This window comes from Vicia villosa, linkage group LG4, assembly GCF_029867415.1.
Source record: "Vicia villosa cultivar HV-30 ecotype Madison, WI linkage group LG4, Vvil1.0, whole genome shotgun sequence".
In the NCBI taxonomy this organism is placed as follows: domain Eukaryota; kingdom Viridiplantae; phylum Streptophyta; class Magnoliopsida; order Fabales; family Fabaceae; genus Vicia; species Vicia villosa.
In genome coordinates, this window is record NC_081183.1 from 147,429,183 (window position 1) to 147,501,271 (window position 72,089).

General features: G+C 34.9%; 3 protein-coding genes, 1 long non-coding RNA gene and 1 pseudogene across 4 annotated transcripts; 2 read left to right on the forward strand and 3 right to left on the reverse strand.

Moving 5' to 3' along the window:
- Window positions 1–5,160: 5,160 nt before the first annotated feature.
- LOC131598039 (probable F-box protein At4g22030) lies at window positions 5,161–6,051 on the forward strand (annotated as a pseudogene).
- A 1,841-nt stretch (window positions 6,052–7,892) lies between these two features.
- On the reverse strand, window positions 7,893–9,330 carry LOC131599901 (probable F-box protein At4g22030). The gene has a single exon (XM_058872141.1). It carries the CDS (start codon window positions 9,247–9,249, stop codon window positions 7,960–7,962), a length of 1,290 nt encoding a protein of 429 aa, XP_058728124.1. The 5' UTR covers window positions 9,250–9,330; the 3' UTR covers window positions 7,893–7,959.
- Window positions 9,331–29,564: 20,234 nt separating this feature from the next.
- LOC131599902 (probable F-box protein At4g22030) lies at window positions 29,565–31,406 on the forward strand. The gene has a single exon (XM_058872142.1). It carries the CDS (start codon window positions 29,876–29,878, stop codon window positions 31,148–31,150), a length of 1,275 nt encoding a protein of 424 aa, XP_058728125.1. The 5' UTR covers window positions 29,565–29,875; the 3' UTR covers window positions 31,151–31,406.
- Window positions 31,407–45,217: 13,811 nt separating this feature from the next.
- Window positions 45,218–46,471, reverse strand: LOC131598040 (glycine-rich cell wall structural protein 1-like). Its single transcript, XM_058870687.1, has 2 exons — window positions 45,493–46,471; window positions 45,218–45,414 (listed from the first exon to the last, which is right to left on the reverse strand). Exons 1-2 carry the CDS (start codon window positions 46,469–46,471, stop codon window positions 45,218–45,220), a joined length of 1,176 nt encoding a protein of 391 aa, XP_058726670.1.
- Window positions 46,472–58,298: 11,827 nt separating this feature from the next.
- On the reverse strand, window positions 58,299–59,589 carry LOC131599903 (uncharacterized). The gene is made up of 3 exons (XR_009282946.1): window positions 59,328–59,589; window positions 58,886–58,998; window positions 58,299–58,388 (listed from the first exon to the last, which is right to left on the reverse strand). It is a non-coding gene; the product is annotated as an uncharacterized LOC131599903 (long non-coding RNA).
- Window positions 59,590–72,089: the final 12,500 nt, after the last annotated feature.

Genomic DNA, 72,089 nt, shown 5'->3' on the forward strand with positions numbered 1-72,089 from the left:
TCAATGTATTCGGTAAAACTTTTGAAAAGCCCGCTAGTATCAGATGACTTTAACTTAGCTAAAAGTTGTGTGTGAATAGACATTGGTAGTAACGTTAACCTGCAAGAATGATTCAAGACAAAAATTCAAACTTTTTATTACCGTTTCAAAAGAAAATGGTGGAAATACCACCTTCATCCAAGAAACTTTTTTGAAAATAAAATAAAGATACACAAATGTGGAAGTTTGAGAATCAAGAAAACTACCTTGAATTAAGAAAAAGGAAGAAGCTTTGCAAACATGACAAGTAACTTCTTTTTTTCTACTCAATAGTGATAAAGTTTTGGTTATTCTTTTGTTCTCAGCAATGGTGATTTTGAGTAATAAAAATAGTTTAGGTTTCTTAAAGAGATGAGTGTTGGTGAGAAATGGTTCTTTATGTTAACGAATGGGTGTGGTGGAAGGGCGGAAATGGTGGAGATGCTTTGTTTTGTTACAGTCTGTTAGGGGGAGAGAGAGTGTGTTTCAAGGGTTACTTTTTTTTACTTTTGGTTATCAACCTTAAGTTTAATTTTATTTTTTTCAAGCCCAAAGGAAAGCTTTATTTATCAATAGCCACAGAGCAATTAATTAAATATTTAATGGAACAACTCATCTCAAATTTTCTTCATGATCGAACATTATCTTTCCTATGAGTATCAGCTCAAGCAAACAATAAGTAGTGTCTAATTGAAAATAAATAAAAAATTTTAATTATATTTTTGGTCCCCCTATTTTTAACTTTATGAAGTAATACCCTCCATTTTAAAAGTCATATTTCTAGTCCCTAAAGCTTACTTTACTTGGGATATTCAAGGCCCCCTCAACTTGGCTGCTTCATTAATGACATGGCATACATAATACGTTGCTCAGTCACATTTTTTCCGTTTTTAATATCTGAATATGGCATTAACCAACTTCATTACTGTATTAACCAAGCTTTTACACTGCATTAACCAAATTTGGGTAATGCTATTCCTACACCCATGAACAGTACTTTACAGTAGTCATCAAATTTGGTTAATGCAATATAAAAACTTGGTTAACGCAGTAATGGAGTTGGTTAATATAATATCCAGGTATTAAAAATAATTTTTAGCAGTCATCAAATTTGGTTAATGCAGTGTAAAAACTTGGTTAATGCAGTAATGAAGTTGACTAATACACGTCCGTACATGAACAACGTTGTCTATAATTTTAAAAATAAAAATAAAAATTATTATTTTATTTTTATAAAAAACTGTTCACCGTATAAACACGGTGAACAGTGTTTGGTGTAAGTATTGGTGTAAATGTTTGGTGTAAGAATAGCATTTCTCATACATTATGTATCTATAATAAAAACACTCGTTTTTTTGGGTCATAAATTCCCAATATTGTAATGCAGAGTAGACAAACACATGAGACATATGCCGACATGTTGACTTACATATCACAATTCACATACCTTAATACGCGCGTCACACGTAAATACTGCACTGTACTTAAATACAAAATTTAGTATTCGATACATACAGATACTATATATAACTGAAGCCTAAGTACTATAGTGCCATGCACTTATTGGAATGCTGATTAAGTATTCACATACGTTAGCATGACGAATATTCCATTTCCATTCCATGACTCCAGTTATGTCAACAGACATGAAAATGAGTCAATGCAATGATAAACGCAAATATGTTAAGGTTTTAAGGTTAACTTTTCTCGTATCTAGCACCTTCTTTCCTATTTCGTTATTACTATAAATATATACAATACTTGCTTAATCTTCATTCAAAATAATAATCAACCCAAATTCTTGCACCATGCTTTCATTACAATCATCATCGCTACTTATTTGTTCATCTTTCTCTCCTTGTCTATCACTCAATCGAATCAAATGCGGTATCAATTTCCCAAAACTACCAAGAATTTCCTTATTCTCATATCAAAAAGCATCTAATAAAAGTATTGTAATTAAGGAAAATAATATTGAAGAAAATTTATATAATTCTACAAATTCTAGCATTCCTACTATTAAACTCTATGCAATCTTAGAAACAGTTTGCGACAGAATTGAAATGCATAACAATATAGGACAACAACGTGACAATTGGAACATGCTTTTATTAAACTCAATCAACATGATAACACTCACAGCTTCAACCATGTCTACTATTGCATCTTGTTCTGAATATGAAGATAAACCTCTTTTCTGCAACCTGTATTTCAAATTAATAAGATAGCTAGTAAATAAGCAAAAAAAAATATTAAACATTTAAAAATAAAGAGTTAGATTACCTCATGAACTGTTTCTTTTAATGATTGAGATTTCATATACTCAAGTGTCTCACAACATAGGGTTATTCCCAGCTTTACTTCGGAAGAGAACTTTTTCAAAAAGCTAAAAGCATAATTTGAAAAGATTGTTGACAAGTTTGCATGAAAATCCGCTAAATCATCTAACATGTATAACTAAAAGTTATTACCCATTCATATAAAAAACAAAGTTATTACCAATTGATATAACTAAAGAAAATTATACCCCTGGCCCTTCCATGTCTTTGATTTCTCCATTAATTTAAGAAACTTCTTGTAATATTCTTCTTCCATGGGGGTTATTTTATCGATGACCTTGAAAAGCATTGTATATATCTCGAGCACGGAGTGCAAAACATTAGCCACGTCCTCGCTGCTTTTCAACTTTTTTAATACAAGATCTCCCTTATTTTCGAAATCATGTAAATCTTCCTGAGCCTCTAAACACTTCAAGAAAGTAACTAAGTGTTGTAACTCTGATTTGTCACGTTTATGAGAGCTCATAATAAGCTTCAATACCTTTAATAACTCATTTATACCCAATTTACTATACTCTGATGTCCGCGGGTTAGTCAATAGTTTAAAAAGAAAGGTCAAGCATTCGTCAAGAAAACAGTCAAATTTGGTCTTTTCATCTGTGTCAGTGACTTGTGTTAAAAATGGTTCAATGTATTCGGTAAAACTTTTGAAAAGCCCGCTAGTATCAGATGACTTTAACTTAGCTAAAAGTTGTGTGTGAATAGACATTGGTAGTAACGTTAACCTGCAAGAATGATTCAAGAAAAAAATTCAAACTTTTTATTACCGTTTCAAAAGAAAATGGTGGAAATACCACCTTCATCCAAGAAACTTTTTTGAAAATAAAATAAAGATACACAAATGTGGAAGTTTGAGAATCAAGAAAACTACCTTGAATTAAGAAAAAGGAAGAAGCTTTGCAAACATGACAAGTAACTTCTTTTTTTCTACTCAATAGTGATAAAGTTTTGGTTATTCTCTTGTTCTCAGCAATGACGATTTTGAGTAATAAAAATAGTTTAGGTTTCTTAAAGAGATGAGTGTTGGTGAGAAATGGTTCTTTTTGTTAAAGAAAGGGTGTGGTGGAAGGGGGGAAATGGTGGAGCTGCTTTGTTTTGTTACAGTCTGTTAGGGAGAGAGAGAGAGAGAGAGTGTGTTTCAAGGGTTACTTTTTTTTACTTTTGGTTATCAACCTTAAGTTTAATTTTATTTTTTTCAAGCCCAAAGGAAAGCTTTATTTATCCCTAGCCACAGAACAATTCATTAAATATTTAATGGAACAACTCATCTCAAATTTTCTTCATGATCGAACATTATCTTTCCTATGAGTATCAGCTCAAGCAAACAATAAGTAGTGTCTAATTGAAAATAAATAAAAAATCTTAATTACATTTTTGGTCCCCCTATTTTTAACTTTATGAAGTATTACCCTCCATTTTAAAAGTCATATTTCTAGTCCCTAAACTTTACTTTACTTGGGATTTTCAAGGCCCCCTCAACTTGGCTGCTTCATTAATGACATGGCATACATAATACGTTGCTCAGTCACATTTTTTCCGTTTTTAATATCTGAATGTGGCATTAACCAACTTCATTACTGTATTAACCAAGCTTTTACACAGCATTAACCAAATTTGAGTAATGCTATTCCTACACCCATGAACAGTACTTTACAGTAGTCATCAAACTTGGTTAATGCAATATAAAAACTTGGTTAATGCAGTAATGGAGTTGGTTAATATAATATCCAGTTATTAAAAATAATTTTTAGCAGTCATCAAATTTGGTTAATGCAGTGTAAACACTTGGTTAATGCAGTAATGAAGTTAACTAATACACGTCCGTACATGAACAACGTTGTCCTTAATTTTAAAAATAAAAATAAAAATTATTATTTTATTTTTATAAAAAACTGTTCATCGTATAAATACGGTGAACAGTGTTTGGTGTAAGTATTGGTGTAAATGTTTGGTGTAAGAATAGCATTTCTCATACATTATGTATCTATAATAAAAACACTCGTTTTTTTTGGTCAGAAATTCCCAATATTGTAATGCAGAGTAGACAAACACATGAGACATATGCCGACATGTTGACTTACGTATCACAATCCACATACCTTAATACGCGCGTCGCACGTAAATACTGCACTGTACTTAAATACAAAATTTAGTATTCGATACATACTGATACTAGATATAACTGAAGCCTAAGTACTATAGTGACATGCACTTATTGGAATGTTGATTAAGTATTCTCACACGTTAGCATGACGGTTATTCCATTTCCATTCCATGACTCCAATTATTTCAACAGACATGAAAATGAGTCAGTGCCATGACATACGCAAATATGTTAAGGTTTTTAAGGTTAACTTGTCTCGTATCTAGCACCTTCTTTTCTATTTCGTTATTACTATAAATATATGCAGTACTTGCTTAATCTTCATTCAAAACACTAATCAACACAAAATCTTGCACCATGCTTTCATTACAATCATCATCGCTACTTAATTGTTCATCTTTCTCTCCTTGTCTATCATTCAATCGAATCAAATGCGGTATCAATTTCTCAAAACTACCAAGAATTTCCTTATTCTCATATCAAAAAGCATTTTATAAAAGTATTGTAATTAAGGAAAATAATATTGATGAAAATTTATATAATTTTACAAATTCTAACACTCATACTATTAAACTCTATGCAATCTTAGAAACAGTTTGCGACAGAATTGAAATGCATAACAATATAGGACATCAACGTGACAATTGGAACTTGCTTTTATTAAACTCAATCAACATGATAACACTCACAGCTTCAACCATGTCTTCTATTGCATGTTGTTCTGAATATGAACATAAACCTCTTTTGCCATTGAAACTATCTTCTTCTCTATTGTTCTCCGCCGCCACTGTAATGTCACTTGTCATGAACAAAATCCAACCTTTACAGCTTGCAGAAGAACAAAGGAACGCTACAAGACTCTTTAAACAGCTTCATTCACAAATCCAAACAAAAATCTCACTTAATGATAATCATAGTGAAGGTGGTGTGAGGGATGCAATTGAGAAAGTTTTGGCTATTGATAAAGCTTATCCATTTCCTTTGTTGGGTGGAAAAATGCTTGAGAAATTTCCATCCAAATTTGAAGCTTCTTGTTGGTGGCCATGTCATAGGAAAATGACTAGAGAAAATTACAATAAGATAGAGAGCAATATTAATGGGTGGAATTTGGAGTTGGAGAATGAAATGAAGGAGATATTTGAAATGGTGAAGAGAAAAGAATCAAAGATATTGAGGATTATGAGAGACTTGGAAATATTGCATTATTGTTTAACAAGAGTTTAGCTATTTTAGGACCTTTATTGACAGGAACTGTAGCTATAGGGTGTTTCTTTGTAGATTTTATTCCGGTTTTTTGTGGCGGTTTGGCTACTGTTATTAATAGTTTTGAGCATGGAGGACAAGTTGGTATGGTGTTTGAAATGTATAGAAACTGTGGTGGATATTTTGAGGTTTTAGAAAAGATGGTTGAAGAAAGTATTGAAGAGAGAGATTTGAATGAAAGAGAAAATGGAGAAGTGTTTGAAATGAAAATGGCTTTGTCATTGGGAAGAAGTGTAATGGAGATGAGAGAACTTGCTTCAAAATCTACTTCCTGTCATGTATGTAGAAGGACATGAGATGGATGAATTCGCCAACAAACTCTTCTGAAATCAACGTTTTGTTTTTTTTTTTGTTTTTTATTTTTTATTTTTTATTTCTTATTTGTTTAATTCTTTCAAATTGATGTATAATATATTATATATAATCATCTAAATTGACTATGTGTAGAAAAAAACAGAGTTGTTGTTAATTGACCGTGTACAATTAATAAATAATAAACATATACTTCAACAATTTATTTATTTAAATTTAAATAACACAAAATTATTGATAAGGTTCTTGTTTTGAATCAAACAATATCTTATTAAGAATTTTTGTTCTTTAGTTGAATAATTTGTGGTGTATTTGGAAAGGTTTGTAAGGGGCGTGGCCGAGATATGCTTTCACAGTTTTTTAAGGTCATAATTTTTTAAGGTCACCCATTTTGTGGCTCGAGCACCCTTTGTGCGATAAGATGCCCCTTACAACGACGTAGAAGAAATTGTGGGCGTGACAGTCACACATCATAGGCGTGATGAAAAGCATCGCAGGTAAGATATTAAAAGGCACATTGTGGCACGATGGGAGTACCGTGGCCGCAATGGAACCCTTTTCTGACACATTTTTTCTTCTATTTAAAGAGAAAATGCATAGGAAAGAGGGGTGAACATTTTGTGATTAAATTTTTATGGTGAAGCAATTTCTAGAGCTCTGGAGTAATGATTTACATCACCGAAAGACAAATTCTAACCGGAGATTTATGTACTCTTTCTTTATTATCTCAGTCATCTCACTATTATATTTGATAAAACTATCATCTCCTTTTCTAAAAGCATGTATTAAGTATAGTAAGATCAAAAGTCGACGAAAACTCTAGGATGGATTTACCTTTTGCACTAACCTTCCTGAGACCATACTCATATGCACACTCCCAAAACCTCTTGTTACGCTCCTTACATATCAATTTAGGTCCCCTTCTAGAAAAAATATTTTTTTCTTTAGAGTATATCCTGAAATAAATCTTCTAAGTCCTCCCAAAATTCTACTTTAAGGTGTTGTGTTAATCCAACCTGATCATGTGCGATAGCACTAATAATATTAAATGTTTCTTGTTTCACTACGAATATCAGAATATCAATACTATGATCTAATCTCCTACTTTTTTCACATCCACAATATTCTTCTTTAACTCTTTGGCTACAATAATTCTCACCCCATTTATCGATCTAACTTTTTTGATGTACCAAAGATTAAATCGTGGGGTATCTAATTCTTTTTCCTTTTCCCCGTCCACTTAGTTTCTTGTAGGCACGTGAAATGGATCTTTCTCTAACAGTAGTGTCCAGTATATCCATAGATTTTCCTATAAACATGCATATATTTCATGTTCCAAAACGATTAATACTCATGAACTAACTTCTTTACGCACACATGTTCACAAAAATGTGGAAACTCTTACTTGTTTTACACTGCACCTAGGTGGCGATGCATCGGCCCTTGCTCTCTTGACATTGTACTCGAGCCATATAACTTATTTTTTTACGGAATAAGACCTAGCATTCTCATGATTTCGTAATTCATCTATGACATAAAAATTTGACAAAATTTTATGTTAGTTATTAACCGTCTAACACAACTCTCTTCTTTTATTCGGGTTTAAAACCAACTACGTATAACAATATTAGGTAGGATTGTTTATTTTGAAGACCATTGATTTTACACTTAATTTTATTTAGAAAACACTCTACTCGGTTATAGAATTCCTAAACAAATAACGACAATGAGGCATTGTAATAATTTGACCTGGATTAGTCAACTGATCAATAAATTCTCGATTTTAATTGGTCAAAATTAATTAATTTACAAGCACATGTACACAAATAAAAATAACAAAAGGACACCGATGAATCTGTTAGAAATAATCATAATTGATTCAAAGAATGGTTAAGTTAGATCAAGAAGAAAAAACAAAAATACTTAGAACAGCTTGCTAGCAAATTCATCAACATTAGTTCCCTCTACACGAGAATAGGCTGCTTTTCTACCAAGATCTCTCAATTGTGACAAACTTCTTCCCAATTTCAAAGCCAACTTAATTTCAAACAACTCTCCATTCTCTCTTTCTTCTTCATCTTCCTCTAATATATTCTCTTGAATTGAATTCTCCATCATTTGAAAGAATCCACCACAGTTTCTATACATCTCAGAAACCATCCCAACTTGTCCACCATGCTCAAAAGAATTTACAGTTGTAGCCAATGCTCCAGCCATAACAGGTATCATATCTGTCCATGAACCTTGGCCAACAAAAGTGGACCCCACAGCTGCAATTCCAGTTAGCAAAGGCCCTGCAATTGCCAATGTTTTGTTAACTTTCAACACCAAGTTTCCTAATCTCTCATAATCTTCCATGTCTTTTCTCTTCATAACTTGTAACACATCTTTTATTTCACTTTCTAACCCTTCATTCCATCCATTTTTCTTCCACCCTTTTTCTTTTGTTTCATTATTTTGCTTGTTGCTTCTTCTAGGTGAGTTTTTTGCAGGCCACCAATTTGCAGGTTCATATTTTTGAGGGAACTTTTCAATCATAACTCCTAACAAAGGAAGAGGATAAGCTCTGTCAAGTGCTATAACTTTTTTGATTGTATCCTTTATATACTTCTCTGTGGGATTGCCTAATGCGATTGTGGTTTCGATTTGGGACTTGAGCTGTTTGAACAATCTTGTTGCGTTTCTTTGCTCCTCAGCCAGTTGTGAAGGTTGGATTTTGTTCATGATGACTAGCATACCCGTTGAAGCTGAGAACAAAAGTGCGGAAGATAATTTAAGGGCTAGAAGAGACGCGCCTGAGCCGCTAATGGCTGCGATACCTGCCATGGCGGAGGCGGTGAGAGTGATCATGTTGATGGAGTTTAATAGAAGGGTGTTCCAGTTATTGTGTTGTTCGGCGATGTTTTGATGCATTTCTATTCTGTCGGATACGGATTCAAGAATAGCATAGAGTTGAGTAATGGTTTTGGTTTTAGATGATGGAGAAAGAGAGGATTTATTGGATGAGTGAAAATCATTTTGTTGGATGATTATTGGGATTGTGTGTGTTAGTTGACCGTTTAATTCCTCATATAGCTTTCTGCTTGGTCTTGTTTTTGGAGCTATAGAAATGTTTTTAGGAAGTTTTGGGACATGGAAAGAGGATTTGATTCTTTCTGAGGAAGATGCTGAAATTGAAGAAGAAAGAATAGATGATACTTTTAATGAAGCCATGTTATGTGATTAAGGTTAGATAGATGTTTGTTGTTGTTGTTGTTTGTGTTGAAGAAGTTTTGTGTTGTTGTTGTTGTTGATTAGTTTGATGGTTGAATAAGGAAAGTGTGTGAGTTGTAATATATAGTGTGTGATGTGTGAACAAGAAGAGAATGGGTCAGATTGGAAAATAGTTGACTGGGTGTTACTAGTTGACTTTTTGTGGTTATTAGAGTTTACATAAAATTCAACTCTTACATTTGTTCAAACATTTTCATCTCGTACTCGGTCGTATGTATGGATACGCTGTTCTACATTAAGAGGAAATCTTTATGAGATATGAGATAAAAATGTGTCTTTAATTCTGGAGTTACGAATTATTATTTTTAGAGACTTGATTTTGTTAAAATGATTTATGTTAAGCTATATTTATTTATTGAGTTAAATAATAAATTTAAATATAAAATAAAATTTAGAATAAAAACTTAAACTTTTAATTTTAAATGAAAATAATATCTAAAAGAATCAATTTTATATATATATATATATATATATATATATATATATATATATATATATATATATATATATATATATATATATATATATATATATATATATATATATATATATATATATATATATATATATATATATATATATATATATATATATATATATATATAAGAGCACAAATATGTTAAAATCAATTTTGACTTCTACAAAATTAGAATCAAACATATTTAAAAGCTTTTCCTTCCTCATGGTTGGTGTCTTTTATACTGATCTTATTTTTCTTTATGATTTGATGTTTGAGTTTGAAATTGTTGAGTTGATTGTCTTGGTACATCGTTTTTGATTTGTTTTCTCTAATTATGAATGATTAGAGGTCATCGTTATAGATTAGGATTTTAGGAGACACACTTATTTTTACTCACTTTAATTTTCATATTCTAAATATTTTGTCAGGTTATATTCTAAAATCCCTTTTAAGAGGAAGAGATTAAATATGCTTTGGGTTGTGGAAATTCTAAGAGACCGGTTTCGGATGGGTACACATTTTTGTTCATTAAAAAATGTTGGTTATTTTCTTAAAGAGGACTTTAATTATTTTCACTACGAAAATGCGTTGTCTAAGGCGGTGACTTCTTCTTTTTTTAACTTTGGTTCTGAAATCTCCAAATCTGGTATTGTTGGATGATTATAGAGCTATTTGTTTCGTAGGTTGTATGTACAAAGCAATTGCGAAGCTTTTGGCGGGAAGACTAAAAATGGTGTTGAATTCCACTATTTCTCCGTGTCAAAGTGCTTTTGTGTCGGATGGTCAATTACTTGATGGAGTTTTGGTGGCTAATGAAGTGGTAGATTATGCCAAAAAGGAGAGGGAAATTGTCTTCTTTCTAAAGTGGACTTCGAAAACGCGTACGATAAAATGAATTGGAATTTTTTTAGGACTTATGATGGAGAAAATGAGGTTTGGAGAAGATGGATGGACTTTCTGATTTTCCAAAGCAAAACATTCGTGTTGGTTAATGGTAGTCCTACTAAGGAGTTTGAGGTGGAGAAAGGTTTGAGACAAGATGATCATCTTTCACCTTTCCTTTTTGTTTTGGTTGCGGAGGGTTTAACGGGGTTAGTGAGGAAGTCTTTAGAGATTGGGGAGTATTGCGGTTTTGCCTTTAAGGGGAGGTGTATTGTTGATATTCTTCAATTTGCGGATGATACGTTGTTGAATGGGGAAGGTTCTTGAAAGCATGTCCGGGCTATCAAATCGGTTTTGAAAGCTTTTTAATTATTGTCGGGGCTTGGTATTAATTATCACAAGAGAAAATTTATTGGTATTAATACTAATAGAAACTTTGTGGAAGTTGCGTCGTATATTCTTTCTTGTAGGGTGTGGAAGCTAGAAACTTTATTTTTCTTGGAATTCCGATTGGTGTGAATCCGAGGAATTATATGTCATGGATCCCTCTTTTGAACAAAATGAAGAAACGTTTATCTGGCTGAAAAAATCGTTATCTTAATCTTGGTGGTAGGATTACTCTATTGAAGTTGATTCTTTGCTCTCTAACTGTCTTCACTATGTCTTTCTATAAAATGTCGACAAAGGTGGTTAAAGAGTTTACGAGTATCCACGGTAATTTTTTATTGGGTGGTTTAGAGGGCAACAAAAAGATTTATTGGGTGAGTTGGAAGAAGGTGTCTCTTCCTAGTGATTTGGGGGAGGGGTTTAGGAATTAAAAATATTTTCGACTTTAATTTAACTCTCCTTAATAAATGGGAGTGGAGAATTTTGCAAGGCAACGAGAATCTTTGGTATGATGTGTTGAGAGCTCAGTATGGTGATATTTCCATGAAGGTGTTTTGTGGAGATATTAATGATAAAGATCTTATTTCTCAATCTTTTTGGTGGAAGGATATTATCAACATAGGTTCCGCTTCCTTCAAAGATCATATGGTGGCTTTTTGTAAGTTTGATATTGGTAAAGGTTTTTATACTCCACTTTAGAAAGCTAAGTGGTAGGAGGAAACTAACTTAAGGGAGGAGTTTTCGGATCTTTACTCAATATCTTATTTTAAAAAGTGTTTGCAGTCGGTATGGGGTTGGAGTAACGGTGTTTGGTGTTGTGGCAATTTTGGAATTAAAGATAATTTTTTAACTACCGATAATCGAACGACTCTTTCTTCACTTCGTTTGAAGTTAGCGAGTGTCGACTTTGGGATGTCCGATTATGATAAGGTGTTTTGGTCCGTCGAAGCTGTGGCAACCTGCCCTAAAAATTAAAGGTTTTAGAGTCGCCACCTATTCTGAAGGGCGAATAGGAAACCCTACGCAGTTTAGAGATCAGGGTAAGTTATTATAATCAGGTCGAGGGAAGGTGTTAGGCACCCTCAACCCTTTCCTAAGGTTTGTATCTAAAGATGAAGGTTTATGGCTAAAATTTAGGTTTATAGCTAAGGAAGTGAATAGGGGAAAATTGAGATTTTAGGGAAAGGGACTCGCCTTGGTTATCCAAGTGCCTACGTATCTCCTTATGGAGAATCAGAGTCAACGTAGTTCGGGAACAGGGTTGTACGCCTTTGAATTGATTATGAAAGTGTTTGAAGGCTTTTTGAATGGCCTGTCGTAGTTTTGGAAGTTGTGATTTGAAAGGCATTTTGAATTGCCTGATTGGAAAGGATGAAAATCCGTAGTATCGTGGTTTAGTGTGTTTTAGATTTGGGCGTACAACCCTGGTTTGATATGGCACCGTTAGATGCGATGACCAATAGATTTGGTCAGTATAGCTAACGAATTATGGGGCATTGCTGGTTACTCAGATCGATAGATTGATCGTCGCGGGCAGCAAATTAAATATATTTTAATTTTTTTATATATTTTTTTTATCTCTCGTCTAATGCGACTAATAGCTTTAGTCGGGTCGAGGAGAGAATTAAACTTGAATCGATTATATCGTTAATAAATAAATTAGAATCAATTATATTATTAATAAATAAATTAAAATCAATTATATTATTAATGAATATATTAAATGATCAAAACTTATTTCTCGTCTACTGCGACTAATGGATTTAGTCGGTTCGAGGAGAAAGTTGGATTAAATCATCAAGGGAGAACAAATAATTAAATAATTAAAATTTCACATAATTAATTAATTAAATGTTATTTATATTATTATTTTTTTATTATTTTGTATAGGGGGTGTGTTTTGTTAAGAGGTAGCAATTTGAAAGAGTGTTAACAGCAGAGGTTTAGGCCCAATTGGTCTCAGGGTCCATGTGATTCGGTGTGGTGTAGCACATGGATTGATGATGAGGAAACGGATTCAGAAGCGTTAGATTCGAGCTTAGACTGATCAAACAGTCTGCATGTGTTGGTGTTGAGGGCGTACGATAAGGAAGCACATGGAATCACGTTCCATGATGCTGCCAAATGGCCATGATAGGCCAAGTGGAGCGAATCCGACGGCCAGGGAGAGGGGTAAGTCACCAGTTTCAGACAAATCCTTTCCATTTTTTATTTACTTTCTCTCTCTACCCTCGCCCCTCTCTTCGTTTTCCTCTCTCTTCAAAAAAAACCCAGAAACAACCTTGCCAAGTTACCGCCGGCCACCACCGACCGCCCTTATAACCTATCAACCCACCGTGAGACTCAGAAAACCCCACCGGACCACCCCTAGAACCACCGTAGGATCCCAGCTTCCGGTTGATGTTCAACCGGAAATTTCAAACCTTCAACTAAAACGCACCCAGAAACCCAGAAAAACATAATCCTTCCCCAATTCAAAAGCCCTAAATCCACGAACCCAATCCTAACATTTCCAGAAAATCAAGCAAACACGAATTACATGCATCAAAAATCCTAAGCTAAGTTTCGATCTCACCTTATTTCTTGTATTCAGGAACGTGTTAGCTCCCTCCTTGACCTCTCTTTCTCTGTTCTGCAGGTTCGAGACTTGAAGATCCAAGCTCTTGGGGTTTGCGGCGGCTAGCTTCAAAGGATCTTTCTCCGAAATTTTTCCCTCCTCTTCATCTAATTTCTCTCTTTTAGTTTTATAGTCTAGGTTAAATCTTAGTTAGGAAATATTAGATTAGATTATTAGGTTTATGATTTGATTCAGATTTTGTAAACTGGATTTCATTTATTCGATTATAATCTTCAGATTTGTAATGTTTGATTCTTGTTTAATAATAAAAATTATTTGATTTCTATTATGTTAAGATTTGATTTTATTTGTGAAGATGTGATCTTGTGGATTTGATTGAGTTCTGATTCTGTTAATTTTGGATTTGATTTCATTTAAGATTGTTTGATTCATGCTTGGGCATTGAGATTGTATTAGGGTTTCTTGTTGAGAGAGGGGCTGCGGCGGCTGCGCAGAGATGGAACTAGGGTTTAGCTGGAGGTTGGGGGAGATGAACAAGACCCGGGTCAGTTGGACCCGGTCCGTACCCGATCCCTGCTTGGCCCGATAACCCTTAATCCATGGTCCAGATTCACTTAACTAATCCGGCCCATCTTGCCCAATTATATTAACTTAATAATAACATTATTAACTAATAATAGTATTGACACTAATATTTAGTAAATCTAATAATACTTATTATCAAGATTAATACTAACTATCTAGACTAATGCTAATTCCTACGATAAATATCAATAAGAACAATAAACCAAATAATATTAATAAATCTCATAATTAATTAACTATAAAAGTTATGTAATGACCTTATTAGTCAAAAATGAATTATATATGATATTTAGTCAGTAACAAAGAAAAATGCAAAAATGATGGGAAACAAAAGGACTCAAAACAACTTGGATTTCAAAAGTTTGCTATTTACCCCTCCATTTTGTTTTACTCAATTTTTAATGGCATTTTATAAGAGATCGAATTTAATAATAGGTATACTAAATCCTATGGCTCCTAATTTTTAACGCCCTTAATAAATTGTCAGACCATATCGGGTAAATTTTGGGGTATGACAGTTGCCCGTATTTAATTACCTTTGATTGAATGGCGTGAGAATACGCAGGTCTCACGTTTTTCGAATCGGAGAGTTATTAAATAATGGAAGACCCCTAAATTTACCTTGCAGTTAATGTGCGAAAGATAATCGCCTCGCTAAAGCCTGAGACTTACATAGCGAGGACTTGCAGTTAATCGTGATCAATTTGCTATAGTGCTAGCAAGCTTTTCCTGCGCCAATAGGAGTCACTTGCCCTGATTCGGGCAAGTCTACCTGTATAGAAAATCGCTTTGTAAATGCGTATGCATTGTAGATGTATGAATGTTTACACATGTAGATGTTGCATGTATGTAAATGAGTATGTATGTATGTATGATAACTCCAACGCATTATCTCCTTATCACCCATTGAATTTGTTTAACCTTTTTGAGATGTGTGTGAATCCTCGTTCGGATTGTATTTGAGAGATGAAGTAATGTCTTACATAAGACTACCTGAAGAGGTTTCCTGAACAGGGTATATCAATGACTGATGTAAAGAAGATTAGGCTTTAAACAAAGCTCCGGGGAGAAATGTCTTAGAGAAGACTGAATGAGGAAACTCTTTGAAAGCGCAAGATGTCTTTAGAAAAGATTGGGTAGATTTTTTGAAGAATATTACCTAAAGAGGTTGAGATATGTTTTAAACAAGATTACCTAGAAAGGCTCCTAAAAAAGATATGAAATGTCTTAAACAAGATTACCTAGAAAGGCTCCTAAAAGGATATGTAACGTCTTAAACAAGACTAACCTAAAAAGATTCCTAGAAAGGATATGAAACTTCTTAAACAAGATTACCTAGAGAGGCTTCTAAAAAGATATGAAACGTCTTAAACAAGACTGACCTAAAAAGATTCCTAGAAAGGATACGAAATGTCTTAAACAAGATTACCTAGAAAGGCTTCTAAAAAGATATGGAACGTCTTAAACAAGATTACCTAGAGAGGCTTCTAAAAAGATATGAAACGTCTTAAACAAGATTGACATAGAAAGACTCCTAGAGAGGATAAAAGGTCTTAGCGAAGACTACCTAAAAAGGTTGATAAGCGTCTTGGAGAAGACTACCTTAAAAGGTAAGAAATTCTTTGATTGTTTCTGAATTGCCTTTGAAGAAAGGCTCGGAATGAAGCATCGGGATCGTATATGTGAGCGTTAACATTAAATTGTTGATACGATCGTATTTGCACTGTACTTGGATGATAACATCCTTTTGATTATGAAGTGACCTGAAAAAGCAGCGTTAGTTTTATGCAATGTCGTGATGCATGTGTCATGTAATGAGATTCTCAAAATAAATGAGAATTATGTATGTATGACGATCCCACATTGCAGATCGTAAATAATACAGGCGTAGGAAGGCCAATTATGCAGCAATGCTCCTTGTGTGATATTAGCGTGATTTCCCCCAGTATCAGAAATTTTGAGAGACGCAACATTTATCCTGAAGGAAATATCCTTAGAGGGAACTCGAATATTACCATGTCATGCCACGAACCTGACATGCACTGCCCCAGTATTTAAATTCTTGAAAGATATGCCCTAGTCAAATAGGATCATTGAGTGTATGCCCCTATAATCCTCGATATTTTGCCCCTGTTTAGGAGAACCCCCTAGATATGGTTCCCCCGGTTCAGGGATCTTTATCAGCAATGATCGCCTTTGATTAACCCAATCTCCCTGATGTTAGGTATTGATTTGAATGTGAAGTAGATGCTTTTCAGAATTAGTCATGCGTCTTGGTCGTGTCCGATGGACAAAAGTTCACTGAATACTCAGAATGAGATGATGTCTTCTAGGAGATTACCTGAAGAGGTTCCGGGAAAGGATATGAGATTGTCTTGAACAAGATTGTGCTTTAAACAAAGCTCGTGGAGGCACGTTTGCAAAGAAGGTCAAAAGATTCTCATAGAGGACAAAGACTATTTTAAGGAATGTAGTGTTTTAAACAAAACTCAGGAAAAGACATTTCGAAGAAGATTATCATAGAAAGGATGGGATACCGCCCTGAAGAAGAATGTACTTTAAACAAAGTTTGGCAAGGTTTATAAGAGGAATTTGAACATGTCTTAAAAAGGACTAACTGAAAAGATTGACGGGTGTCTTAAAGAAGATTACCTAGAAAGGTTCCTGGAAAGGATGAGAGATATTTTAGAGAATATTGCCTGAAAAGGGTAAGGGATGTCTTAAAGAAGACTACATGAAAAAGTTAAGAGATGTCTTACAGAAGACCATCTAGAAAAGGTTCTTAGAAAGGAATGTGTCTTAGAGAAGACTATCTGAAAAGATTTCTGAAGATGACGAGAGATACCTGGAAAGGTTTGCAGAAAGAACGAGAGGATGTGTCTTAAAGAAGACTATTTGAAAAGGGCTCCTAGAAAGGATAATAGATATTCGAGCATGTCTTAAAGAAGATTGCCTGAAAGGATTTAAGAGACGTTTTTTAGAGAAAATTACCTAAAAAGGTTCCTAGAAAGGATGTGAGAATAGTATTAACACTATCTTATATGAAGTGACCTTTGCAACATGCCCCCAGGTAATGGACTTGCCCCATGGGCTATTCAGAGTCCTTGAGATATTCCATGGATCTTGATTAGATTTCCCCAGATAAATAGGATGACAACGGGCTATGCCTTGGTGTATACACTAGCCATCCGAGTCAGGCGTAAGAGATATTTCTTCTTTGATATGCTTTTAAAGCTATTTCGACTATCGGTAGGATTTTTTAGCCATTAGCCATGCCCCATGCAACTTCTCCCTGATGTTAAAACATTTGAATCTATATAGACCAGTGTGCTTTACGATGAAATTCATAAGATGCGAATGCATACGTCTGTCTTGAGAGTTTAAAAACATTTTTGAGTAAAACAGAGTTTTTTTTTTTAAGAAAGTGATATCAACTCAAGAGTTATAGTAGACCTTAAGGAGTCGGGATGTCTTTTGGTAACGGTATGCTTTCGAACTAACCATGCTTCAGTTAGGACTTTTAAGGGTTGTAATGTGGCCTGGTTCACGGTTTTAAAAAACAAAAGATAATGGCTCAAAATTTATTTAACCCACCCTTTTCTTCGTGATGTTCTCCAGTCCTATGCTCAGTTAACTATGCATTTAAGCTCCAAAAGACCTTGGTTATTGTAATACTGACATTCATGATGGTTCAAAAACCGAAGGTTTATCTGCAAAGGCAGTCATTCTCCTTTTTTGTAATATCTTCCTTTTGTCGAGGATGCATAGTGACCTTTTTTTTACTTTATTATCCCTAATTTTTGCCTGAACTGTTTATTTAAAATTAGGCAAAATACCCTTTTTGGTCCCTTAAGTATACCCCAAGGTCCATTCTGGTCCCTTATCTTTAAAAAGTGTCAAAGTGGTCCTATAATTGTTCAAAAAGGTCCACGTTAGTCCTTTCCGTCTAATTTTTACTAACGGCGTTAACTTTTCCTTGCTGGAATCTGACGTGGCTGGTACGTGTGGCGTGTGTTCATCATGAAAGAATGATAAGTCATTAATATTTTTTATTTATTAATGATAAGTCATTAATATTTTTTCATTCAAATTTATTATAAACAAAAAGAAAAGAATCCTAAGTCATTAATATTTTTAAAATAACGTGAAACAAAATTAATTAAAGAAACTAATGATTTTTATTTATTCAAGTTTAGTCACATCTATTTGGACTGTTCATCTTTCCCATCTGCTTCTAAAGTCCATTAATCTTTCTCATCTTCTTGAAAACTTCTTTCTTTCTCACACAATTCTACAAAGATTAAAAATCACCACAACAAAAAGATTAAACCCATAAATTAACCCCAACCAAGCAAATCAACCCGTAATCTCTTCTAAATAATCTCTACAACATGCAATAGCAACTCAAAATGAAATCTGGGTTATTGTAGATCTTGATTTTTCTAAAAGAATGGAGGGGAACAAATGAATTTTATGATGATTACAGATTAGGGTTTTTAGGGTTTTAATCCTTTCTAAAATATTCTACAAATGGAGGAGAAAAAATTGATTTTACAGATCTGGGTTGTTACTCCTGCAGTGGAACGTGGGCTTCCAGTCACACGGCTTATGTTTTGCAAGGGATCCTTACTCGTGCAGTTGGAGAAGACATCGTTATGAATGCCAATAATGTTGTTAGTTTTGTAGATGATGGAAACAAGGTAACTAGAGAAAAAACACTTTATTTTCTGAAGCTATTATTCGATTCTTCTTGAATATTCATTGGCACACTAATGAGATTACACATCATTGGATTTGAAATTTACACTTTTCTAATCAAGCTTGCTGATTTCACGTAACAGTAGAGCTTGAGAATGGTCAAAATAATGAAGGATATCTATTGGTTGGAGCGGACGGTATATGGTCCAAGGAATTGTTAAATTTTCTTTGACTCTGATCCTATTCATCTAAAATGCAATCATAATTATATAGATGTATAGAAGAAGATATTGCAAGAAAAATTGGGGAAGAAGATGAAGAAGCTTTATTAAAACTCAGATTGAGGAATAAGATTAAGAACTTTGAAGAAAAAAAAAGAGAATTAATAAATTTAGTTAGTAAGCATTATCACAAAGATAAAAATGTCTAAGTGGTAAAGTAATATTTATAGTAACCACCAAGTACCTGGTTCGAATCCAGGTCTAAGACAATTTTTTAGGTTTTATTGACCTTTCATGATGAACACACGTACCACATCAGCGCCACGTCAGATTCCAGCAAGGAAAAGTTAACGCCGTTAGTAAAAATTACACGGAAAGGACTAACGTGGACCTTTTTGAACAATTATAGGACCACTTTGACACTTTTTAAAGATAAGGGACCAGAATGGACCTTCGGGTATACTTAAGGGACCAAAAAGGGTATTTTGCCTTAAAATTACAGTCAACGGGATGCCCTAATTTTGCCTAAGTCTCCTTAATAGGTTTTGACTTGGCAGGCCTTGCGTTATTTTTTCTTTTTCTTTGCGGACATTGATTGCCAGGCTTAATTATGACGGAGAACCATCAGTGATTATGTTCAAAGGAACAATTTGGGATAATCAAGTTAACTGACCAGCTACCCTATCCCAGGTTATATTTTGAGGGTTTTTATTTTGTACGTGAAGGAAAACTCCTACTTCTTAGGCTCAAAGGGGTTGACGAGGGATTAACATCCTTATATCTCCACTGTATTGGAATTGAAACAATGCCTGTACATCGTCAACACGGTATGTTCGAAAGCGTACTGTATGAGATTGTGGTATCGTTTTCGTCATTCTCCCTCTAAAGGTAAACATCTTTGAACAAAAGTTGAATAAAACCAAGTAAAAACACAGTTTTGAATATAGTGAAAACACTAGGAATAAATCAAGACAAACGTAAGCAATGCATTAATGATTATTGTAAAGTACATAGCGTATACCGCAAACCAATGTTTAAACAAACTGAAAGGAAATTGCGAATGAAAACAAAACTAATGATCTAAGAAACCCTCCTTCTAGCCACTTATAGCATTAGACTTGCGAGGCTCTTCGAACTCAATGAGCCCTTCTTCAATTAAATATTGGATCTTGTGCTTCAACGACCCACAATCCTCTGTATCATGACCAGGACTATCTGAGTGATAAGCGCACCTAGCATGATGCTTGTACCAGGGAGCGGGAGCTGGAGCAGAGTATGGAGGCAACAAAGTTATCATATTCTGACTGAGAAGATGTTGCAAAGCTTGAGACAGTGGCATGTGCAACGGGGTGAATGACCGTTTTGGCTTTGACCTCCAGGTGCGTTGGCCACCCTGTTGCTTTTGCTGATCTTTCTGTTGTAGTGCTGAGGTTTGATTAAACCAGGATTGCTCCGACAGTGTTGGGTTCCTTTTTCCCATCGTATGACTTCTTTGTGTGATAGGAACCTGAGGGTGCCCCTTGTATCTTCCCATTTTTGATCCCATTTTCAATCCTTTCACCAATGACTACCAAGTCCGAGAACCCTAAGATATGCTTCCAACCATCTTATCATAGTATGGTCCTTGCAAAGTACTCATAAATATGTCCACCAGTTCTTTTTCTATCAAGGGAGGTTGGACTCGAGAAGCCATTTCCCTCCACCTTTGAGCATACTCCTTGAATGATTCATCCTTCTTCTGTGACATATTTTGTAATTGCATCCGGTTGGGTGCCATATCCAGGTTGTACTTGTATTGCTTCAAGAATGTATTAGCAAGATCATTCCAGCTTCGTATATAGGATTTCTCCAATTGCATGTACCAGTCAACAGATGCTCCGCTTACGCTATCTTGGAAGAAGTGTATCATCAGCTTTTGATCGTGGGCATAGGCAGCCATTTTTCGCACATACATGCGCAAGTGGTTCCTCGGACATGTGAGTCCTTTGTATTTCTCGAAGTCAGGAATCTTGAATTTGTGTGGGATAGTCAAGTCTGAGACCAAACTCATTTCAAAGGCATCCACATCGAAAGCATCGTATCCTTCTACCACCTTTAGTCTCTCCTCTAGCGCTTTGATCTGTTCACTGTCCTTGAAGTCTTCCCTAGAGTTGGGATTAGACTGCTGCGTCTGAGGTGCTTGGTCTGTGTTGTCCACCTCTTGTACTCCGTATTGTAGATCCACGTAATCTTCATCCTTAGGGACATTGTTAGCAGGAATGCGAACTGTGCGGGTTGTCCCTTTAGTCTGTGGAGTGGGGACAAATCCCTCTTGAGAGGCCTCTCCTTTCTCTTGGGTCGTAGCGACCTTCTTAAAAGAGTGAGCCTTTGTCTTGTGAGGGTCATAGCCTCGAACATATCCTAACAACGGGTTGCCATCGTTCGGTATCTCCTCATACTGGTCTTGAACCTCCTTAGCCTTGTCTTGCTTATCCTTGAGATCTTTCATGAAGCTCAGCATTTGGGTCATACCTCCTTTAACTTCTTCTATACTAACTTTCAGTTGATCCACCTCCTCACGAAGAGCGGCTTGATTCTGTTCTAGCTGATCCATTGATTTCTTTTGCTGAAATCTTGTCCGATAAGACGGTCGGGATGTTAGATTATCCTTCCCAATGGTCTCTTGCTCTGAAGGCAAAAGAGAAATCTTCTTTCAATGCCATGAAAATGATATGCATGCCATGAATGATATGCTTTATTCGTGTTTATGCCTTATCCACATCCATTGGTTAAATATAATAACTCCTTTTTTTTTGTATTATTTTTGGATGAGACATGATGCAAGAATGCACATGATGCATGATGCATGCCACAATTATATGAGATATATATAAGAAATAATGAAAGCGTACAGTTAAACACATAAGCACATAAGCCCTAGGTTCATAGGTTCGACGTAACGGCTCAGGAGCCTACCCTTCCCATGGGAATGTTCTAGAAGGTCTCATGGGATCTTTCGTAGCCGCCGAGACTTTTTGTCTCTTTGGATTTTGGAACAACTCATTGCTCCATGAGGTTCGAATTTTAGGGGTTGGTTCCCAGAGAGATCAGCTAAATACCCAGTCCAGCCCTCAACAAGGTCGAGCCTCGTATCAGACCTTTCCGAATATTTAACCCACTCTGAGTGGAATTATAATAAGACTCGTAGGCGATGTAATTCCCCTCTGGTCATTATTATAATTCCCACGCTTAGGCTTAACAGCAATTTATAATATCCCAACAGAATACAATAAAATAACAAATATAAAAATATTTAATTAAATTGAACGTAAATGAATAAATTGCAGATGAATAAATAAATAAATAAAAATTTAAATATTTAATAAAAAAGGAAAACCTAAATCCTAAACCAAACCCTAATTTAGGCAAACTAGCCAAACCCTAATAGCTAGCCACAAACCTAAATAATTTGCCAAACCTAAACCCTGCCAAGCCTTAGGAGCATAATAATTCACCATTGATTTGTCCCCAGCAGAGTCGCCAGCTGTGGCAACCTGCCCTAAAAATTAAAGGTTTTAGAGTCGCCACCTATTCTGAAGGGCGAATAGGAAACCCTACGCAGTTTAGAGATCAGGGTAAGTTATTATAATCAGGTCGAGGGAAGGTGTTAGGCACCCTCAACCCTTTCCTAAGGTTTGTATCTAAAGATAAAGGTTTATGGCTAAAATTGAGGTTTATAGCTAAGGAAGTGAATAGGGGAAAAATTGAGATTTTAGGGAAGGGGACTCGCCTTGGTTATCCAAGTGCCTACGTATCTCCTTATGGAGAATCAGAGTCAACGTAGTTCGGGCACAGGGTTGTACGCCTTTGAATTGATTATGAAAGTGTTTGAAGGCTTTTTGAATGGCCTGTCGTAGTTTTGGAAGTTGTGATTTGAAAGGCATTTTGAATTGCCTGATGGCACCGTTAGATGCGATGACCAATAGATTTGGTCAGTATAGCTAACGGATTATGGGGCATTGCTGGTTACTCAGATCGATAGATTGATCGTCGCGGGCAGCAAATTAAATATATTTTAATTTTTTTATATATTTTTTTATCTCTCGTCTAATGCGACTAATAGCTTTAGTCGGGTCGAGGAGAGAATTAAACTTGAATCGATTATATCATTAATAAATAAATTAGAATCGATTATATTATTAATAAATAAATTAAAATCAATTATATTATTAATGAATATATTAAATGATCAAAAATTATTTCTCGTCTACTGCGACTAATGGATTTAGTCGGTTTGAGGAGAAAGTTGGATTAAATCATCAAGGGAGAACAAATAATTAAATAATTAAAATTTCACATAATTAATTAATTAAATGTTATTTATATTATTATTTTTTTATTATTTTGTATAGGGGGTGTGTTTTGTTAAGAGGTAGCAATTTGAAAGAGTGTTAACAGCAGAGGTTTAGGCCCAATTGGTCTCAGGGTCCATGTGATTCGGTGTGGTGTAGCACATGGATTGATGATGAGGAAACGGATTCAGAAGCGTTAGATTCGAGCTTAGACTGATCAAACAGTCTGCATGTGTTGGTGTTGAGGGCGTACGATAAGGAAGCACATGGAATCACGTTCCATGATGCTGCCAAATGGCCATGATAGGCCAAGTGGCGCGAATCCGACGGCCAGGGAGAGGGGTAAGTCACCAGTTTCAGACAAATCCTTTCCATTTTTTATTTTTCTTTCTCTCTCTACCCTCGCCCCTCTCTTCGTTTTCCTCTCTCATAAAAAAAAACCCAGAAACAACCTTGCCAAGTTACCGCCGGCCACCACCGACCACCCTTATAACCTATCAACCCACCGTGAGACCCAGAAAACCCCACCGGACCACCCCTAGAACCACCGTAGGATCCCAGTTTCCGGTTGATGTTCAACCGGAAATTTCAAACCTTCAACTAAAACGCACCCAGAAACCCAGAAAAACATAATCCTTCCCCAATTCAAAAGCCCTAAATCCAGGAACCCAATCCTAACATTCCCAGAAAATCAAGCAAACACGAATTACATGCATCAAAAATCCTAAGCTAAGTTTCGATCTCATCTTATTTCTTGTATCCAGGAACGTGTTAGCTCCCTCCTTGACCTCTCTTTCTCTGTTCTGCAGGTTCGAGACTTGAAGATCCAAGCTCTTGGGGTTTGCGGCGGCTAGCTTCAAAGGATCTTTCTCCGAAATTTTTCCCTCCTCTTCATCTAATTTCTCTCTTTTAGTTTTATAGTCTAGGTTAAATCTTAGTTAAGAAATATTAGATTAGATTATTAGGTTTATGATTTGATTCAGATTTTGTAAACTGGATTTCATTTATTCGATTATAATCTTCAGATTTGTAATGTTTGATTCTTGTTTAATAATAAAAATTATTTGATTTCTATTATGTTAAGATTAGATTTTATTTGTGAAGATGTGATTTTGTGGATTTGATTGAGTTCTGATTCTGTTAATTTTGGATTTGATTTCGTTTAAGATTGTTTGATTCATGCTTGGGCATTGAGATTGTATTAGGGTTTCTTGTTGAGAGAGGGGCTGCGGCGGCTGCGCAGAGATGGAACTAGGGTTTGGCTGGAGGTTGGGGGAGATGAACAAGACCCGGGTCAGTTGGACCCGGTCCGTACCCGATCCCTGCTTGGCCCGATAACCCTTAATTCGTGGTCCAGATTCACTTAACTAATCCGGCCCATCTTGCCCAATTATATTAACTTAATAATAACATTATTAACTAATAATAGTATTGACACTAATATTTAGTAAATCTAATAATACTTATTATCAAGATTAATACTAACTATCTAGACTAATGCTAATTCCTACGATAAATATCAATAAGAACAATAAACCAAATAATATTAATAAATCTCATAATTAATTAACTATAAAAGTTATGTAATGACCTTATTAGTCAAAAATGAATTATATATGATATTTAGTCAGTAACAAAGAAAAATGCAAAAATGATGGGAAACAAAAGGACTCAAAACAACTTGGATTTCAAAAGTTTGCTATTTACTCCTCCATTTTGTTTTACTCAATTTTTAATGGCATTTTATAAGAGATCGAATTTAATAATAGGTATACTAAATCCTATGGCTCCTAATTTTTAACGCCCTTAATAAATTGTCAGACTATATCGGGTAAATTTTGGGGTATGACAGAACGGAACAGTGGTTTCTCAGTAGCTTCTTCTTATGATTTTTATGCTAGATTTCGTATTCCTTTTGGCCCCCGCAATAGGAATGATGCGTTGTTCGGCGAGTTATGGAAGATGGAGGTCCGTTATAAAATTAAGGCCTTTGGTTGGAGACTTTTTGTGAACAGGCTTCCAAAAAAATACCTTTTGAAGACTAGAGGTATTGGCTTTCCTTTAAACTCCTTAAAATTGTGCTTTATGTGATATTTATTTTGAGAGTAGGAACCATTCCTTTTTTAATTTTAAAGTGGTGAAGATTATTTGGAATGATATTTTCCTTTGGATTGGTAAATCAGTTGGTATATAGGAGGAGTGCTTATCGAAATTTTTGAATTAGTACTTATTTTGTAAAGGTAAGAAGGTTAGGGAGGGCAAATTGAGAGTGGTTCGGCTAGCAACTTCGTGGTCTATATGGTTATTATGGAATGGAATTTGCTTCCGGAACGATGGTTGGATTATCGATAATACGGTGTGGAACATAAAAAAATTAGTTTGGAAATGGTCAATTATATGAGAAATTATTAAATCCTAATTATAATTTTTACGAGTTTAGTAAGGATCGGTTGTCTTTTCTTTTGTAACTCCAATTGGCTGGTTATTTCTTTTCTTTTTTATCGAGTTGTTTTCCTGGTTTATCGTGTAATCAGGTTGCAGAACCCTTAGCTCTCCCGTTTATATCATCTTGCTTACAAAAAAAATATAACTACGAGAATGTTTTACGTAAGATTTTTAAGTTTGAGTTAATTCTGATAAGTGAAAAATTGATAATTCAAGTGTTGTAATTGGTTATTATAGGGGTGTAATCGGTTATAGTTGGGCGAAATTGATTTTTGAGGTGAAAAATAAAAAATTCATCGTGGATGTAACTGGTTACTGTAATCGGTTACTACTGAACTGATTTTAATTTTGTAACTGTTGTAATCGCTTACAGGTCCAAGAATTATGTTTTTTTAACATTATTTAGCTTATGTACCATGTGTCCCAATTCTCTTGTAATTGTTGTATAAATGTCTTGGAGGTATCCTCATCAATGTTGTAAAAAATTATATTCTCACCCTCAATTCTCTCTCTCTCTCTCTCTCTCTCTCTCTCTCTCTCCATATTCAAACCCTCCATTTCACCAATCAAGTGATTATAAGTTCTAACATTTGGCATTAAGAATCTGGTTAGATCCACCAAACACCTTCAAGCCTACATGTACTTGATGCCAACAATTACCACAATCAATATGAGCAAGAAACCCTAATGATTATGATGAAGAAGTTTGACTCACAATAAATGTCTTGACTGAAACAAACCACATATGATAGAGAAAACCTAACCTAGATGAAATCCTTAATATTGAAATCAACCACATAATAAAACCATGAAATTCATCTGATAACATAAGCACAATGAAATGAACCCGAAATCCATCATCAAAGGGAATCTTGGTTGAAAATAAGTCCTTGAGGTAAAGGAACCCTAAAACTAATGAAAACCTAACTTTTTCCATGTACACTGATCCCATACTTTAAGTGTTTATTCAGTGGAAGAATGAATGATATGTAAATGACCTAATGGAGTTATGCAAATGAAATGAGAAGTCTAAGCCAGATGAGTTGAGAAAGATAGGGCAAATTTGGGGAATGACAAAGAGAAAGTTTTATATACCTACTGAGGATACTCAATCACCCTTAGAAACATCAATTCATCAAGATTATATAGGTGGTTTATCATAAATAGGGTTGCACATGTTGTTTAGGATTGACCCTAAAACTCTAGCATTAATATTATTTGATGAAGACAATGTAAATGATGTCATATTTGACATTCTACCTATTATTATTAATACAAATCTTATGAATACAACCCCTCATATGAAGCCTACATGTCTTGTGACGCCAAACTCTCTTGTGAAACCCACATGTATTATGAAGCCAACCTGCCATGTGAAGTTAACCTCTCATATGAAGCCAACCTGCCATGTGAAGCCACCACGACTTGTCCAAATTACAATAAATAAGCCAAGTATCAAATATTTTACTCTCTCTTGTGTATTCAATAAAAAAATTGACTCATATTTTATTAAATATTTTGTTTTTATTACATGTGACGAGTATGATACCTACAAATGAAAAAAACAAATGAAGTTCCAGTTCACCAAAGAAAGAGAGATGGACTTTTGGATAGATTTTGAACGCCATTTCACTATTTCTCTAAAGAAATAGTAAAATACTTGTGGGTCGGTTTTTAACGTCATAAGTTGATATTCTATTCCCCTCCACCTCTTTTACTACAAGTTTTTCGACATAATTTATATACGGTTGGGCCCTAGTAAGCATGTTACTCATGCTTCTGGCGCCTTCCATCCCTAACTTCTCATGCAAGATGTAGCCTGTTCTCAAAGCTTATTCAAAGATCTAATACTTTAACATGTCGTTCGACCTTCCTACTACAACCTCTACCTATGTGAACTAGTCAATATATTCTTGTAGGGTATCTTTCTTCTTTTGTAGGATTTTAGTGAGAATGACTATTTACTTAGGTTACCGATTTCAAGATGAAAATCGGGCTGTGTACTTGTCACACTATTTTTTCAAAAAGTTGAGATAACTATCAGATTAGGTTTTAAACTACGTCATGATCGCTCCTTTAAGGATCAGGACAAACAATAAGCACATCGGCCTCCTCTTGCATGATGATAATCAAACATATTGTCCAAGTGTTCGATATGTTCTTCTCGATTCCTAGTCATGTCGTAGCTAGCCAATTTTGGTCGTTTTTTAAGGGATTTATATATCCTAATGTCAAAGATGTGCCTAGCGAACAAATTTCTTCTGCGGCTATGGGCCTTAGCTTCTATACCATGTCCATCCATTCCCTAGAAATGATGAGACTAATATCACTTATGTCGGAGACTTTTAGGGAGTGTGACTTTTGTCTCCTCTCATGGAGTCATGAGGCGAAGAGCGGTGAGCTCAAGATATACGAAGTTCTAGTGATCCAGGGATTCCCAAGTGTCGAGACATGGTGTCAATAATAACCTTTAAGGGGTGGCTCCGAGATTACTATGCGGTGCTACTTCTTGTTGAGAATGACCTCTAATGAAGCAACTATTTGATTCTCTAATACTTATAAGAGCCTTTCTACTACTACTAGGAGGTTTGAATTTTTATGTTTCACTATGTTCTAAATGTTTGTCATTAGTTCATTTTCTCCTTGCATACATATATTGGCTTGGAGATGTTCGAAGATCTAGAACATCCTTGGTTCATGAATTTACGCTTGAAGATGAGGTTCTTTAGAGGTTTGGCCTTGAAGTAGTTGTTGGAAAGGTTGAAAAGATGTGGAAAGTTCCTCAAACGAAAGATGGAAGGATTGGAGTTGGAGGAGGTAAGACAGTTGTAGAGGTTATAAGGATCATATTGGTTTTCCCTGCGAGAGGATGTGAAATCTCTTTCACAAGAGCAACAACTTCACCTAGATGTTGGCTTGCAATGTCCAACTATTCGAGCTTACTTGGATGCTGCCATTGTCGGTGAAAAGTTAATTGAAGATTAGGATGCGAAATGATGGAAAGGTTGTGGCAGGGCAAGAGGTGGGATTTGGTGGATTTTCGAGGAAACTTGTGAGAATCAAAAGTCCACTCCCATAAATCAGGTAATTATTTTAGTGTGGAACAATATATTGGTGATGTGAAGGAAAAGAGTTCTTTCGGTGCAGTGGTGCAAGCCTCTGACACGGTGTGTGAACTAGTGATGAGCAAGCTGGTCGTCTTATTAAATATGACAACTAGTGATGAGCAAGCTGGTTAAATCCGGTGTGCGAACTTCAAACATGGGTCTACCCATTCGGATTCCGAATAAATATTTTCTTAAGTGGATCACTCGAATTAGATCAGTCTTACTAGGTCTTTGGTCCGACCTAATACACTAAAAATTATCTTAAATAGGAAGGATCCAAATGATTTTCTTATTATCATACTTTTCGTAAAAATATTTATTATTTATGTTAGTTTAATACATAATTAAGAAGAAATAAAGTTAAAATTACTAAGACTTGACAAATTTATAAGGAAAAAAAAAACTCGATTACACTAAAAGACAAAATGTCAGCGATTTAATATATTGAATTACGTAAGAGCGGCTGTCAATGTAAACCTTACATTACATCTTGGTCAAGAATGATAATAATAAGCCATATTGGTAAACAAGCAGGTATAGTTTTACTCAAAATATACCAACCACTAGCAATGAAAAACCCTTGAATTTTGATGTCGCAGTTAACAAAACCTGAGTCGTAATTTATAACAGCGTACCGAAACCAAACGACCGAGTGGGAGATGAAAATATTTGAACAACAGTAAGACTTCAATTTATTCAATGAAAAATCAAATAACCAAGAAAGGTCAACTTGTAACTCCCAGTCAACAGTTTCCCTACCTGACCAATTCTCCTCTTGTTCACACATTATTAGTACTATTTATTACTACCCACAACAACATCTTCAACACAAACAACAATAACAAACATCTATCTAACTTTGATCACATAACATGGCTTCTTTACAAGTTTCATCTCTTCATTCTGCTTCACAAACAATCATCAAATCCTCTTTCCATGTCCCAAAACTCTCTAAAATCATTTCCATTTATCCAAAAACAAGACCAAGCAGAAAGTTATTTGAGGAATTAAACGGTCAACTCACACACACAATACCAATAATCATCCAACAAAATGATTTTCACTCATCCAATAAATCCTCTCTTTCTCCATCATCTAAAACAAAAACCATTACTCAACTCTATGCTATTCTTGAATCCGTTTCCGACAGAATAGAAATGCATCAAAACATCGCCGAACAGCGAGACAACTGGAACACCCTTCTATTAAACTCCATCAACATGATCACTCTCACTGCCTCCTCCATGGCAGGTATCGCAGCCATAAGCGGCTCCGGAGAGCCCCTTCTAGCCCTCAAATTATCTTCAGCCCTTTTGTTCTCCGCTGCAACTGGTATGTTAGTCATCATGAACAAAATCCAGCCTTCACAACTAGCTGAGGAGCAAAGAAACGCAACAAGATTGTTCAAACAGCTTAAGTCCCAAATCGAAACCACAATCGCATTAGGCAATCCAACAGAGAAGTATATAAAGGATGCAATCAAAAAAGTTATAGCACTTGACAAAGCTTATCCACTTCCTTTGTTAGGAGTTATGATTGAAAAATTTCCTCAAAAATATGAACCTGCAAATTGGTGGCCAGCAAAAAACTCACCTAGAAGAAGCAACAAGCAAAATAACGAAACAAAACAAAAAGGGTGGAAGAAAAATGGATGGAATGAAGGGTTAGAAAGTGAAGTAAAAGATGTGTTACAAGTTATGAAGAGAAAAGACATGGAAGATTATGAGAGATTAGGAAACTTGGTGTTGAAAGTTAACAAAACATTGGCAATTGCAGGGCCTTTGCTGACTGGAATTGCTGCTGTGGGGTCCACTTTTGTTGGCCAAGGTTCATGGACATCTATAGTGCCTGTTATGGCTGGAGCATTGGCTACAGCTGTTAATTCTTTTGAGCATGGTGGACAAGTTGGGATGGTTTCTGAGATGTATAGAAACTGTGGTGGATTCTTTCAAATGATGGAAAATTCAATTCAAGAGAATATATTAGAAGAAGATGAAGAAGAAAGAGAGAATGGAGAGTTGTTTGAAATTAAGTTGGCTTTGAAATTGGGAAGAAGTTTGTCACAGTTGAGAGATCTTGGTAGAAAATCAGCTTACTCTCGTGTTGAGGGAACTACAGTTGATGAATTTGCTAGCAAGCTGTTCTAAGTTTCTTTTTTGTTTTTTCTTTTTGATCTAACTTAACCATTCTTTGATTCAATTATGATGATTTCTTAAAGATACATCGCTGTTCTTTTTTAATTTTATAGAGAAATTAATTTGTTTTGACTAATTAAAATCGGGAATTTATTGATCAGTTGACTATTCCTGGTCAAATTATTACAATGCCCCCATTGTCATTATTTCTTTTAGAATTATTAAAAAAATTAAGGTGTAGGTGTTGAAAAATGGTGTCAAAATAGCTATTAGAATGGAGATGGTGTATATACTCATCACTATTTATAGAATGTCATGTCATTTCTAATAATTATTACTTTTAAATAAATATAAAATGTAAAATATGTTGGAAATTATGAGTTTAATTTCATATAGTTGTGTTCCAAAATGACAAATGTGGAATATAGTTAATTGGCAATAAATGCTTCATAAATAGTTCCACATAGAAAGTGGAGTAAACTTTAAAAGCATTTATAAAGTCCTAGGATCAATGTACTTTCTAAAGGAGCCAAAGAGGATAAGTGCCACTGATAGAGAAGAGAAATTATTTAAATAAATAATTTAGTTATTTAAATTAGTGTCTAATTTATATTAGTAGTTCTTTTATTTGTATTGTTATGTAATTGGGCTTTTTATAGTGTTTGGGCCTTCTAGTTTAGTATCACTATGAAGACTATATATGTAGTCCTTTGAGACTTTGAAAGATATCAATGAAATCAAAAGTTATTTTATCTTTTAATTTTAAGTTATTTTAGTGTTCTTCCTCTTTTCTAGTAGAAACCCTAGTTTGTAACTTTGGTAGGAATTGCTTCCTTCAATTGGTGCTTTCATTCATGTACTCAAATCCTCCAATGGATTATCCTTATCACACACCTTCATTTCCATACTACTCCACCATAGACACCACTCCTACCACACCATCCTTTCCATCTTTTCCATGGGAACTTTTTACACCTTATTACACTCATGTTGGATCATCATCTCCAAGTTTGTATCCAAATCATGGATATTCACCACATCCACCTAATCATAACCCATATTTATCCTATTCATCATCTCATTATCCATACTACTACCATAATCATCATCAACCACTGCAACCAACAAAAACCTATTACACAATTAGAAAGGATTTTGAGAAGTATTTACAAGTGTCTCATCTTAGTTTTAAGAAAAGATCTCAAAAAAAATCTCAAAACCCATTCCAATGCACAATACCTCCGGATCTGAAAAAGTCTCACTGCTCTTTTAAGAAAACAAAACAAAAACAACATAAACTAAAGAACCTCTCACCCCTCAATATCCACTCCAGAGAGCTCGCTTTCAAGTTTTCAACCGGGTTGTCTTCTTTCACCGCGACTTCCTCTATGTTCCGATCTTCATCGTTTGGAGCACCGTCAACGGATTCTTCGCCATTTAGAGCACCTACATCGGCTTCTTCAACGCTGTTTGAGGCACCGCCGTTGTCCTCGACTTCTTCGACTCCGTTTGGATTTGTGTCTTCCATTATACCATTTGGAGGAACTTCATCTTCAACGATATCAAGTCAGTTTGGTGGAACAACATCTGCGACTGCAACGACAACATCCCTTTTCAACTCATATGAGACCGACGCGAAGGTAATGTTGTTTAATGATGTTTTAGAAAATAATGCATATAAGGTGTTTGATAAAATACCTATATTTGTTTCCAAGCTGAAATCCGTTGGCAGAGATTTTGCTTCAGCAAAACTTGTTACACTCAAAGAGTCACCACGTTTATGTCGTCTTTCTGATGAGCTTGCCGAGAATCTTGTTTGTGCTATTTCAGAAGATACTGGTTCTGTTAATTCTATTGAAGCTGAGAATGACGAGGAACGGATTGTGGATGGACAAGGTCTTCGAATCAGAGTAGATTGTGAGGGATACTCTACTGCTAGTTCAATTGATTCTGATGCCATGTTGCAGTGTTTGCGAGAGAGTTTGGACAATGCGCAATTTGAGAAGGTAAATGTTGCCTTAAATGAATTTGAATATGATGACATGAAAATTGATGGTTTAGATAGGACTGATGAAATTAAGGTTGAGTTTATTGAGACTGATGATGTCATGCAAAGGAAGTTGGAAGCTTTTCCCAGGGCATCAGAGTCTTCCCTGCATCTCTCTCGCTACCATCTGTCTAAATTCTTGTCATCAAATACTGTGTTTGATTTGATTCCCATGTCCGGCAAGGTTGTTGCATTAGATATGGATTTATCAATTCAGCAAGTTTTCCGTGCTCTTTATGAAGAGGAAGTATCTGTGGCTCCTGTGTGGGATTCTAGCAAGCGCACATTTGTTGGAGTGCTTAGTACAATGGATATTATTCAAATACTGAAACAGCTAGGGAGTCATGGATCCACTATGACTGAAGAACAACTTAAGACACATACTATATCAACATGTATAGAGAGAAAATTACAAAAATGTGAAACTGATAGTAGTGGGAGAACACACCCTTGGAGGTTTGTTGATGAGGTGCCCGATGAAAGTCTAAAAGACACTGCCTTAACATTTTTGCAAAACAAGCCTCTCACTATCACAGCAATTTCCGCTCAGACTGCTATTGTTCCATTGGGTCAACTCATGGCTGTGAAAATCACAAAATTCATCACCACTCAGGTATTAGGTTTCGGATGGGTTGGTATGCTTAGAAAATATTTGGTGGAGCATGCGGCTATGTGGGGGCCTGCAAATTTAGTTCACGTTTCACTCTTCAGGGCTTTGCATGAGAAAGAGGAAAGAACAAAAATAGGCTTAACAAGATCTCAATTCTTCATCATCGCATTTCTACGCAGTTTCACCTACTACGTTTTCCCTGGCTACTTATTCCGAATGTTAACCTCTTTCTCTTGGGTATGTTGGCTATTTCAACAACACAATGTATTAGCCCAACAGTTCGGCTCGGGCATAAACGGTGTCGACATCGGTGCAATTGGGCTTGACTGGTATGCCATTTCAACTTACCTTGGAAGCCAACCTGCAAGCCCATGGTTTGCATCTGCCAATGTTGCAGCTGGTTTTGTGTTTGTCATGTACATTCTCACTCCATCGTGCTATTGGTTCAACGTTTATAGTTCCAAAACCGTTCCCATTTTCTCTAATAAACTTTTTACATTAAAAGGCTCTGTTTACAATTTCACAGATATCATAGGCTCTAATTTTCATATGGACTTTGTTGTTTATGAAAAACAAGGAAGACTCCATCTTAGTACTTTCTTTGCTATGACTTATGGTGTTGGCTTTGCTGCACTTACCGCTACCATTGTGCTTGTTGCGCTCTTTCATGGAAGAGAAATATGGGAGCAAAGCAAATCAAGTTTCAATGAAAAGAGCATAGACATTCACACCATGCTTATGAGAAAATATAACCAAGTTCCTAAACCACCTTTCTGTATTGGAGTTTACAATATGTCTCGAAGTGGAGGAATACAGTTTGGTGTCCCACCATGGGGAGATATGCAGGGTGGTATGATAACAAACTTTCCATCACATGCTCCCAGTCAACAAAATACTGATCAAAGAGAGTTTGAAGATGCTCAAGTTGAAATGATTAAATTGTCTCAGTTTAAGAGGTGGGATCCGGGAAGAAAAAAAAATTATGACATTAGTGTTACAACCTTGAGGACAAGGTTGTTTTTGAAGGTGTGAGTAATGATAGAGAAGAGAAATTATTTAAATAAATAATTTAGTTATTTAAATTAGTGTCTAATTTATATTAGTAGTTCTTTTATTTGTATTGTTATGTAATTGGGCTTTTTATAGTGTTTGGGCCTTCTAGTTTAGTATCACTATGAAGACTATATATGTAGTCCTTTGAGACTTTGAAAGATATCAATGAAATCAAAAGTTATTTTATCTTTTAATTTTAAGTTATTTTAGTGTTCTTCCTCTTTTCTAGTAGAAACCCTAGTTTGTAACTTTGGTGGGAATTGCTTCCTATCAGCCACATAGACATATGTGGTGGCCCCAAGCCTTATGTCACTTGTCTCTACCAAAAACACTCTCGTCGGTGTTGCCACCGGGTCCGAGGGCGTAGAGGCGTCTTGTAGACGGCACTTGAGCACTTCATGAACCATTGCAAATATACATTGAAATTTGAATTCGAAATACATAACACTTCATGAAGTGGTGTATTGTACATTGTATTTTTTATGAAACATTGCAAATATACATTGAAATGGTGTTGTTTCATCAAGAGGTTGCAAACTTGTGAAAGAACACTTGCATGGCCTATAAATACATGCTTCTTATTTTGGAATCAACACACAAAATCATTATCCTCTAATATATTTTATAGACAGCTTCCTTGCATTCGAGTTTCTTCACCGGTCTTGTGCAGACTCGAGTAAGGCTGAATTATTCTGGGTATTCAGGCCGTTCCAACTCTAAGACAATCGAGAGTGTGCTTGAAATACTTTTAAGGAAAGTGATTCCGTTCGCGATTCAGCCTGGATCCATTCGATCTTTCCGATATTTCTAACAATATATTTTTTCTTAAAAGCCATAAGTATAAAAAAAACTTCAAAAGTTAATATTATATTTTAGAGAAAAGCTATCTTTACAACTTTTTTTAACACAACACCGTACTTTTATACACAAAACATACCTAGTTTAATTTTTTAATAATTTATTTTACTCTTTGATTTTTGTGCCAGCCAATTTGATTTGCAATATCATATGGTGTAGCAATAGTGTAAAGACAAAATAGTGCCAAAATATCAATCCTCTATATTTTAATACAAATCCTATTTCTGACCCAATTACAAAGCCCACTAACCACAACACTAGCCCAGGCGCACCAAAAGACTCCCAACAAATTTCTAGAACCATCTCATTTACAAACAGGATTCTTATCTTAGATTTGGTGACTCAACATTGTTAGGATTTGTGTTAAATTGTAATTTTTTGTGTCGAAGCAGTATGTTGCTTGACACAAGTTGTGTCGAAAAGCTTAGTCTGTTGAGTTGTATGTTATTGTCGAAGCAGTTAGCTTCATACAGTATTTTAACAGGTCTAAAATAGATATTTCGGGCTTTTATGTTTTGGGCTTTAACTTAGGGAGAAAGAAAACCTAAAACTATAAATAGAGGAGTAACCCCTATTTTGTAATAAGTTGAGTATTCACAGAATTTGCAGTTGCGAGTGAATAAGAGGTTTTCCACAGTCTGTGGGCGGAAAGAAATTCTGCAGAAAATCATCATCTTCATAAACTCTAATCCTTTGCAATCCAAATTTTCTTTCTTGTTTCCATCATTTCCATTGTGTAGCGATTAGGAATTATTCAAAGGTTTGAGTTTAATTCCAACATCTGGTATCAGAGCTCCGGTTGAATGATTCAAGACAAGAAAATCACGATGCAATGACTCAATCAAATGGGCATTTTTCGGCGAGTCTTCCAATTCTGAAAGGAGATAACTTTGAGAATTGGTGCAAGTAGACGAAGGTGATGTTTTATTGTCAAGATTTTTGAGATCTTATGAAAGAAGGGTTAGAACCGCTTGCAGAAGATGTGACGGATGAACAAGAAGCTGCACACAAAGAACTGAAGAAGAAGAATTATAAAACTCTCTTTATAATTCATCAATTTCTGAGTACAGATAATTTTGAAAAGGTTAGTGATGTAGAATCTGCAAAATAAGCTTGGGAAATTCTTGAAAAGTCTTTTGGAGGTGCTGAAAAGGTGAAAGAGGTGAGGTTACAAACTCACAAAAGAGCGTATAAATTGCTTCAAATGGAAGAAAATGAAAGCATTAATGATTTCTTCACTAGAGTTATAATCAAATCAAGGTATGTGGAGAAGTGTTGACATCAAGATCAGTTGTTGCAAATATCTTGAGATCATTGGCTCCTAAGTTTGACCACATAGTGGTGGCCATAGAAGAGTCGAAAGATTTGTCAAAATTGACAAAAGAATAGCTTCAAGGGACGCTTGAATATCATTAACAAAGGAAGAGAGATGTGGCTTTTTAGGCCCAGTAAGCAAAAGAAAAGAAAGGAAAAGGAAGTTGGAATGGAAACAAAGGTAGAGGAGGCTACAATGATTCGACTAGTTGAAACCAGTAAGAAGGAAATTAATCAAACTAGAGAAGACCATACAAAGCCAACCAAAGAGGTGGTGTTGCAAATAGAGAAAGATATGATGGTTGAAAGCCTGATAAAACTTGCATTTATTGTTTCAGTTATCAAAAGTATAGTCACTATTCTAGTGGTTGTCCAGAAAAGCATAAGAATCAAGAAAGTGATGCAAATTTTGTTAAGCACGAAGAAGAATAGAAGATGCTGATGGTAACAACAAGAGATGAAGAGATACACATGGACCAATGGTACTTGGACTCAGGAAGCTCATCAAATATGTCTAGAAGGAAATATTAGTTTGTCAACATAAGGCCCTCAATGAAGAACATGGTGAAATTCACAAATGACAATACTCTAGCAGCTGAAGGTATTATAGATGTTATGCTTATGAGAAAAGATGACAAGAGGTCTGTAATTTCCAATGTGTTGTACATACCAGGCATGAAAAGCAACTTGCTCAGTATAGGGCAGTCGGTCGAAAAGAGCTATAAAGTGTCGATCAAAGATAAGATGATGAGAGTCATTGATGCAAATGGAAGGTTAATCTTGAAGGCTCTCATGTCTCAAAATAGAACCTTCAAGATTGAACTTAATGTGATGGAGCAGTAGTGCCTTGCGTCTGCAGCTAGTAGAGATGAATGAATATGACATCATCTCAACTTCAATGGAATCATAGATTTAAAAAGTGTAGCATGCCATATCAACATCTTTAACAACTAGAACTGCCACATGTCATGCCACATCAACTTCTATTAACGGACGTTGACATGAGGGACCAAAAGTGTCGATGAAAAACTTTAGGAGGGTTATTGATTGAAAGAAATTTAAGGGAATACAATTTTTTTTGAAATATTTATAGGACCAAAACCATATTTAACCCTTTTAATAGTAAAAAGCACAATGATTTTGTGTAGAAAATAATGCTTTTCATAAAACTATGGTTATTTTTTTACTCACGTGGATGCCACGTGTCACTACGTAGTTTGATTTCAATAAAAATTTTAATAATTTTTTTATAAAACTATTGAAAATAGTTTTTAACATTTTTTGTAGCATTATAATTTTTGAAAAAAAAAAACATTTTCTTAACATAAAACATTGTAAAAAGAAATACTCTCTTTGCTCCTTTTTAAGTGTCATTTTAAGGAAATTTTTTTGTTTCTATTTAAGTGCCGTTTTTATAGGTTAAGGTTATAATTTGTCAATCATAAATTACTTTCTCAATAACTCCCTTAATTAGTCATTGAAAAAAGAGAGTGATGATTGAATTTATTTAGCAAGAGAAAACAAATAAAGGTATAATAAAAAATAAAAAAACTCTAACAATCAACTATCTTGATTGAAGAGCTTTATGTTAAAATGACACTTAAAAAGGAACGAAAGGAGTAACATTTTAAGATGTTTATAAAAAAAAATATTTAAATCTTTTAAAATTTAAGAGTGTTTGGATGAGGTAATTGGAAATTTTAAGGGAATTTAAAATTTAAAATAATTTAAAAGATTCATTGAAATTCATTAATTTTCAAATTATTTTATTTGGATAGAGTATTAAGATAATTCATTGTTAGATTTTTGGGGTCATTTTTTATAAAATTTAAATTTTTTGGACCAAATTAAAAAATGGAAAAGTATGGACCAATATGCAAATTCTAAAAAATTGAAGGATCAAATTGTAAATTTTAAAAATTATTAAAGACCAATTTGCAATATTTTGGGGTCAATTTTTTAATTTTGAAAAATACGAGGACCAATTTGCAAAATTTGAAGAAATAATAGTAACAAATACATTCTATGAAGTATGAGAGGAATTTCAAATTCTTTGGTTTTTGGTGTCATTTCAAAATAATTAAATTTAACTCGGATAAAATACTCCAGAAATTTCCATCATTTTAACAATTCTTCATTTTTGTATCCAAACAATAAATTTTGTGCAAATCATTTTAAATTCCCTCAAAACATTACATTACCTCATTAAAATGCTGCACCCAAACACACTCTAAGTGTACATTTGTCTTCCAAATCTAGTTAAAAGGTTTTATTCAATTTTATTCTTAATTAAGAATTATATTTTTTTGAGTAAAAATTGTAATTGAGAATAATAATTAATTATCTCTAATAATATTTCAATTGATTGGTCTATCTAATAATATTTCATTATAATTGATACACACAATATGCTAATTTAGCCGCTAAGTAAAAAACCATCACTAAAACAGACGCTAATTCTGTTGCTAAGTTGTAAAAACCGTCGATAAGTTCCAGGAGGGACTAAAATTTAAAATTAAAAAATTTTAGGAAGACCATTCTTTGAAGAAAATATTTTGAGGGACTAAAAACGAAAATTGAGATATTTAACCATTATTTTTATAAACGAGAATAAGTTAGAGATATTTTTATAAACAGGAAAAAGTCTACCGTTGATACAATTATTTTAATAAACGAGAATAAGTTACAAATATTTTTGTAAACGGGAAAAAGTCAACGGTTGATACAATTATTTTTATAAAACGGGAATAAGTTACAAATATTTTTATAAACGAGAAAAATCTACCATTGATACAATTATTTTTATAAACGGAAATAAGTTACGAATATTTTTATAAAAGGAAAAGTTTACCGTTTATACAATTATTTCTGTAAACAAGAATAAGTTAAAAATATTTTTATAAACGGGAAAAAGTCGACTGTTATTACAATTATTTTTATAAACAAAAATAAGTTACCAGTATTTTTATAAAAGAGAAAAGTTTACCGTTTATATATACAATTATTTTTATAAATGAGAATAAGTTACAAATATTTTTATAAACGGGAAAAAGTCATTGCTACAATTATTTTTATAAACGAAAAATAAGTTACGAATATTTTTTATAAATGGACACACGGTTTCTAAAACCTTGGACCCGCCCTGCAAAACCATGGGTGCGGGGCGTGGCGAATACACGGGCATTGCACCTTTTATGAGTAGAAAAAAGTCAATTGTTAGTTATGTTTCTGTGTGAAGTGTACTACTCATATATTCTTGAACATAATATCTATGTATATTCTAACAACAATTACAACCGGATAAATTAAATTAATATTCATATGGCAATCATCATTCAAGATACTTTTTTCTCTTAATTCATATATATTTTTATATATATTTTTTAACCATAATTATATAATATTTATTTAATATTTATATCGACTTTGTGTTACACGTGCGAATGTACGGATCCTTTACTAGTAATTGTGTAAAACTTGAATCAAACCTAGAATATTGCATTACTATAGTCATATTCTCAGGAATATTTATTCAATCCTTAAAACAAACACACCCTTAGTTAAATTTTATTTCCATTAATGTTGAATTCTCACCCTTTAAATATGTGAGCAATATTTAAGTAAAAATCTTGTGTAAAACTATTCCTTATAATAAAAAATACTCAAGAATAATTTTTAAGAACTTGAAACTAACATGAGATTGTTAAGATTTCTAAAAATGTAATTTCAATCTTTTAAACAAACACACCTTAAAATTTATTATTTTTATTTAAAAAGCAAATGCTTTAAAAATTTATTGTTGATTTCCTCTTATATTTATAATAATATTTTTCCAGAAAAATGTTGTCAAAGGTTTATTTTTGCTAATTAATATATATATATATATATATATATATATATATATATATATATATATATATATATATATATATATATATATATATATATATATATATATATATATATATATATATATATATATATATATATATATATATATATATATATATATATATATATATATATATATATAGGCTTGATTATGTTATCATATATAATATTTATTTTTTATAAATATTTTGTTGCTTTATTTCATATTGGATATTTTTATGAGAAGTGACCGTGTAAAATATTTATACAATTTAAATCAATGAAAAACATGTATCCAATATTTTTCATCTTTTCCAATCTTTTTTCAACTTTTTGAAAGAATAGTTAGGAATATTGAACTAAGAGATCGTAGATGCTTTGAAGCTAGGATGGAGAAAACAATAAGGATTCCATGAATATTAGTACATTAATTTAATATTCGGGGTGGTGGAAATTCGTCTAAGAAAAGACGAATCAGTCAAATAATGTTAAAGGAAAAGGAAGATCTTTGTTTCTTTCAGGAAACTAAGATGAAAAAGATGGAGGAGCATGTTGTTAATAACTTGTGGGGGTCTTCAGACTGTAATTGGTTAGACTTAAGAGCTGAAGGGCTTTCAGGGGGCTTGCTTACGGTATGGAAGATAGGAGAGATTGTCCTAATTGCTAGTTTTAATGCTCGTGGAATTTTGGGCATCAATGCATTGTGGAAAGGTATCAATTGTTACTTTATTGGATTGGGAGCAAAGATTTCCAGTAGGGGAGTGGATTGTGGGTGGTGATTTCAATGCGGTTAAAGCGGCGGAGAAAAGAAGAGGTTTGTCGCTGGGTAGTAGGAGTGATATGGAGGAATTATCGAATTTCTTGAGTTTATTGGAACTTACGGATCTACCATTGGTTGGAAATAAATTTAATTCAATCAATTCAAATGGAAAAATGAGGAGTAAGATTGACATGATCTTATTATCTAAAGGAATTATCAATATTTGGAAGGTAGTGGCGCAGGTGTCGGGAAACATGGATATATCAAATCATAGACTAGTTTGGATAAAGTCAAGCTCACTAGACTGGGGTCTGAAACCTTTCAAGGTGTTCAATTGCTGGTTCGAGAATGACGACTTTCTTTCATTTGTCAAGAAGGAGTGGTGTTCTTGTATTGTAAAAGGTAATTCTGCTTTCATATTAAAAGAATAATTTAAATTTCTTCGTGATAGGATTACGTGGTGGAATTTGAATTTCTTTGGGAAGCTGGATTTGATGATAGAAGATCTAGTGGAGGAATTAAATGTGTTAGAATCAGAGGCTACAGGAATTAAATGCGTAGAAATAAGATTCAAATAGAATTGTGGAGGAATCTGAACTTTAAATAGAGTATGATGAAACAAAAGGAAAGAATGAGATGGGTTAAAGATGGGGATAGGAACTCTATGTTGTTTCATATGACTATGAAGTCTAGGGTGAGAAAAATGATATTGTATCTTTACTGTCGGATACAGGTGTTGTGGAGCAGGTGAGGGAACTGAAACATTTTGTTTACAACTTTTTCAAGCTTAAATTCAAGGACGAACATCATCCAAGACCTAGTTTTGTTGGTGTTGAATTTAATAGACTTACACAGGTGGAGAGGGATGGTTTAGAGGTGGAGTTTTCAAGGGAGGAAATTAAAGAGGTTGTATTCAATGGAGATGGGGATAGGAGCCTAGGGCCTGACGACTTTAATTTGGCATTTCTGAAGCGCTATTGGGAGTTCATTGGGGAGGAGATCGTGTTTGTTGTGCATGAATTTTATTTTAAGGCTAAACTTCCTCGAGTGACTGAGCCTTTCTTGCCCTTATCCCTAAGGTGGACTGTCCTAAAAAAATTGGAGGAGTTTAGGCCTATTAGTCTGATTGGTTGTGTTTATATCAAAGCTCTTAGATGGGGTGTTTGTTGCTAATGAGATCGTGGACTATGCTCAAAGGAGGAAAAAGGAATGTATACTGTTGAAGGTTGATTTTGCCCAAGCTTATGATTGTGTAGATTGGCGTTCTTTAAAAGAAATGATGATCAGTATGGGACTTGGAGAGATATGGTTGAGGTGGATGGAGGGTGAAGTGTTCAAGAATAATATGTCCATATCAATTAATGGAAGCCCAACAGAAGAGTTTACTGTCCACAAAGGTCTAAGGCAGAGAGACCCATTGTCTCCTTACCTTTTCATTATAGTTGCGGAAGGATTGGTGGGAATGTTTCGTAAGGCTACTTTAAGAGGAGAATTTTCAGGTTTTGCGTGTAATGGTCAACAACCGTACGATCTTTTACAATTTGCTGATGATACCATAATTATGGGTGAGGGTACTTGGTCGAACTTGTGTGCTATCAAGGTAATCTTGAGAGGCTTTGAGATGGTGTCGGGGTTGAGGGTTAACATGTGGAAAAGCAGGTTGTATGGTGTTAGAGTAGAAGATTCATTCCTTCAAGCTGTTGGAGGTTTTCTGTGTTGCAAATGGGGCAGATTACCGTTCAAGTTTTTAGGTCTCATTCTGGAGGGAAATCATAGAAAAATTAGCTTTTGGAATTCGATTCTTGCTGGCATGAAGGTTAAGTTATCTCCATGGTTGGGGAGGCTATTATCGATAGGGGGAAGGGTGGAATTGTTGAACTCTGTTATTACCAATTTTCCGTTGTACTTTATGCCGTTTTTCAAAATTCGGGTCAGAGTGGAGTGGGAAATTATCAGAATTCAGAGGAATTTCTTATGGCACAATTCGGAAGAAAGGAAAGGCATTAATTGGATTAGCTGGAAGTCAATTTGTAAAAGGAAAGCTGACGGAAGGTTAGGAATAAAAGATGTAGGTTTATTTAATAAAGCACTTATTTCTAAATGGTTATGGAGATTAACGAGGAAGATGCAATTTGAAGAGGAATTTTGGAGGCGAGATATGGAAATCTAATTGATCGATTCTTTTCAAGAAAAAGGTGGGAAGGAAATGCTTTGAGTCTCAATGGTGGAGAGATTTGATGGTATTAGGGGATTTGATTGATAACACCGGTTTTACTACAGTCATATCTAGCAGGATTGGTGACGGTGTTTCAACTCCATTTTGGAACATTCAATGGCTGGGGCATAGAGCATTTAGATACACATTTCCAAATTTATATCAATTTATAGTCGATTCTAACAATAGTGTTCGTAATATGGGATGTTGGGTCGGAAATGAGTGGGAATGGAAATTTGATAATTGCTTCTCAGTCTTAAACAAAGAGGCCGGTAGTGAATTATCCGACTTAAAGGTAGTTTTAGGTCGAGTGGCTCCATCTGGTCAGAATAGGGATTTGGTGATTTGGCCATTTCAAGATTCGCATTGTTATTCAGTGCGATCTTATTTTGCAAAACTCTTGCAAGATTCTGCGTTGGAGGTGGGTGATAACTGGGTGAGGGCTGCACTGTCTATGTTACAGGATAAGCTGTCTACAAAATTTCAATTGAATAAAAGGGGAATTATTCAGGAATATGCAGATTCTTTATGTGTGTTTGGCTGTAATCAAATACTCAGTTGGATGGGATTAGACTATATGGAAGAGTACACTTGATGTGATCACTTTTCTCAAATGGTGATTGTTTTGAAATCGTTTTGTACCAACAATCGAGTTGGGGAAATCTGGCTGACTGTTTGCTGGTGTTTATGGCGACACCGTAATGAAATCATATTCAATAACGGGGTGGCTGATCCAGATGAGATTGTTCATAATGTAATGATGTATTCTTGGTCGTGGTTAGAGATAGGGGATTGGAAGAAGTTACATTGTAATTTCTACGAATGGTTTAAGAATCCTCTAGTATTTTTGTCGGGTACTGCTAGTTTGGGTGGTTTGTCTATATCTTTTCTTGTATTTGGGCTTAAAGTACCCCTCTGTACTTTTTTTGAATACGTAGTTGATTATCAAAATAAAAAGAAAATATGTATCCAATGAAAATACATTTTTAATTTAAAAATATTGATATTGGTTATGTGAAATACTAGTTTACTCTATATGGGCATTACCTTTAAACTCTATTTTTATATTGTTATTCTTAAACTTTCAATACTTATTATTTAATTATTTCATTGATTTATTTATTGATATAAATAATAAATTGTAGATAATATTTTGATTATGAAAATGCCATCTATTTGGAACAATGAGACGTAAATGATATTGTAAATTTTGATGTATTTAATAAGATAAGGTACATGCAACACAAATCCTTGGACTCTTCTATTAGATGCAATATGTTTCATATTCAATACTTTCTTCCGGTAAATTAGATTTTTCAAATCATTGTCAAACTATGAGTTCGTATGTCAATCTAAGGAACCTTGGGATCAACATGAGAAGTTACACCTACTCCATTGCTCCCCATTCCAAAACCGAAACCCATGCCCATGCCAAAACCCATTCCCATGTCACTGTTAGCACCATGGTTATTTCCCTCACTTTGGGTGGTATCAGTATCACTTCCACTTGTATTCATACCACCACCAAAGCCACTACCATAGCCATACCCTCCACCACCACCACCACCACCACCACCACCACCACCACCACCTCCTCCTCCTCCTCCTCCTCCTCCTCCTCCTGTACCTCCCCCAAAACCGCTTCCGTGACCTTCACCTTTCCCTCCACTACTACCTTCTCCACCTCCACCTCCACCACCCATTCCTCCTCCCGTACCACCCATGCCTGCACCAAAACCACTACCAAAACCTTGACCTCCATTGCCACCTCCTTCACCCCAGCCTCCACCTCCTCCCCCTCCCATGCCAACAGTTCCTGTACCTACACTCATACCAAAACCACTGCCATGACCACGTCCACCTCCTTCTCCATTACCTCCACCACCACCACCACCGCCTCCTTCTCCTCCTCCACCTCCTTCTAAGCCACTCATTCCTCCACCTCCTCCAAAACCACTTCCCTGACCTTGTCCTCCTCCATAGCTACTTCCACCACCACTCCCTCCTCCTCCCCCACCACCACGTCCTCCATTACCCCCACCCACTCCAAAACCACTACCCCGACCTACCCTTCCACTACCTATACCATTACCAAAACCACCACCTCCTCCACCACCGCCTCCTTTCCCAATATTTCCAAACCCCACCCCAACACCAAAACCACTACCATGACCATATCCCTCACCATTTCCATCACCTTCTCCTCCTCCTCCTCCTCCTCCTCCTCGCCCTCCTCCACCACTCATTGCACCATCTCCATTATTTCCCTCACCTGCACCATAACCCTCACCATGTCCTGAGCCCTCACCAATGCCACCACCACCACCACCTCCTCCTCCACCTCCACCTCCACCTCCAGTACCATCTTCACTTTTAGAACTTCTACCACCTCTCCCATTGAAACTCCCACATCCCCTCCAACTTCTATATAAACAATAATCATCATCACTATCACCACCAGGATTCCAATGATTAGGATCAGAAAAACTACTACCATCTATATTCCTCCCATAACAAATACCACTCATCAAAGCACAAAGAGTGCTCCAAACAAGTAAAACCAAGAGCAAATACTTTGCATTACAAGCACTAGCACGCATACACATTTTAAACAACTTACTTTGCTTGGCATCCTAGGTTGTAATGTCCCTTTATATAGAGAACTACGTACACTAAAATAACTCTACAAGCTAATTATTGAATATTTAAGATACCTTAAACATGTGTCATGTGATATATATAGAATTAAACTTATTCAAGTCTATTAAGATCCAATCAGTTTCTCGCTTATTTGTCAACCATGGCCGACAGAAAATATTAAACAATCGTAGGTTCATATGATTGTTGTAATAATTTGTGATTTAATCTAATTAACCTCCAGCTAGACTAGCAATAGTATATATTTCATAGTTGTTATTTATTTGTGGTGGAGTGGGTAGATAAATATATCATCTTATAATATCAGAATATATATCAAGAGATCATATGAAGTATTTTAATTTGATTGTCTCATAAATGATTGTTAAGTAGTTTATGACAATTCAATGTGTATTTGGAGAGACATTTATTTAATTTGTTATAACTTGGATGGGTTATATATCGAGTTTGAATATTTTTTTTTTTTTTATTACCACCGATTTATACTCTGGTTAATTTTTTACTTTTTACGCTTAAAACATGTGATTATTGATAACTTCATTGCAATATTCAATGTGTAATGACAAACAAATTAATATGATTTCTTAATGAAGTGTTCGCACTTGAGAAAATTAATACAAGAGCAGAATGTGGGTGCCATGTGACTAATTAAAAGTATTGAGTTTTAGTTAGTGATATTTTGTTCCTTATGGCATAGAATTTGTTTGATTTGGTAGTGGTTTAGACACTTGAAGTTGAAGTGTACGCCTACCAAAACACAAACATATCCCCACTTGAGATACTCCCAAATTTCATCACTTTATTAATGTTAAAGTTGATGACAGCTTGGCTTGTTAATTTAATAGATACGGGACTAATTTAACAACGAGGTCAAAATCTTTATAGTACTATTTTAATAAATCAAAACAATTCGATTAGTTTAAAATTTAAGTTAATAAATAATTTATTGAATTTGATTTAAATATCAAATAATTTAAATTGTGATTTATGAATAGTTAATCAATTGGTTTATAGAATGAGAACAACATTGATTTATAGAATGACAACTGCTTTAGATACAAAATTAAATATTAAATTAATTATCCAAGACATCAATTGAAATATTTCTTATGATTTATTTATTTTTGAAGAAAATTTGTAGATTTACTTGTCATTTGATAACACTACTACTAATAAACTCATTTAGATAAAATATGCAAATAATAATCGTGTTGGTGTAAGTTCTAGAGACCAATAGTTTTATATTGAACTTCGTACTTGTATTAAGTTATCTATTAATAATAATAATAATAAGACATTTCTTTGTTAAGTTTTATTTTCTAAAATAGAAAGTTCCTAGAATAGCTAGTATGTTTAATGAAACATTAACAGTGACTTAATCATGAGATCTCATTAAACATAAAGACATCATACTTAAAGTATTCATAGTCATGCTTTATTGTGAAGTGGAATAATATTAAAGCATTGTGATTGTTATATGGATACACTAATGGTCATATCTCATGGATCATATATAAAATATTTATTATGTCTTAACATAGATATGGATATTAGAAGTAATATTTATATTAGATTGACCCACCATAAGAATATTACATAAAAAGTTGTGTTAGTGTCAGAACTTATTCTCAAGGTGACAGGGTGTATACCATACATTCGACTTGACACCACTATGAACCTTAGATGTGGAGTCAAGTACTTTAGTTCCAATCAAACATTGTCAGTAACAAGATGACCATAAGGATAGTCAATGGGTACTCCAGAAATTATGTTAAGGACATGAGTGACATAAATACAATTTTCTCATCGTACTTAAGTGAAATATGGAACACCGTAAGGTATGTTGCACTAAAGTGAAATATGGATTACCATAACGTCGATTTAATCAAGTGGTACATTGTAAGGTATGACACACTTAAATGGGATTGCTTAGCTTGCAGTCCACGCAAGCAGTTTTTTAAATAGAACATTTGTGTTGAAGTTTTCATACTAGATGAAATTTAGTTTGTGAAACCTTACCCGTAATCTCTCTCTCTCTCTCTCTCTCAAAGTCTTCATTTGTAAAAGCTAGCACTGGGTAGAGGCGTTATTATTGATTGCTCATAATTGCTCTTCTAATTCTACACCAATAGTTAATCGTGAAAAGTATGGATCTATGTGCTTGCATGTGATAAAGATCTGCTTCAAAAGTTTTGATGACGACAACGCAAGGCAACAACCCTCACCCTGATGATAACCAAAGCATCTTATAAGAGAAATCAAGATCAAGTGCTTATACAATCAAATATTATCTAGTAACTACTATGTTGAATGGTGTGAAAGCTCGCCAGGTCTTGTCTAAGAATAGAGTATTGTAAAAGTAAGGTAGTAGCTAGTACTAAGACAACTCACACGCACACACTTAAAATATTTTTCTACCTTGAAATGATCTTCTAAGCTAGAACCAATTGATTAAAAAGCTATCCAAACACTTTTTTAACCATCAAAATCGATTGGAAAGATGTGTCAATTGATTGGCAAAACATGGATAACACATAAATGATAATCAAAATCATCGAGGATAACACATTAATGACTTGTAACGGCTCTATATCCAAACCTTCCTAATTGAGTTTTATAATCAATTATAGTTGAGCTATCTAATCGATTAGAGAATTTTTCTAATCGATTAGATAATAAATTCGGCCCATGGATTGTTTCCTTTCTTGGTGTTTTCAATTACTATGTAACAAAAGGTTTCCCTCACTTCAAATCACACCACTTTTTAACTCTTTCATATTTCTTTAGAGTTTATCTCTCTCTCTCTCTCTCTCGCCTCTCTCTCTATATATCCCTCTCTTAAAATACTCTTATTCGTTTCAAATTGCCTTATTAGTGTTACTAAGTGAAGTCTTTACTTGTGAGAAAGATATTTTTGTAAGTGGTCATGCTGACCGTTTATATTCTTAAAAGTGTGATACCTTTAAGAGATTGAGTTTGGTTCTTGAGATCATTCTTTATAAAATCTATGTTTTTGGTTTATTAAGCTTTGTCAGAAAAAAAATTTGTTTTGGTTATTGAGATCGGCCATAAATCTCTAGACGGTTCGTTAGCTTGGCCTCAGATAAAAGCTTTCATTGGTTAGAGATAAGCCTATTAACATATCAAGATCATATTGTATTAAGGTCCGTGAAAATAACCTTTAAAAGCTCAAAGTTTATAATGAAAATCTCAAGAAGACTTTTGGGGAAAGAACAAAAGGAGTGAAAAACACTTAGAAAGGGGGGGGGGGGGTGAATAAGTGTAACTTATCAAAATGGTAGATAAAAATAAAGAACACAATTATTTTTATCCTGGTTCGTTGTTAACTAAACTACTCCATTCCACCCCTGACAAGGTGATTTACCTCAACTGAGGATTTAATCCACTAATCCAACTGATTACAATGGTTATCCACTTAGATACCCTCTAAGTCTTCTAGAGTCTACAGATCACAACTTGATCACTTTAGGAAATCCTTTTACAATCAATGTAAAATAAATGTTTACAAGAGTATAAGTTGCTTCTAATAAAGCTGTAATCAAAAAGTGATATTTCTCTTAAGTTCTAATTCTTAACACCCACTAAGATATTACAAAGTTGTGAGGTTGAAGATGAAGTTCTTTTTGCTTTTCAGTTTGACAGCGTTTCTGTTCTTTTGCGCAAGAGTGTTGTATGCTTTTTCTGAATGGAACTTCTATATATAGTCGCTTGAGAGGAAATGACCGTTGGAAGCATTTAATGCTTTGCGTGAATAGTACAACGCTGCATTTAATGTTTCACACTTTTTTCAACAACCTCGAGCCATGCTTTTGCTGCTTTTACTGACTTTGCTTTTTGTAGCTTCTAACGTTCTTTTTGTCAGTCAGAGATTTGACGTTATATCCTATTCATCTTGTACTTTCTTCTAGACTCAGAATATGTTGAATAGACGTTTGAATTTTAGAGTCTTCAGCTTTGGTGCAGATGCAACTTCTGTCTTCAGACTGGAAGTGCTTTAAGCGTGATACCATCAGAGCTTCAGAGCTTGTACTTCTGACTGCCATCTTGTGATGCTTTCTAGTTCATGTTCTGATTCTGCAGGACCATCTTCTAATGTCTTGCCAGACCATGTTCTGATGAAGCCATCCAGAACTTCTGGGTCAGTGCTTCTGAATGCTGATTTGTGCATACTTTTTTATACTTTTCCTGAAATGGAAAATGTAAAGGATTAGAGTACCACATTGTCTTATACAAAATTCATACTTAATGTTATCATCAAAACTAAGAATATTGATCAGAACATTTCTTGTTCTAACAATCTCCCCCTTTTTGATGATGACAAAAACATACAGAATTGATATGAATTTGTATCCAGAATATCAGATGAACAAAGACAAAGCACAGATATAGCATTAAGCATATAATTTAGAGTGTGTGAATATGTCTCCCCCTGAGATTAACAATCTCCCCCCTGAAATTAATACTAGAAGAATTTATAAATAAAAGACTTCCCTGAGTATTTTTCCATTTCAGTTGAGACTTTCACGTTGAACTTTAAACTTCAGAATAATTCAGAGCTTCACTACAGAGCTTCCATTGGACAGCTTTAGAGCTTTGAATTTCTTTTTGAGATCACTTGTGTCAGAGCTCTATCTTCAATCTTCTATTAGAGCATCAAGAAGGCTTGCTTCTATCAGAGCTTTCTGGATTTTTGAATTAGAACATAGAAGAGCTTGAGATGTATTAGAACATTGAGCTCGATTGCTTCACTCTTTGAGAGATGCTTCTTTTCAGATTTGCTTCTTTTTATATACTTGCTTCTCCCCATATTGAGCTTGTCCAGAGTATCACATTCCTGCAAAACTATCAAAGACAGAAAACTTGCAATATATGTTAGGAATGTTGAGACTTAAACCCAGAAACTGATATTATAAATCAATTCGATTAGTACGCTTCTCCCCCTTTTTGTCATAACATCAAAAAGTATAAAAGATTCAAATGAAAGACACAATACAAATGAATAGAGAAAAAATTATATCCATTGATTCATCAGAAGAAGAGAGTACAAGCAGATGCAAACAAGGCAGATGCAAAAATAAAGAAAACCAACTAAGACAAAAAGACACAGACTACGACAGGCTAAACTTAGAAGCTAAGGTGGCCAGAAGGTTCTTAATCTCAGCAGTGTCTTCAGCTTGCTTCTTGGAGGTTTCTTCTCCTTTCTGCATCCAAGTTCTGAATTCCTCATTGGTGCCATCTTGCTTATCCAGACGACTAGCCAAAGTAGCCTGATTCTGTTGGAGTTCCTTCAGAGTGTTCATCAGAACAGAAGATGAAGGACCATCAGAAGAAGCAACAAGGTTTTCTTCTAGAACAGGATGAGCATCATCAGCTTCAACCATTTGAGCATCTTCATGATTTTCCTCAGCAGGAATTTCTTCAGCAGATTGCTCTTTAAGCACAGGAATCTCAACTTCTAGAGAATACTCAACTTGAGGATATACCATGTCAGGATGAGCTTCCAGAGGATTCTCTTTGAACCAGTTGAATAGCAGCTGAAAATCTCCAGTCAGAACCTTGTATGGATGTGGCTTCCAAACAACTAGAGCCAAGGAGTTATCTGCTTCCAATTCATCAACGAAAGGCTTCTCTTCTAGAGACCTCCAGTCAGTGATTGGATGATAATACCTTCCACTACCAAACTCCAGCAATAGTCCAGCAGGACCAGGAGCGTCAGCAAGACAGTCCTTCTGGAGGTCCAGAAACTCTTCTTTAATTTCTTCAGCAAAAGCTCTCCAGAGCTTTCCAGCAACTACATGATCCATCTTGGAGTCATGATCAACCTTCAGAGCATCTAACCTTGTTCGTACCTTATACTTCAACAATTCAAAACGAATATCAACAGAGGGTTTTGGAGGGTTGAGGATGGTTATGGGATCATCTGGGTTGAGAATGAAATAAGGTTCAGGGGTTATATCAAGCAATGAGGGGATAGAATAAAATGGAGGAGGATAAGATTCTGCTTCATTTTCAGAGTCAATGAAAGCAACAAGAGGGTCAGAAAGAGTGGATGGTGATGAAGGGTCAATTAATGGTGAGATTGGTTTAGAAATGGAGGAGGTTGGTTGATTTGTGGAGAATAAATTTTCTGATGGAATAGTTGGAAAGATAACATTTAGAGGTTGGGGGTTCAGAGTTGGTTCAGAATGAAGTGGACGATTTCTTTTAGAGGTGGTGGAAGAAGATGGAATTTCAGAAGATTGTGGTCTTTTCTGAGGTGGGAGGTCAGAGGTAGAATGTAAACTAGAGGTGTCTACATTATCAAGATCTTCTATAAGTTTCTGAAGTTGTTTAGAAGTTCTAGGTATTTTGAGGGACTCTGTTGATACATGTTCAGAACTGTTAACAGGTACAGAGTCAGAGAATACAATACCTGAAGGTTTCTTCTGCTTCTTAGCTTTCTTTGGAGCAACACCTTCATCAGTAACCTTTCTCTTCAGCTTCTTCTGTTTCTTCTTCTTATCCTTTTTCTTTAACTCATCCAAAGATGGAAGAGTTCTTCCACGAATCCATGCAGGGTCAACTTTTGACTGGTCTCTTACACAAGATTCCAGATAGAGTTGAACAGATTCTGATAGTTCTTCCTTGAATATCTGAGGGAAGTTAGCAACTGGAATTCTTCTGGTCAGAATATCAGGAATTGCCTTTGGAGTGGAGATCACTTTCTTAATCAACTGCATTCTTCTTAGAGACTGAGCAGTTAGAGTACTCCCATCAATAATGGTCAGATCTTGAATAGAGCCAGCTGCTCTCAGAGTATAGACCACTCTCAGTCAAAATGTTTGATATTAATCTTCCCATAGGAATGGTATTCTTCTTGAGCTTGGGATACTTCAGACGTTCTGTCTCTCTTGATTCTTTCACATGAGTACACATACGATTGAACAGAACTTTAGGCAAGTTAATTTTGATACCCTTTCTAATGCAATACAGAAGGTACTGCTGATCTTGACTTATATAGGTTGCAGAAACAGTAGATTTTCTGTGATTGAGAGATCCCAGAATAACCTTTGCCCAAAATCTGTAAGGAGGCTTCAGATCAGTAGAATGAGGTGAACTTATTCCAGTAGTGAATAACTCTGGATGGACTACTTCCCAATTAGTTCTTCCAGGAAGAGAACCAGCTATTCCACCCACATCTTGGAGATTGAATAACTTCCTTATCAATTTTTCAGTGATAACCACTTCTTGCCCTAACACAAAGGAGATGATGGCGTTTGATGTTAGAGTAGCGTGAGTCCAAAATTCCTTAACCAAAAGAGGATAAACCGGTCCAATAAGACGATCAAAGAAGTTTTCCCATCCTTGAACCAACATACTAGTCTTGATGTCCAACTGATGTGCTTGAAGATTTTCAAAATCAACCATAAGTTCACAGAGAACTTCTAAATCTTCAATCAGAATCAAACAAGTCTTCAAAGGAGACTGTTGTTGCTGTTGTTGTTCTTGTTGATGTTGCTGAGAAGACGAGACCTTGTGTTGAGTATTTGATGAAAAAGCCATTGAAGAACACTTGAGATTTGGGGTTTTCTTAACTTTAGGGTTTTTTAAGAGAGATAAAAAGAGACAAAAATGCATAAAACGAAGATGATGAATGTGTGAAAAGAGGGAAAATGAATATGAATTGTGTTTAAATAGGCACGGATTTGAAAATAAAATGCAATGAGATTCTGAATGCAATAGATACGGAAACTGAATCATTTACATTTAATGTTGAGAGACGTTTAAAGGAGATAGCGTGAAATTTGAAAAGATTTGTACAGTTACCTAGGGAGGCGTCTCATTAACTGCACGCATGCTTGTCCCTTCAGAATGAACACGTGGTCATCATCTGGAATAGCCGGTGACAACTGTTTTGATCTAACAGAAGTTCTGGATCATACTTAGACATATGAAATGTTAACAATAAAGAATCAGAGTATCTAAATGACCAAACATAACCAGAACATCTGATAAGAAATAAATAAGCATTTCAAATCTAATCCATATATCAGATCTTCTCAACACCTTCATTCTGGGCATAAATCCATACCGATGTTCTTCAGAATGAACTTAAACCTATCTTCAGCAAGGGGTTTTGTAAATATGTCAACCCACTAATGTTCTGTATCCACAAAGTTTAAAGAAAGAACACCCTTATGAACATAGTCCCTAATGAAGTGATGTTTAATCTCAATATGTTTAGCTTTAGAATGTAAAATAGGATTCTTAAATAAACAAATAGCAGAAGCATTATCACAGAATATAGGAATGTTACTCTCATATATCTGATATTCTTCTAGATGACTCTTCATCCAGAGCATTTGTGTACTACATCCAGCAGCAACAACATATTCTACTTCTATAGTTGATAGTGCAATTGTGGCTTGCTTCTTGCTGTACCAGGAGATGAGGTGACTACCGAGAAACTGACAGCTTCCAGAAGTACTTTTCCTTTCAACTCTATCTCCAGGGTAATCAGCATCACAAAATCCTACTAAGTTGTATTCTTCAGATCTTCTGTAGACTAAACCAACATTAGTAGTACATTTCAGATACCTACGAATTCTCTTAACAGCAGTTAAGTGAGATTCTCTAGGATCTGATTGGAATCTAGCGCACAAGCATACGCTGAATAAAATATCAAGCCTAGAAGCAGTAAGATATAGAAGAGATCCTATCATACATCTCTAGATCTTCTGATCTACCTTCTTGCTTACCTCATCCTTACCTAATACACACGTTGGATGCATTGGAGTCTTTGCTTCTTTGATTTCAGACAGATTAAACTTCTTCAGAAGCTCTTTGACATACAGAGTACAGACATCAGGTTATTTGTTTAATTGTAGGACTTGATGCCGCAATTCCATTTACTAAATTTTGTTTAATTGTAGGACTTGTTTAATTATGGATCCTGCGGCCGCAATTCTATTTACTACATTTTATTTAATTGTAGGACTTGTTTAATTGTGGTTCCTATTGCTGTTTGAACTTATTAGAATTGCGAAAATGTTATGATATACTAATGATCTGATATACTAAGTGTATAATAATGATGTGATATCTGAAAATGTTATATATAAAATTTTATTGTTGGCAGCTTTATAGTTAGTTTCTATTCAAATGACTGGACAAAATGGAAAGAGAAAAGCACCATCGAGCACGACTAAGTAAGATGGCTTAATCTTTTCACTAGTTGGTTTCTTTGCTATTTAATATTTTTTGGTGCATTTTTGCTAATGTTATTCATAATGTTACTTGTGTACAAAAGTTTTGTTGACAGGTTATGCCGTCAACGATAAATTCCACCTGGAAGTATTGCTATAAAGAATTCTCGCATGGTCCATATGAAACCTGGTTCAAAGAACCCACCACCACCACCACCTACTTAGAGAAAACACCCACCACCGATTCAGACAACTAAAACACCACCACCGATTCAGACAAATCCAACACCACCACCTTGGCAGCCTCAATCAAAGACCCAGAAAACCCCAACACCGTCTCCTTCCCACCCTACTTCAAAGACTCAGACAAACCCACCACCACCACCAATTCAGACAACCCTAACACCCTCTCCTTTGCATCCTACTTCAACGAATCAGACAAACCCAACACCACCACCAATCCAGACAAACCCAACACCGCCACCTACTGATCAGCCTCAACCATCAATCCCGACTTCTGAGGAATTCAGATTCATTCCTACCCCGGGATATACTCATCGTGTTTTACAAAGTCCTCCCCGTCACTCCACAGAAGAGGGCAGTCAAGAAGAGGGGGACTAAGCACTTTCTAATGAGGAACAAGAAGAACAAGTTGATGGGCAAAGACCGAAGATCTATATTATGGAAGACACTGCGTAAGCACACTTTAAATAAATTACCTTTGTTGACCATTACATAAGTGTGTAGTTTGTGTTTATATTAATTATTTCTAATATTTAGAAATTGTTAAGTTTCAGTCTAGTCACCACATAAAAAATAATCAAACATCCTATGGTAGGAGTGATTAATTTGGGGCAACTTAACACCGATACTGTTCATATATCATGAAACTGAAAGATGTATATATGGTAGAACTTAAGAAGTCATAATAAAGAAATTAATAATTATGCAAGGCAACTTGTACAAAGTTTCTATAACTTTGCAGTATGCACTAGTGCAGAATAGGGATTTGACACCTGTGTTATTTAGATATAACACCTATTTTTTTCCGGTGTGAATGCTACCGGTATGGTAAATATGGTATTTAACACCTATTTTAAAACCGGTATTATAATTTAATTTAACACCAATTTTTAAGCCGGTGTTAAATATTTAATGACAGGTTTAATATATCTTAATTCTGCATCATGAAGCAATGTTTAACACCGATTTAACTAGAAAACAAATGTAAAATATATTATTATGTATCTATTTTTAGAAGAAAAACAGGTGTGGTATGTGTGGCAGCATCACTTTCGGGAATTGCAGACAATGTTTTATCACCGAATTCCTTCTAAAAGTCTAGTGTGAAACATTATATCAATTACCTATGTCAGTTCCTCCGAATTTTAAGTTGTGATTTATTAAACAAAATCATTTCATCATCATTTTCTTATAACTTTTATTAATTTTAACCTACCCAACAACAGGCTAGGCCTAAGGGAAAATGGCCAAATGTAAAAATCTTTTTTTATAAACAAATTGAATTGAAAGGGAGTACAATAGATACTTAAATCCCTTACAACACCAAATACAAAATAAAGAAAACTACACACAAAAACATCAATTTCTCAATAAACTAGACTGTCTAAAGGAGCCACATACATATCATAGAAATTAATACTACTTGCTGATTTTTTACCTATGATGCTCCACAACCAGACTTTAATTTTAATAGACAGAATGACATTTTCCAGGTTTAGAGCTTCTTCTTTTAATATTAAATTGTTTCTAGCTAGTCAGTCCACAGGCTCCAACAGGTTGCCATCCACACCACACCTTTCTTATTGACACTACCTTTCTCCTTCAGCTACTTACAATGAGAGATGAAATTGTCCCAACTTGAATGTCATTCTTCTAATGTAATTCCTAACCATCCATTTACAGCCTTCCAAATCTTCATACTAACATCACAATGAAACAAAAGATGATTCAACAATTCCTCTTCTTGAGTGCAAAAAACACACGGAAGGTTGTTATGGTCTTGGATGATCCCTCTTCTACCCAACTGAACTTTGGTAGGTAATCTGTCTTGGATTAATTTCCAGCCAAACATCTTCACATTTTGAGGTGCTTGAGATTTCCAAATAGCTTTAATTGCAGCAATCTCACCATCAACCAACCTATTTTCTTGATTAGTAATTAGTGAATCTTGTACAAAATATTTAACATAATTATTTTTGTCGTGTTCCAACTTCCATTTAAAATAGTCTGCATGTAAAAGAAACACTAAATAAGAGCTTAGAATTTTCTTGTGGAAATTGCAAACTCGTTCAAATTGAAACACAATTTGTTTAATCTAACATAGTGTCCTCAAAATTAAACACTATTTCATAAACTTAAATTATAAACTATTAATACCAAAATCATTTAATATAAAATATTGAAAAGTTTACACCATAATCATAATATGAAATAGTATATGAACATTTAAAGTTATGTTATCATCTTAAATTATGAGTTATTAATGTTCATGAACTTAAAAACTAACTTGAATAATGCATACTTACATGTCAAAATGGATTTCGACACTAGTTGTATATTTCCCCTTTTTCTATAGTAACAATGACTTTTCCATTGATTGAGTGACAACTTCCACCACCTTTTCTTCATCAGCTTTCTGCTATCACATAAATGCTTAGGAGTTAGGCCTTACAACAACTATACAGTATTGTATATAATAGCCCATAAAGGCTTAATCTTAATTAATTTTTTTGGTCTTCTTTTTCCAATAAAATGTGATGATGTGAAATTGTTCAACTAAATAATGAAATTAATCATTCTATAGATTAAACCAATTTAGAAGCATTTAGTTTTTGCATTTTAGTAATATCATGAGGAGAAATATTAATTATTGCTTCTTATATTTCTAATGATTTTTTTGTATTGACCCATTAATCATTAGCAATAAAGACAATTTGAGAGGTCAAAACTAAAGTCCAAATAAGTTTAAAATGACACACACGACTAAAAGGGAGAAAATAAGTTGAATTACCAGAGTATGTTGAGCTATAAAACACAAAATTACCCACACACTTAATTGAATGATCTCAAACATCAACCTATATGCTTAAGATGGTTTAATACTCAAAATGTATCATAAAAGTAAATACCAACCATGATACAATGATGCAATCACTCAATACTTGTGTAATTGTGTGTTTCGATGACAGTAATGTAGAATTGTCAGCTATAGTTATTCAATAAGATTTTCCATTGCCAACCACCACCTGAAACCAAATTGAAAGTTTTATTAGTTCATTAAGTCAGCTATAATGTACTTTAGTTCAGGAACCAAATTGGAACTTTTGTTAGATATTTGGGCATTTCAGGCTTACGATGCTCTGCATTTTGCATTGAAACACAATATTATATCCATCGTCCACCAAATATTTATGAAAGAAACTAGTGATTAGCATATCCCACATGATAAAACAAAATGGAAAAAATACACGGAGATGTATATAGAGTGGGAATTATACCAGAGATGGAATAGTTGTAATAATGATGTTAAAAAATCATATTCAAGTGGAATAGTATCAAAAAATAAGAATCATACCAGAGATAGATAGATGTATAGTGTGTGGGAAGTTGATTAGTATTCTTGAGCAACCTTTTTTTCATCCCAGTCTTCTAACAATCTAGTCAGCCACAAAACCATGACATGGAGGTCTTGTTGCAGAAGGATCATTTGAAATTTGTTGCTATGCAAAGACGAGAAAAATTGCAAGTTATGAGAGAGGAATCGAGAGGGGAAACACGATCAAGAGAGAAATTCCAATTTTCGAGAGGGTGATTCAAATTCTGGGACGATTTTCGAGTCTGAGTGCATAGGATTTTGATCGAGGGTTTTGTGGAGCGCTACAGTAAATTATCATTAATACTAATTAATTAAAATTAATTATCATAGCACACCTCTTTCTTCAAAATTAGGTATTGATGAATAATTACAAGTTTGCCACCGCCTCCTTATTTTACACCAATTTTCCCTAAAATTAGGTGTTACAAAATTAAATATTTTATTTGATTTTAAGATATGTACACTTGACACCTTATATTTTAGAAAATATGTGTCTATTATTACATACTAAAATTAAACTTTTTAATATATTTACAAATTTACCATTGTTGCTGAATGTTACACCTATTTTTAATAAAATAGATATGATATAAATAATTCTATTGTCATTTATCCACTAGTGATGACATATTCTGAGTGACTGACTATTCTACATATGTTTGTTATTTCACTTTTCACATGATAGAAGGGATGTTAATGTTGAATTTGATTTTCTGTGTCTAAATCAGACTACACTTACCTCTATTTATAATAGCATATAGAATAAATACAATAAATATTCATTGATATTAGTTGCTAATTCTAATCCTAATAATAAATATTTGGATTTGATTCTAACAATTAGAATAAAAAAAAGAAAAGAGGGTGGTGGAGAACTATGTTCAGGGGCAGTTATCTCGAACTCATTCAGCATTGCTGACCACTGACATTTGCAAAGTAGTAGAAAAATGATCGCTGGCTAGTCTATAGCTTAGATCAAATTTCTAGTATAAGCCTCTTCAGAACATAATAAGGAATCTTATCAAGTTAAACAGATATTAATCCTGAATTATTTTTCAATAATTTACTTGTAGAAACATGTTATTGGGCATGGATTAATTGATATATCAATTCTGTTGCAATTAATTTTTGGATACTTGACAGTGGTTATAGTTTTTTAAACTTTTTTTCATGACAAGGAATTTAGTTGAAGACAACATGAATTATGTGACAACGGGTCATTTGCAATTCTGATTGCAACTTTATTTTCATAATCACTATATTGTTTGATATTTTTCTGCTTGCACATGTTTCACTGACCTTGAGGACTAATGTACTATCAAAGCTAGTTCAAATTGCATGACAAGCTGTTGATTGTTAGATTATTGCTTTAAATCTGCTTTAGGATCATACAAGTGAATATTGATCATGAGTTTTAATCATGTTCAGTTCCTGATATGTTTGATTGGTTATTTTACTTTGTAGGTTAAGTCCAGGAGATCTTGTTGCCGAAATGTGCAGAAAAGTTATAGAAAAGCTTTACCGGGGTACTTTTTTTAATTATAGTGAGCTTAAACGCGAGAAAAGAGAAAAAGAGAGAAAGGAATGGTTCAACATGTTTAAAGTAAGACATGTAATTTCTTCCTTACTAGTTTGATTATAATGTATATTTGATTTTAATTTATTATTTGTATATTTTGTCAGTCGCTTGTAATCTGGGACCGTTGCGATGATGCTAAAATGGAATACTTGTTTTATAAAAGATGTGTTGCACGACTGCGCGATATATTGCAAAAGGCTAAAGAGAAAGCATGCAAGCCGCCTTGGATGGGTGTAGATACATGGAAGTTTCTTCTTGAGAAGTGGCAGACAAAAGAGTTCAAATATGTCTCCAAACAAAATAAGACTAATCGATCATCAAGTAGAGGTGGGGCAGTCCATACGTCTGGCCGTAAAGCTCACCATGATGTTGCACTTGAATTGGTATGTATTATATTTGTAATTAAAATGCGTTAGTATAATTATATCCAATATACATGACTATATATATTGTCTTTAATTATAGGCTAAAAAACTCAAGCGACCCGCACATCCGGATGAGCTCTTCATTGCCACCCATAAAAAGAAGAATGGGGAGTGGGTTGACGAGCGTGCAGCGACAACACGTGTAAGTTCGTTAAGACTTCAAAATTGTTCCTTGCTAGAGTGTTCAAACCAAGTAGTATATCTTTTAATAGATAGAGCCTTACCACCATGGTGTACGAATGTTTGCATGTCCAGCCTTGATATCATAGAAACCAGTTGGAATTTCTTTTGTTTTCAAGAACTTGAAAGATTTTAATGGACACTGGCTTGCAACTTCTAATGGTGCAGTGAGTTCAATCTATATATAGTAATAATATTTAATATTTTCTAAAGTCATAAGTATATACTAAAAAAATGCCAAAGATGTAAAACTATGTGTTTTTAAATTAATGAAATCCATTTGAACTATGTATCATAAATTGAATCCAAGAAGCTGCTATCGCATTGAATTGTTTTTCAGTATCCTTATATTTTTTCCTCTCTAGAAGTTTTGTGTCTAAATATAAATCTACAATTAGAAAAATCCAAAATATTTTATACCTTGTTCTTTTGATCAACAGGGAGAATATTTCTGCCAAAGAAAGATCCTTGACCAATTTTTATATGTAATGCTAACTATTATTAATGTAGATTTGTCTTATTCCTTATTACACATGAATCTCAAACTGGCTCTGAATGTGTACATTTCTGTTTTCTGCATTTCTGATTATGATGTGTTCATTCTTTGACACATTAATCTTATGTTGTACAGGAAACATATGTGAGTAGTCTTACACAAGCCACACAAACTGGTAATGATGTGGATGGATCAACAAGAATACAAATGTGGAAAGACGTTGCCGGAGGTAAAACACGGGGTCGGTGTTATGGAGTTGCACAATTGGCGCACAACGTAAGAGATGGAGTGAGATTTTTGACACAAGTGTTTGTTACAAACCCCAATAGAGAAGCAGATAGCGAAGCCATTGAGGCTGCCAGATCTGAAGCTGCCGCTGCACGTGAAGAGGCTGCCAGAGCTGAAGCGGAAGCTGCACGAGCTAATGCGCAGACAGATGAATTGGCAAAGCAATTTGAAGATCTTAGGAAAATGTTTGAAATGTTTCAGTCTCGTCAGCCGGGTTCTTCTAGTGCTCCTTCGAGTGAACATGCTCATTATAACTACTCGGTACTTTTACTACTCCTTTGACTTCTTTTTAATAAGCTTGATCTGAATAAATTATGCACTAGTCATGTTTGCTGCATACATGCCATATTGCTGAATTTACTTCTGTCATATCACATATTATGCTTTCGTTGAGTTTCTTATACAAAATATATGTGAGCCTTTGAGTCTGCACGATAAATTATTCTGTATTCAACACACTTGCAGATAATAGTAAACACTGAACATAGTGACTGAAAGAGAAAAAGTATATATACTACCTTTTGTAGTTGTTGGTTATTTTAATTACGCATAGTGAATGAAATTAACTAAAGTATATCCACCTTTCACGTTCTGAACCACATTCAAAGCAATTAATGTAACATTTTTAATTTATTGAGTTTTTATGAGTTGTCAATAGCAGACATAAATGGTCCTGTTGTTTTTATGAGTTTTTATGAATTTTTACTAATTAAATGTTGCAGGAGGATGAGGAGGATGAGGAAGATGATGTTGCTAATGATCATGATCAAAACGAGTAGGATGAGGAAGATGTTGCGGGAGGATGTGTTATGATTAACCTTATGTCTAGTTTGACTTATAAGTATACTTATTTTGGTACACATTGATATGTGTTAGGACTGTATTATTTTGGTAACCTTATGTATTAGGATTATGTTATTTTGTGGCATGTGTTAGGATTGTGTTATTTTGGTAACCTTATGTGTTAGATTATAAGTAATGTATCACTATGAAGATTTATTAGCATTGTATCGTATATTACAATTTATTGTTTTTATTTCAAAACGGTTAATATTAATTAATAGTATTGTATCATATTTAATAATTTATAGGTGTAATCAAAATTTATAAAATATAGGTGTCACCAAAAATTGGTCAGACCCAAAAGAGAAAAAAATAGCGTAATCAAAATTAATAATATATAGCTGTAATAAAAATTGGCCAGAACCAAAAAAAAATAGCGTCGGCTAAAACCGACGCTAATAATAAAACAAATTTTTCCCATCCGGGAGACAGCCAATTGCAAGTGGACACGTTGCTTAATGTAGCGACGCGCATAACCAACGCTAATGATGAAATACAGTATAAAAAAGGGGACCTAATCATAAACTACCACGTGGCACACCGTAGCGTTGCATAAAACCGACGCTAATGGTGTAAACCGTAGACCTCTGGAGCATGTTCAGTGGCCCACTTAGCGTGGCTTAAAGCCGACACTAGAGGTAGCGTGGGCCCATCGCTACCTTTGCTTCGGGGTTTAAAATTACAGCCCCGACACCGACGCTAAGCCGACGCTAAGCGTTTGTGTCATACCCCAAAATTTGCCCCATCTACTTCACTTACAAAGATTCAAAGACTAGGGTTCCATTCAAGCTACATTCCTAGTCAAGAGCCTTCTAATGCTAGGGTTTGAGATTCCTCTAAGAGAGATCAATGAGATAAGGCTCCTAATCAAGGGTATATGGTTTATAGTGATCTAATTTAACCCCATGGCAAAAGTCAAAGCATCACTCCAAAAGTTACCTGCTCAAACAGTCTCAAGATCTGCAATCAAACTGATCCAAATCCAAAGTCAAGGCATGATCCAAACTTCTAAACCATTGCTCTCACAACAAGTATGGGGATGTATATCCATCATTTGATCAAAGCTTGATCATGATTCCATTAAAAGAAACTCAGAGATGAACAAATACAAAAAGGTTCAAATTAGGGTTTCTCTAGGAGAAAGTCAACCCAACTTTGACTGGGCATAACTTTCACATGGAACATCAAAAATTCCCCACTCAAAGCCTATTTTGAAGGAAATTGGATTCCCTACAACTTTGTCTCTCACAAGCTAAGGCCAAAAATGCTTCATTTAAGAGATACAAGGCAAAAGATTACAGGTCATTCTCAGGCATCCTTCAAAAGCAGTTTTTTCCCAAAGAGGATATGGTCAAGATAAAAGTTCCAAATGAAAAATATATTCCAAAGTGGCTTGTAGAGGACCTCTTGAGGTTTCTAAAAAGTATTAGATCTCTCTAATAGCTTAAAAATTGAAGGAGATATGCTTGATCAAAGTTAAGCAATTTAGAGGGACCAAATGTGAAATAAAGGAGGTCCAAGTTGATTTTCTTGCAAATGGGCCTATATTTTATGATCCAAACTTGATTCATAAGTGATCCAAACAACATGCCACGAATTTCACTTTTTTATCTAAATTATACAATTTTATTTCATTTTTTAATGATTTAAAATAGTTTAATTAAGTAGAAAATCAAATATTTGGTTAAATATATGCATAGGGATTGGATTTAATCAGAATTAATGTCCAAAATATTTCTAATTTCGTGGCAATTGGATCAAGAAAGAATTAATACAAATTGGGCTAAATATGGTAGCTTAGAATTCAAGAAATCAAATCAATTTCTCAAACATGGAAAGATTTGATTCAAAGGCTTTTTGATTCTTTTCTTGACCTAATTCTATGCTCCTATAAGTATTGAACACAAGCCAACACACTAGGGGACGAAATCTGAAAAAAAGGCACACTTGCAAGGACAAAAAAAATCACCAAGGAGGTTGGATTCGTTTTTGGAGTTTCAAGAGGTTTCAAGAAGAACTGAAGGTTGCAAAAGATTCACAAAAGAATTTGGAACGTGCCTGGATCAATACGCTTCATCAACACCCCCAGAAATACCTCATATTTGTCAAGGTAAGTCGTTTCAAAACTCTCTTCGATCTGGATAACACACGCATCCTCATTGACATCTAATTGCATATTCTTGTTTGTTTTAGTGCCATGAACGTTTCTGAATTATTTTCTTTAAGTTTTGGTGCATAAATCATGTTCGGCCATGGGAAGCCGAGTTAGGGTTTTGTTTTGGATTTGGGGGTTTTCAGTAGGGCTAAAATTAAGGTAAGACAGGGCTAGCATTGAAATCGCATGACCAAAACGAGGGGAATTGGGGGGTCGCTGTTAGAACAAGATTTGTTCTTATCAATTATCTTAGTTTTGATGATAACAATAATATGAATTTTGCTTAAGATAATATGGTACTCTAATCCAATGCAATTTCCCTTTCAGGAAATATATATAAAGAGTACGCATAATTCAGCGCTCAGAAGTTGTGTCTCAAATGGTTCAGCATGCAACATCAGAACATGGTCTGGCAAGACATCAGAAGATGGTCGAAGCAGAATCAGAACATGGGTCTATGGAAGCATCAGAAGAACATGAGATCAGAAGCACTGAAGATCAGAAGATGGTATCACGCTCAGAAGCACTTCAAGGTCAGAAGATCAGAAGATGCTATGCACCAAGCTGTTTGACTCTGATGATATTCAAACGTCATATTCACAAACATCAGATCAGAAGGAAGTACACGTGGCAGACTACGCTGACTGACAAAAGGAACGTTAAAGCTACTAAAGGCTACGTCAGTAGACACAGCGTGAACAAGGCTCGAGGTAGTTGACAAAAGCGTATAACATTAAATGCGATGCTGTACGGAACACGCAAAGCATTAAATGCATTCAACGGTCATCTTCTCAACGCCTATAAATATGAAGTTCTGATGAGAAGCAAGGTTAACGATCCTGAACAAAGACAATTCAAATTAACTTGCTGAAACGCTGTTCAAATCAAAGCTCAGAATCTTCATCTTCATCAAAGCTCACTACATTGCTGTTGTAATATTTTAGTGAGATTAAGCTTAAACGTTAAGAGAAATATCACAGTTGTGATTATCGCTTTTAAGAAGCATTTGTAAACTCTTGAATAGATTACATTAAGTTGTAAGGAACTAGAGTGATCGGTTGATCAGTATACTCTAGGAAGTCTTAGCAGTTGGCTGAGCAGAAAGTCTTAGGAGTGAACTAAGCCTAGAGTGATCGTGTTGATCAGTAGACTCTAGAAAAAGTCTTAGGAGTGAACTAAGCCTAGAGTGATCGTGTTGATCAGTAGACTCTAGAAAAGTCTTAGAGGGTATCTAAGCAGTTGTTCCTGGAGTGATCAAGTTGTGATCAGAAGACTCTGGAAGACTTAGTTGCGGACTAAGTGGAAAACCATTGTAATCCGTGCGATTAGTGGATTAAATCCTCAGTTGAGGTAAATCATCTCTGCGGGGGTGGACTGGAGTAGCTTCGTTAACAGTGAACCAGGATAAAAATAATTGTGCAATTTATTTTTATCGCTCAAGATTCAAAGTCACACTTATTCAATCCCCCCCTTTCTAAGTGTTTTTCTATCCTTCAATTGGTATCAGAGCGCCGGTTCTAAGGTGCAAGCACTTAACCGTGTTTAGAAAAGATTCAGGAAGAGAAAAACGCTTTCATTTAAAAGATGGTTGATGAAAGTGAAAAGACTACATCTACATCTGGCTCTGCTGAGCAATACAACGGTAACAATGGTTATACTAGACCGCCGGTATTTGATGGTGAAAACTTTGAATACTGGAAAGATAAACTGGAAAGTTACTTTCTGGGTCTAGATGGTGATCTATGGGATCTTCTGATGGATGGTTACAAACATCCTGTAAATGCCAGAGGCGTAAAGCTGTCAAGGCAAGAAATGAATGATGATCAAAAGAAGCTTTTCAGGAATCATCATAAATGTAGAACTGTTTTGCTGAATGCTATCTCTCATGCTGAGTATGAGAAGATATCTAACAGGGAAACGGCCTATGATATATATGAGTCCTTGAAAATGACTCATGAAGGAAATGCTCAAGTCAAGGAGACAAAATCTCTTGCCTTAATCCAGAAGTATGAAGCCTTCAAGATGGAGGATGATGAAGACATTGAAAAGATGTTTTCAAGATTTCAAACTCTTACTGCTGGATTGAGAGTTCTTGACAAAGGATACACCAAGGCTGATCATGTGAAGAAGATCATCAGAAGTTTACCCAGGAGATGGGGTCCGATGGTGACTGCATTCAAGATTGCGAAGAATCTGAATGAAGTTTCTCTGGAAGAGCTTATCAGCGCCTTGAGAAGCCATGAGATTGAGCTGGACGCAAATGAGCCTCAAAAGAAAGGTAAGTCTATTGCATTAAAATCAAATATCAAGAAATGCACTAACGCTTTTCAGGCCAAAGAAGAAGATCCTGAAGAATCAGAATCTGAAGAAGAAGATGAACTGTCCATGATTTCCAGAAGGCTAAATCAACTCTGGAAGACCAAGCAAAGGAAGTTCAGAGGCTTCAGAAGTTCAAGGAAGTTTGAACGTGGAGAATCTTCCGATGAAAGAAGATTTGACAAGAAGAAGGCCATGTGCTATGAATGCAATGAGCCTGGACACTACAAGAATGAATGTCCAAATCTTCAGAAGGAAAGTCCCAAGAAAAAGTTTCATAAGAAGAAAGGTCTTATGGCAACCTGGGATGAGTCAGAAGATGATTCAGAAGATGAGCAGGCCAACTGTGCGCTGATGGCGACAGAAGATGACGGATCAGAATCTACATCAGAATCAGATTCTGAAGAGGTATTTTCTGAACTTACTAGAGATGAGTTAGTTTCCGGATTAACTGAACTTCTGGAATCCAAGTCTCAGATCTGTATTAAATACAAAAAGCTGAAAAAGCTATTTGAATTTGAAACAAAGAGGCTTGAATTGGAAAATTCTGAATTGAAAGATAAACTTTTAAAATTATCCAATGATGTTGGATCTCCTTCTAATTCAGAAAAATCCACTCCTAGCCTAAACCATATTCTGAAAGAATATGATTTAAGTTTCAGGAAGTTCTTATCTAGAAGTATTGGCAGAAGTCAGCTAGCTTCTATGATATATGCTGTGTCTGGAAACAAAAGAGTTGGCATTGGTTTTGAGGGTGAAACCCCATACAAACTTGAACCTGTTGATGAAATGAAAATCACATACAAGCCATTGTATGATCAGTTCAAGTATGGCCACTCACATGATATTAGGCACACTTCACATGCACAAAGTTTTCACATTACACACACTAAGAAGCATGTGACACAACCTAGGAAATATCATGAAACTCACATTAAGAATTATCATGTTGTTCCTCCTATTGCTTACAATGTTAAATCCAAGTTCAATCAGAACTTGAGAAAATCTAACAAGAAAGGACCCAAAAAGATGTGGGTACCTAAGGATAAGATTATTCCTATTGCAGGTATCCTTGACTGCAAAAAGGACAAGGCACAACATGTCATGGTACCTGGACTCTGGATGCTCGCGACACATGACAGGAAGAAGGTCTATGTTCCAAGACCTGGTGCTTAAGTCTGGAGGAGAAGTCAAGTTCGGAGGAGATCAGAAGGGCAAGATAATTGGCTCTGGAACTATAAAGTCTGGTAACTCTCCTTCCATCTCTAATGTACTTCTTATAGAAGGATTAACACATAACCTCTTATCTATCAGTCAATTGAGTGACAATGGTTATGATATAATCTTTAATCAAGAGTCTTGCAAGGCTGTAAATCAGAAGGATGGCTCAATCCTATTTACAGGCAAGAGGAAGAACAACATTTATAAGACAGATCTGCAAGATCTTATGAGTCAGAAGGTGACTTGTCTTATGTCTGTTTCTGAAGAGCAGTGGGTCTGGCACAGGAGATTAGGTCATGCTAGTTTGAGAAAGATCTCTCAGATTAACAAACTGAATCTTGTCAGAGGACTCCCTAATCTGAAATTCAAATCAGATGCTCTTTGTGAAGCATGTCAGAAGGGCAAGTTCTCCAAGCCTGCATTCAAGTCTAAGAATGTTGTTTCTACCTCAAGGCCATTAGAACTCTTGCACATTGATCTGTTTGGACCAGTCAAAACAGCATCTGTCAGAGGAAAGAAATATGGATTAGTCATCGTAGATGATTATAGCCGCTGGACTTGGGTAAAATTCTTGAAACACAAGGATGAGACTCATTCAGTGTTCTTTGATTTCTGCATTCAGATTCAATCTGAAAAAGAGTGTAAAATCATAAAGGTCAGAAGTGATCATGGTGGTGAATTTGAGAACAAATCCTTTGAAGAATTCTTCAAAGAAAATGGTATTGCCCATGATTTCTCTTGTCCTAGAACTCCACAACAAAATGGGGTTGTAGAGCGAAAGAATAGGACTCTGCAAGAAATGGCCAGAACCATGATCAATGAAACCAATATGGCTAAGCATTTCTGGGCAGAAGCAATAAACACTGCATGCTATATTCAGAATAGAATCTCTATCAGACCTATTCTAAATAAGACTCCCTATGAATTGTGGAAGAATAAAAAGCCCAACATTTCATATTTCCATCCTTTTGGATGTGTATGCTTTATTCTGAACACTAAAGATCATCTTGGTAAGTTTGATTCCAAAGCACAAAAATGTTTCCTTCTTGGATATTCTGAACGCTCAAAAGGCTACAGAGTATACAATACTGAAACATTGGTTGTAGAAGAATCAATCAATATCAGGTTTGATGATAAGCTTGGTTCTGAAAAACCAAAGCAGTTTGATAATTTTGCAGGTTATGATATTGACATATCAGAAGTTGTTGAGCCAAGAAGCAACGCATCAGAAGCAGAGCTTCTCAGAAGCAAGGAATCTGAAGACCAAGTATCAGCTTCTCTGGAGGATCTAAGCATATCTGAAGAACCATCTGTCAGAAGATCATCCAGACTCATCTCTGGTCATTCAGAAGATGTCATTCTTGGAAAGAAGGATGATCCAATCAGAACAAGAGCATTTCTTAAGAACAATGCAGACTGTCAATTAGGTCTTGTATCTTTGATCGAGCCAACTTCTGTTGATCATGCTCTAGAAGATCCAGACTGGATAATTGCTATGCAATAAGAACTGAATCAGTTTACAAGGAATGATGTTTGGGATCTTGTTCCTAGACCAGATGGATTCAATATAATTGGTACAAAATGGGTCTTCAGAAACAAGCTCAGTGAGAAAGGTGAAGTGGTAAGAAACAAAGCCAGATTGGTGGCTCAGGGTTATAGTCAGCAAGAAGGGATTGACTATACAGAAACCTCTGCACCAGTGGCCAGGTTAGAGTCTATTCGTCTATTAATTTCTTTTGCCACTCAACATAACATCACTCTCTATCAGATGGATGTTAAGAGTGCCTTCTTAAATGGTTATATAGATGAAGAAGTTTATGTCCATCAACCTCCTGGTTTTGAAGACTCTATGTCTCCTAATCATGTTTTTAAACTTAAGAAATCATTATATGGATTGAAACAGGCTCCCAGAGCTTGGTATGAACGCTTAAGTTCTTTCCTTCTGGATAATGGTTTCACTAGAGGAAAAGTGGACACTACTCTCTTTTGTAAAACCTTTAAAAAGGATATTTTAATTTGTCAAATATATGTAGATGATATTATTTTTGGAACATCTAATGCTACACTTGGAAAGGAGTTTGCTAAGTCTATGCAGGCTGAGTTTGAAATGAGCATGATGGGAGAACTCAAGTACTTCCTTGGAATACAAATAAATCAAACATCAGAAGGAACGTACGTTCATCAAACCAAGTATGTGAAGGAACTTCTGAAGAAGTTTAATCTTCTGGACTGCAAAGAAGCCAAAACTCCTATGCATCCAACATGCATCCTAGGTAAGGATGAGGTAAGTAAGAAGGTAGATCAGAAGTTATACAGAGGTATGATTGGATCTCTTCTATATCTGACTGCTTCTAGACCTGACATTCTGTTCAGTGTTTGTTTGTGTGCTAGATTCCAATCAGATCCTAGAGAATCTCATTTAACTGCTGTTAAGAGAATTCTAAGGTATCTGAAAGGTACTACTAATGTTGGCTTAGTTTACAGAAAATCTAAAGAATACAACTTAGTAGGATTCTGCGATGCTGATTATGCTGGAGACAGAATTGAAAGAAAAAGTACTTCAGGAAGTTGCCAATTTCTTGGAAGTCATTTGATCTCCTGGTACAGCAAGAAGCAAGCAACTATTGCTCTATCAACAACAGAAGCAGAATATGTTGTTGCTGCTGGTTGTAGTACACAGATGCTCTGGATGAAAAGTCAGTTGGAAGACTATCAGATATATGAGAGTAACATTCCTATATTCTGTGATAATACTTCTGCTATATGTTTATCTAAGAATCCCATTCTTCATTCAAAAGCTAAACATATTGAGATTAAACATCATTTCATAAGGGACTATGTTCAGAAGGGTGTTATTTCTTTAAACTTTGTGGATACAGACCATCAATGGGCTGATATCTTTACAAAACCCCTGGCTGAAGATAGGTTTAAGTTCATTCTGAAGAACATCAGTATGGATTTATGCCCAGAATGAGAAGATGAGAAGTTCTCATGTATGAGTATCTTCTGAAATGAATGTGGAACATTTTTTTTTAATCAGAAGTTCTGATTGAAATCTTTTAGAAATTATGATTCAGTTATTACTAACGTTTCATTGTCTAAGTTGATTCAGAACCTCTTTTAAAGCAAAACAGCTGTTACGTTTTATCTCGGGATGGTAAACCTGTCGTTACTATTCATGGATAAGCGCGCGTGCAGTTGAAGGGACGCCGACCATAGGTAACTGTGCTAGTCACCT

What these genes read in the sequence shown, in the direction of transcription:
- LOC131599902 (XM_058872142.1), top strand. Translation starts at nt 29,876, where the DNA reads ATGGCTTCTTTACAAGTTTCATCTCTTCATTCTGCTTCACAAACAATC.
- LOC131598040 (XM_058870687.1), bottom strand. Translation starts at nt 46,471, where the DNA reads ATGTGTATGCGTGCTAGTGCTTGTAATGCAAAGTATTTGCTCTTGGTT. An exon ending in CGGAAGCGGTTTTGGGGGAG is followed by an intron (nt 45,415 to 45,492) that starts GTACAGGAGGAG and finishes GTGGTGGTGGAG; the next exon opens with GGTATGGCTATGGTAGTGGC.
- LOC131599901 (XM_058872141.1), bottom strand. Translation starts at nt 9,249, where the DNA reads ATGGCTTCATTAAAAGTATCATCTATTCTTTCTTCTTCAATTTCAGCA.